Raw genomic sequence first — 72,089 nt, 5'->3', positions numbered from 1 at the left:
ATGTTTAAATTGAGAAATAAAATTAGATTATATTCAAATAATGTAGAACTTGAGACATAGTGTTGAAAACTATTCAAGTGTTTTCTTTTTTCTTGTTAGCTCAAGTAAAATATATTTTAAATGATACTAAAATATATATGATTATGCTAAATATTCTTTTCTTTTTTTTTTATAGAGGCATGTTTATTTTTTATATTTATTTATTTGTTTGTTTTGTTTATACATGCACTGGGTACAGTCAGAAGCGCGGGAGGGTGAGAGAATTCACCAGAGCCAGAGCAGGGAGCAGAGCAGGCAGAAGGACCGAAGTACACTGCTGAGGGGAGCAGCGGGCGGCAGGAGAGGTCTGCGCGCCATGTGGGTCCCTCCTCCGGTGGCAGGGGAGCAGCCGGGGGTCGAACCGGCGCCACAGAGGCCGCAGACAGCTTCGCAACCCAGCGCTCAACCGCTGCGCCACTGGGGAGGCCCTATGCTAAATATTCTTAAAGTAAAAGAAAAAATGATGTCTATAGGTAGAATGGCACCCTAGATTCATTAAACCCTTTTCTTGGTTTGTAATACTATTTTCAGATTAAAGGTTGGAAATATCAAGTGATAATTACATTGATAATTGATATCACATAATGAAAATGATACTTAACTCTGTGATCTTTTTCCAAAAACCCATATCTCTAATATTTATTATAATATTTATTTATTTATGCATACAAGAACTAGAGTATAGACCAGAGGTGTGGGAGGTGAGCAGATTCACCAGAGACAGAGTGGGGAGCAGAACAGGTGAACTGACTGAAATACACTGCTGAAGGTAGCAGCCAGTGAGACAGGAGAGGTCTGCTGCGCCATGTGGGTTATTTCTATCCCAGCCAGGGATAGAACTCCAGCTGCAGTGGCTCCTGATAGCTTCATAGTGCTGAGACTTAACCCCATGTGCTGCCAGGGAGGCCCCTACCTATTTATTTTTATTGTTTACTCTTATTGAAGTATCATTCCTTTACATCCCTGCTAGTGTTTTGACTCTATAGAATTCCATCCCCCACCCCCGACAGGTGTAGTCACTGTAGCCCATTCTCCACCAAAGCAACCATAGTTCTCCATAGTTCTCCACCAAAGCAACCATAGTTCAGAGTCCATTGTGTTCTCCCCACCTTCCCCCTCTTTCCATTCCTCTCCCTCCCCCTTTGAAAGACTAAGAGCAATGGTCAGTTTTCAAGGCTGGTTGGTTTTAAAGTTTGTCTTTTACCCTTTGTTTGGTTTTTCTATATTCCATGTATAAGTGACATCATTCCGTATTTATCTTTCTCCTCCTGACTTATTTCACTTAGTGTAATCCCTCCAGCTCCATCCATATTGCTTCGAATGGCTTGAGTTTATCTACTGTGATTGCTGAATAGTATTCCATTGTGTATATATACCACTTCTTCTTGACCCTCCCACGCTTTAGGGCATTTAGTTTGTTTCCATATTTTGGCTATTGTAAATAGCACAGCTTAAACATGGGAGTGAAAATTTCCTTTTGATTTAGTGTTTTTGTGATTTTTAGATAGACACCTAGGAGTGGGACTGCTGAGTCATATGGCAGATTCATTTTTAGTCTTTTGGAAACATCCACACTGCTTCCCACAGGGCTGTGTCAGTCCATGTTCCCAACAGCGTCAGAGTGATACTTTTTCTCCACACCCTCGCCATCCCTTATTGTCTCTGGTGTAGTTTTCTCACCTCTAATATTTAAAAATAAATCATCAGGATTGTTTCAAGTTAGGAAATATCTCCAAAATACCTCAAAACTTTCAGGGTCATCAAAAATAAGGAAAATTTGAGAAGTTAAGTCACACCACAGAGGATTAAAGGAACATGACAACAAATTGTAATGTATTGTCCTAAATAGTGTCATGGAACAGAAAAGGGACATTAGGTAAATACTTAGGAAATCTCAGTCTTGAGTTTATTTAACGAAATATTGGTATTTGTTCATTAATTATAATCTACCATATCCATGTAAAATTTTAATTATAGGAGAAACAATGTTATGGTATATGAGAACTTTACCATTTTCATAATTATTTTGTAAATTTAAGCCTTTATAAAAAATAAAGCTTACTTTAAAAAATAGCAGTAACTTTCAATGACTTATTTCATATGGTATTATTTAGAATTGAGTTTGTATTTTCCCATTAGAAAATTTCATTGAATATTATTTGTAAAAGAAGAATTATTCTTATGTTGGTGATATAGTGTGGATGGATGAAAAAAGAAGTTAGTGATGCATGACTATAGCTTATTTCATGCAATGCAGGTAGAATTGCAGACTTGCGGATTCATCAGGCTAGAAAAATAGATGTGATAGAGAACAAAATAATTTTGATATACTATAAAAATTACTTGATTCATTGTCTATGGGTAAAGAGTCTAGCCCTCCTTAAAAAAATAGAACCTAGTTGTATTTGGCAATTCCTGTACCCTCTTTGCAGATGGAGTTGTTCATAAATAAATGGTGGGACTAGGATTAATTTAAGTGCAAAAGCTTGTTCCTGCTAAAATCCTGTTGTTTTTCTGTTTTAGTCAGTGAAGTTAAAGTTAGTTCTGCTACTAATAATGTTATTTTATTCACTCTTTATATCACACTTTGATAACTAGGGTAAATTAAGTCCTGACTTGAATAGTGGTCCTCCTTTAATTCTGTTGATTAAGATTAAACATTGATAGTGCCCGTTTTAATTTGCCGAAGTGTCTAATTTTGGTAAACTAAACAGCTAACCAGTTGAATTGATAAAGAGATATTCTGTAAAATATACATTCTTTCAGAATGCTATAGTCAAATCATAATTTACACCTTGCCCTTGACTTTACCTCAGATGGATAAAGACATTGAATATATAAATAGCTTTTCTGCAGTTTTGAAGAAAAAGGTACTGTATTTTACAACCTATTTGAATGTTCTTTTTATTTCTGCAGAGTGTTTCAGTATATTCTTACTGAATTCAGAGATAAGCAAAAAAAAAAATGAGGTCTCTTTTTGTAAATTAGAATGTTATCTTTGATTTATAATTGAGTTTCTGTAATTCATTCTGTTTTTATTTTAGCCTTACTTCTGGGAAACACTGAACTAAGTTTTGCTCTCAAATGTAAGACCTTCTTCAACCTATGTTTTCTAGTTTAATTATTTGCTTTGTAATATATGTTGCCTGTGATTGTTTATATTTGCTTAAATATAAAAACTTGCTTATTTGGCTTTCAAGAGGTACTGATCTCATCTCCATCTTTCTTGTTTTTTTTTTTAAAGCTTTATTTAAAAATACAAGAGCTGGGGTACAGGCCAGAGGTGTGTTGGGTGAGAGGATTCACCAGAGACAGAGCAGAGAACAGAACAGGCAGACTGACTGAAATACACTGCTGAGGAAAACAGCGGGCAAGACAGGAGAGGTCTGCTTCGCCATCTGGGTTGCTCCCTGGCTGGGGATCGAACTTGTGCTGCAGAGGCTATGTACAGCTTCATAGGTTGTATCTTAACCCTTATGCCACCAGGTAGGCCCTGTTTTTTGTTTTTGTTTTTTTTGTTGTTGTTTTTAATTATTACCAATTTGAGAAAAGGACAAGAGATTCAGATGAGATATAATACATTCTCTCAGTTATATTACTTTACTTATCTGTGTGCTAATTTAATCATTGGGAAAACAAAAAGATCAGCAATGTCATATAATATAAAAGTTCTGAGCTTATCCTATTAAAGTTGTAATAGATATTTACCAGAGAGAGAATTCCTTAGTAGTCAAGCATCTGGATTTTCTAACCAAATGAACTGGATTTAAATCAGGCTTCATCACTTTCTAACCTTGATAGTGGAAAATAAAATTTCTTCATTAGTCAATTTCCTCATAAATAAAATATTGTTATTAATATTTAAATATTAACAAATATTGTTAATTGTAAATATTGTTATTAATCATTTCCTGAGATTGCACTGAGAATTAAATGAATTAATTCATATATATTAGATAACTAAGATAAAGTGGTGGGGACCCATGTTCTCTACTCTGTTTAGTAATATAGCAGAATTGATATTTTTTAAAGATTTGTTTATTTATACATATAAGAACCGGGGTATAGACCAGAGTTGGGGTGTGTGTGAGAGGATTCACCAGAGATAGAGTGGGGAGCAGAACAGGAAGATCTACTGAAATACTGAGGGGAGCAGCAGGGGAGACAGGAGAGGTCTGCTGGGCCATATGGGTTGCTTCCTGGCTGGCTGGGGAGCAAACTTGTGCTGTAGTAGCTGGCAATAGCTTGACAGGTCTGTGTCTTTAACCCCTGCGCCACTGGGGAGGCCCTAAGAATAATTTTTTTAGAGGATTTAGGATGGTCATTAAAGTTTGCCTAAATACAGCAGTCATACTACAGAGGCAGGTATTAATTTTGTGTAAGTTTCTCTGAGACCAAGAAAACTATTTCATCATATTCACATATAGCAAAACTGAAAACTACTTCCTTTGAAATTTAAGATAGATAATTTTGGACAAAAAATATATATTATTTATATATTTGGGTAATGTGTTTCTCAAAGAAATTACCTACTTATGTGATACTTTGACTATATTGCTATATCAACAAATATTGAAATAGAGAACTGTTGTACCTTGATAGAGTAATTTGCATACATAAGTTTTCTTAGGATCTTGGATTAAACATTAAGAATAACACTCTTCCCTATGATTATACCTGCACACATGCCTGGGTCTCTGTGCTGTGATGTGTTGGTGGGAGGCATTCTCCCTCTTCTAACTCCCACTTTAAGTAAACCATTTATTTTTAATTTCTCTCCCATGTGCTTGCTTTTGAGTCCTGTGCTGTGAGGTCATCCTGTTCCCCTGGGGTTGCCATGTAACACAAGGAGTGTCTTGGAAAACACTTGTACACTTTGGATTGCTTGCTATTGTGTGTCAACCATTGTCATGAAAAGATAGATCCCCAGTTGATCCAGGACACACAAATTATTCATGTCTTCTGACAGGCCAGGTGAACTTGATCTGATAAGCTAGCAACTACTAACTACACTGACTCATGAGCAATGAAAAATCACTGTTTTAAGCCACTCACTTTTGGGGTGATTTTTAAAATAATAACAATTAACTAATACCATCCTCCACAGCTCATCATTAGCAAAAGTAACCAAAATTCTCTGCCAAGCTCTGAAACAATCCCTACAGATTTAGAAACTCTTCGAAGAATAGGCATGGTCCAGTGAGAATTTTAACTCACCCATGATAGGCAGAAATGAAATTAAGAAACAAACATTTCTGAAAGGTTATTGATCTGGTACAGTGAAATTCAATCAATACTGGAAGTTTATAGCTTTTTTATTTTGACCCATATCACAAGGAGGAGAACATTTCTAATTAGAGAACTAAGAAAGAAATTATATAAGCTTGATTTCTTCAGAGAGATAAGAGTGTCATTTTGAGCATCCCTAAGTTTTCTTCTCTACACATCTTCAATTGCTTTATACTCAGCCTTATGTGTATAAACCTTATATGTATTGCATGACAAAATATATGTGCTCTTGTTTCCATCCCTGTTTCTCTTTTTTTTTTTTTAAATCTATTTCTCTTCTCTCTCTTTTTCATTTCTCCAGTCTGATTGTGAAAACATTTAACTATATCTTATCAAATTGACTCTCTTAGACAAAGTGTGATAAGCCATAAAAATTGTAGGCAAGGTCTAGCTATCATCCATTATATAAATTTACAAAAATGACACCATTGTTAGACTAATCGAGACAAAAATCTGGGTCCGTGACTCCAACTGCTCAGAGAGACTAAATAAGTAAAATCATGAATGAATCACAAATTCTCAATCACTGAAAGGTAGAGAATACCAAGAAATATTCTGGGTTCCTTCTCCTTGAATATTTCTGTCAAGCCAATGTTTTGTAATCTTTAATCTCTAAGGTATTATGAACTGTGGTAGCCTTTAGTGCTATTCTATAAGCATTTCTGGATTTCTTTTACACTAACTCACTTTCCTGCACCATTCTGTTCGGGTAGGGCTATGTGATGAGTTTTGGCAAATGGATTGTGAATGAAAATGCCACACGAGATGTTTAACCAGAGCATTTAGATGTTGGTGTGAGACTCTCCTGAGGTGTCTTTTCCTCTGCCAATTTGGTGGTGGCTAGTTTATTATTCTGGATCCAGAAGTGAAGTCAAATTATTGTAAAGCATCTAGAATCACTGTGACAAATACTTTGTCCAAGTGAATACATTAAATATAAATTAAACTATATATAAAAGACTCTGGAAGAAAATTTACCAAGTGGCATTTTCAGTAATTGTGTTGGGAAATTATAAAATTTCCCCCTTGTTTATACTGTTATTAATTTTCCAAATTTCATTTAATAATTATAAATCTTTTTATCAGAATAGAGTGTATTTTAAATATGTGTTCCTTAAATAATAATTATGCAGAAACCCTCTATTACATACTTTGTGCTCTTTCCAAATTCTTTTAGAATTTGTCTATTATTTACTTTAAATACATTTGTAGAACCTTCAAGCAGCCTCTTTTTCTGTCACCATAGGTAGTTTATCAGTCATATTTCTCCAGAGAAACAGAACCAGTAAGATATATGGGTAGATATCTGAATCTGTCTGTCTGTCTGTCTACCTGCCTGCCTACCTACGTATTTACCTGCCTATATAGAGAGATTTTAAGGAATTGACCCACATACTTATGAAGGCAGGCAAATCCAAAATCTACAGGGTAGGCCAGCAAATTGGAAACCAAAGAAGAGCCAAGGTTGGAGTTCAAATCTGACAGCTGTCTACTGGCAGAATTCCTTCATGCACACGGGAGGTTAGTGTATGTTCATTCTTTTGAGACCTTCAGTTTATCTATGTTCCACCCACATTACAGAGGGCAATCTGCTTAATCAGCGTCCACTGAGTAAATTTTAATCCCATCCAAAAACAACCTTTCTGAAATAGTCAAAAGAATGATCAAATATCTGGATATTGCGGTCCAGTAAATTGACATACAAAATTAACATTTGCAGGGATAGGGACAGGATGGCCCTGGGCAGGTTTCTATGATCCACGCAGGCCAGGTAAAGGAGGAGTCCTGGAGCCCTAGGTGGCTTTCTCAGGCTTTTATTGAGCTGTTACATATAGAGCAGAAACAAGGTACACAGCGGGCAGGGGTGCCGGGGTGGGGGGGTATGGTGGGAGATGAGGGGGTGGCCGGAGGCCAGCAGGCCTCCAAGCCCCTGGAAAGTCTTCACTCTGGGCTTCTCTGGCTTCTTTCTCCCCTTCTCTCTTCTGCCTCTCTCCTGCTTCTCTTCTCTTGGTGACTATCTCAATACTCCTCCCATGGCCCCCGCAGAAGTAAACATAACAATGTAATAACTGCAGATGCCCCATCAGGCAGGACAATTCTAATGGTGGGAGAGCAGAAAAGTCTGAAAACTATTTACCCTACAGCAGGTAAGTATTACCGTTCACTAACAAATCACAATTCCTTTATTCCTTGGTAATTGAAACAGTAGTACATATGATTGACATGGTGCCTAGGAAAATGTTTTTCAGGAATATATGTGGATACTCAAATCATCTTAAAAACTCTCCTTTTGGGCTTGTAAGATGTGAAACAGCTTGTAAAATTTAAGTTTCATCTTTCTCACCCTACTCAGAATGTAATCAGTCAGCATGGTCTATAGACACAAAAAAGAGATTCCAGACAATATTATTTAAGCAGATAGAGCCAGTGTAACTGAAGCCACTGAAATATTAAGCTGCTTAAGACTGTAGCATAACCAGGTCATTTTGATTAATATTTTATTAACTAGTGCACCTTTTGTTGCATATACTTGCTAGAGTTGTGTTTCTCTTATTGAGCACTAAAGAAAACTAAATATTACACTGATTTATACTAGCTATTTCTGCCTTAATACAGAGTTATATATCCAAACTGGAGGTAATATTCAATATTGTAGTATAAAAGTCTCAGACACTGTTGGGCCTCCCTGATGGTGCAAAGGTTTAAGATGCAACCTATGAACCTATCCATAGCTACTGCAGCACCAGTTTGATCCTCGGCCAGAGAGCAAACCATGGCACAGCCAAGCTCTCTTGACTCGCCCGCTGCTCCCCTCTGCAGAGTATTTCAGTCAGTTCCTGTTTTGTTCCCCACTCTGTCTCTGGATCCTCTCACCCCCCACACCTCTGTCCTGTACCCCAGTTCTTGTCTGCATAAATAAATAAATCTAAAAAAAAAAATGTCAGACACTGTCGACAGTGCCTGTTCCATATGTACATCCATAAGATATTGTCAATAAATCTGTACTATTTTTGATATTTACATCATGGATTCTGCATTTAAATCTGTTTGCATATGGAAATACTAGAGAACCTAGTCACTTGAAAAGCCATAGTTTTTTTTTTTTAAAGATTTATTTATTTATGCATACAAGAGCTGGGGTACAGGCCAGAGGTGTGGGGAATGAGAGACAGAGTGGGGAACAGAACAGGCACAATGACCAAAGTACACTGCTGAGAGGAGCAGCACGCGAGCCATGAGAGGTCTGCTGTGCAATGTGGGTAGCTCCCTGACTGGCCAGGGATCGAATTCGTGCTGCAGAGGCTGTGGATTACTTCATAGTGCAGTGCTTAATCCCTTGAGCCACCAGGGAAGCCCCTTAGTTTATTAACTATATAAGGTAGTGGTCTTTCTATCAAAGAATGACATAAAATTAGTTTCAATTACTTATATTTAAAACATTTGCTTAGTATTCCTAGGCAGTGTTTACACATTCTGTGTCCTCTTAAAATAAGTAGCATTGAGGAAACAATTGATTATGTTATGACTGGTCTACAGATACTCAAGTGTAACAGAACAGCACCATTGCTACCTGCAGAGTTTGTGAATTAAAACCTAATGTACTGGCTGTGTCTGATGATTTAAAAAACAATAGGTCAGCATTTGCAAGTCATTAAGAAATGAGACTTGTAAAGCACAGCATCACACTAGAAGCACCATGTAAAGTATTATTATATGCACATTGAGAAATGCAAGTTATAGGCTATTGATAACTTTAGTAACAGCAGAGGCCTTTTGATCACTTGTTCCAACATGTATTATCAAGTTTGACTCTCACAATAACTGTATTTCAGAGGAAAAATAAATTTATTTCCTTTAAGCCTCCTTTCTCTACCTTTACCCTGGAAGCAATTCTGTCCTTAGCTAGAAATTTTGGTGTAAGGAATTCTAGTTCTACCTGCAACCTCAGGTCAAACCAGTGGCTGCTCCTGCACATCTCTAGCTCCATAATTTTTTTGTGTTAACAGTTTTAGTTCAACCAGTTCCATTTTCTACTCCTTTCATGCCTAAGAATGTAATGTGGAAGACTGCTTAATACCATACTATAGCTTTTTACTTATATTCATTCTTTTTTTTTGTAACAATTATATATATCATTGCTTTTATTTTTTTTAATCTTTTACATTATTTATTTATTTATTTATTTTTAATAATAAATTTTATTTTTATATTCCCCCATACAATTGCAAACGCCCCATTCTGACCCCAATCCTTCCCCTCCCGCCCCCCACCCCCCAAAAAGTGTCTCTGGTTCATAGTTTTCTGTTGATTTTGATTTTCACTTTCTTATATTCATTTTCCTGGTCCCTTATTTAAGTTCTCTAGACTCCTGCTATGAGTGAGACCATCTGGTATTTTTCTTTTTCTTTTTGGCTTATTTCGCTGAGCATGATCCCTTCCAGCGCCATCCATGTTGCTGCAAATTGCATGTGTTTATCTTTTTTGAATGCTGAGTAATATTCCATGGTATATATGTACCACATCTTCTTGATCCAGTCATCTATTTTTGGGCATTTGGGTTGTTTCCAAAGCTTAGCTATTGTAAACAGTGCTGCTATAAACATAGGGGTGCAGGTGCTCTTTGGAATTGATGTTTGCACATCAAAGACATCTTTACAGACACATCACCCAAAGCAGTGATAGTGAAGACTTATATTCATTCTTAAGGGACTGAACTCCAGCCCTCCATGCAGAGTTCTAATGCCTGTAGCCAAATCTTTTTGATGTTCATGTGGAATTTGAAATTAGAATGAAATAGATTTATTATTAGATATGTCAATAGTTTGTGCACTAAGTTTCTAATTTATAAAATGTGAGTAACAACTTTGGTCTCACAATATTGAAATGGAGATACTTTTTTAAATAAATCTTTATGTTTTATATTTTTTTAAGATTTATTTTTATTTATACAAGAGCTGAGGTACAGGCCAGAGGTGCAGAAGGGTGAGAGACTTCACCAGAGACAGAGTGGGGAGCAGAACAGGCAGACGGACCGAAAACACAGCTGAGGGGAAAGTGGGTGAGACAGGAGAGGTTTGCCCCGCCATGTGGGTATCTCTCTTGCCAGCCGGGAATCGAACCTGTACTGCAGAGGCTGCGGACAGCTTCACAGCATTACTCAACCCGCTGTGCCACCAGGGAGGACCTGAAAAGGAGATACTTTTACTGTGCTTAATATAATACCAAATAACTAATAAAACTCAAGAAAGAGTGGCATTTTTTCATTTACATCCTTTATTTATGTACTGACACTATAGTTTACTGTTTCACATTTCTTATGCCAACCATTACTTTGATCTTCTATCTTTAATCTATCACCATATTTACTGGAATATATATTTTTTTCATTTTTTGATGAATTGTCCTTAATTAGTATCATCTAGGCCTACATTAACCCAAGTCAGTCTTTGTATTCAATATTTTAAACTCTAACTGCTTAGGACTATCCCATTATTATAAATAAGAACTTCAAAAATATTTGATATATGTATATACACACACAATCATACATATAGGTATATTGTGTATTAACTCATGTAATACTTAAACTGAATGTAAATGGGTCCTAACATTATTAGAACCTTGTAGGCAGTATTGTAGTGTAAGCAAATGAGATAAAATGCACTACTTATTAAATAAAAGTTCTTAGAAATAATAGTCTCTAAAAATCAATAAATCATTGTTACATTTTCATATATAACCGTCAAATTCAAAGTACTGATTAACTTAATTCATTTGCATAGAATACTTAATTGAATGAACAATGTATAAGTAGATCCTGAATTTTGTAGACATTTCCTGTGTTCAATTAAAATGAGTTCAATAAATATCCTTAAACTAGATATATAGTGGGGCCTCCCTGGTGGCACAGGGGTTTAAGCATTATCACTATGAAGCTATCTGCAGCCATTGCAACAAGAGTTCGATCCACAGCCAGAGAGATGACCCCCTGGCACAGCAGACCTCTCCCGTCTCACTCACTGCTCCCCTCAGCGCTGTATTTCAGTCAATCTGCCTGTCCTATTCTCCATGCTGTTGCTGGTAAGTCCTCTCACTCCCCGCACCTCTGGCCTGCACCCCAGCTCTTATATGCATAAATAAATCTTAAAAAAATAGACTATATTCATAGTGAACTTTCAAAAATACTTTAAAAAAAGCTTTCCTATAATATCCTGGGGTTCATTCCACAGGATTCTCTTATAATTCCACATTTATTAAGTATCTACATGGAATAAATTGAAGCTAATAGATAACTTGTTAAAAACTGTACTTGCAAGTAATTAAGCCAATAATTCTAAAAGTTATTTTTGTATTTTGTCAATTATTATGGAAGTCTTTCTAATATATACTAAAGTTCCTGCTCTCAAAAATAATATATAACAAAGTTATCATAACCTTTCATATACTTCCCTAGTGCTGTTTACCTTAAAGTGGAAAGAAGACTAATCGGTTTTGATGTGATTTATTTTGTAGGAAGTGCATTTAATACATGCTATTCTTCCTGAAATAAACTCAATAATGATTGTGCTTTTATTCTAGCTTTCTTCTTGCCACATAACTGGTTTCAGAGTCACATGTACTGCACAAATGTATATGGAAAATTGTGCTTGAATAACTCAGTGTTGAAGGACCCCAGTTATTAGAGAATCTTTAATTTCTGAAATAGGCAAGACAATATAATTCTACTTTCTTCATCTTTTCACCTCGTATATTTCTTGTATTAGTCCAGTCGTCCAGAATATACTATGATTTTCTGTCAGGAGGTTTACAGCTCTACCATTTAGCATCCCATATCTGCATGTGGTGGTAAGTACAGGAGCATGTTGAAATGACACAGTAGTGGGAGTGCAATATTTATTAATAATGATAAGGACTTCTGTCATGCTTTATTAGTTTGGCTAGTAGTGTTGCCAATTTTATTTAAAATAGACATTTTCTTTCTTTTTTAAAAAAAATATTTATTTTTATTTATTTATGCATATAAGAACTGGGGTATAGGCCAGAGGTCTGAGGGGTGAGAAGACAGAGTGAGGAGTAGAACAGGCAGATCTACTGAAATACATTGCTAGGGAAGCAGTGGGCGAAACAGGCGAAGTCTGCTACACCATATGTGGGCTAGCTCCCTGGCCAGGGATTGAACTCATGCCACAGTGGTTGGAGAAAGATTGAAAGCTCTGAGACTTTAACCCCTGCACCACCAGGGAGGCCCCACAATAGACATTTTTGTCAAGTGTTTGGTTTGATATCTGCCATTTATCCAATGTTAAGGAAGAGAATGTAGTTGTATAATTGGGAATTCTAAGATAACACTTCAAAATGTGAATAACAACCAAAGAAAATGACTAGCAAATCAGGTAATTTGAAAAGGCAATACATCATACCTACACTGTGGATAGCGGTACATCATCTGTTTAATTAGCTCTAAAAATATGGTAGATATTTGTAAGGGTATAATCATCACTAAAATAATTATGTGTGTTCCTCTTTAACATATATCTTTAGAGACGAGATAGAGGTTGATGCAGTCCTAGATATGTTCAAGTAAGAAAAGTGTAATTGTCCTAAGTTTTGTCAGCCTACCATCAATTTTGACACAAGAATTTTCTTTGAACTTTTTTTTTAAAGATTTATTTATGCATACAAGAACTGGAGTATAGGCCAGAGGTGTAGGGGGTGAGAGGATTCACCAGAGACAGAGTGGGGAACAGAACAGGAGACTGATTGAAAAATATACTGCTGAAGGGAGCAGTGGGCAAGTCAGGAGAGGTCTGCTGTACCATGTGGGCAGCTCCCTGGCTAGGGATCAAACTCCTGCTGCAGTGGCTGAGGATAGCCTCATAGGTTGCTTCTCAACCCCTTGAGCTGCCAGGGAGGCCCTTCTTTGAAGTTTTGACTTACATTGTTCACTGATATTGTGGTGGAATGAAATTATTTGGTTTACAAGTAAAATGTTTTTTCATTACATACTACAATGCTTTCTATAAGGTTCCTATAATTTTGTTTTCAGGTTACTATGAGAAAAGAGAAATAGGAGAATTGTGCAGTCCTGAGTAGCCATTACACCACTGTGATCAAGTACAATAATAAACTTTATTTCATTCTGAATTTAAGTTAATGGCATCTGAAATTTCTCACTTAACCAGTTATTCCATAACATATATTTATTTACTACTTAACTTTATGAGCACTTGACACTACCTGATTGCATCTCTTAATGAGAGTGTTTCAATAATTAAAGACTGGGTTGCAACTAATGTACTGAAATTTTCTGCCTGGTTTATATTCCAGAAATCCACATATTATTATAGATAAGACCATTACATAAAATATCTCTATATAAATATTAAATATTATCAATAAATTAATTCAGTTTTCCAATTGACTTTGATATATACTACAATATTATACACCACATATATTTCTTCATTCTTTTTGTTATCTTTTTCATGCTGTATATGACTGATCTGAAAATTGATTTGTGACAATTGGAAATAATAAAGTGGCATATTTTTCCATAGATATTCTGCCAGATTTTCACAAAAGTATCTAATTCTCTTTAAGGATGTATGACAATATTCATGCCAATAAAGTGACACTGCAAGTTGGAATTCCAGCAACCTGAGGGGGGGAAATGATTTGGGGGTAAAGCAAAGAAATTTTAATCCCAAACAACCAGATTGTCAAACATTACACAGATAATTTAAGTCAAGATTGGCAGTCCATCTCCTTATTATGTGCATTTTGCAAGATAAAAAATGTGGATAATATTAATAATTCTTAGTCTCAGTTTAAATTATTATTACTATTATTATTAGGCATGAGAAAGAAGGAATGGTGGATTATTTTTCTTTCATCTCATTTTCTGCCTCTGAGTTATTTGAGCAAGGAGAAAAAATAAGCTCTGTATTTTAGTTGTCAAGGTAATTGCTCAAATATAATTTTGTGGTTGGGTAACTTAATAGTGGATTAGTTACAAAACTTCTGATTTTTGGCATTCGCTGCTCAAAGTTCTGAATAGAAAGGAAAGATGCCTTGTTTCACAATGTGCATTTGAAAAACAATGTGGGAATAACAGCAATCTGCATCTCATCATTTTATTAGGATTCTAAGCAATTTTGCAGTCTTCCTCTGTTTAAAGCTGCACAGACTACAGGGCTCCAGATGTTTGCAGGGAAGGGTATTTGCTTTCACCAACATTTTTCTGACCACAGGGGATTCCCAGTTGGCTCTGGACAAAAGCAACAGAGGCTTTGTGTCATTCCAGGTGTCATGCAGTTAACCTCTAGAGATACTGGGCTTTTTATGTAGTCTGCCTATTGCTTAACTCCCTTTCCCATGAGCAGATTTCTTTAGTGCTCTCAGACAGTTTGCAGAGCATGGCAATAAAATGCTTAAGTTAACATTATTAAGAAAATGTAAACACTATTTTGATAGATGTCGTGAGTCTGCTCAAAGTACAGAATCAGTTGCAATGAAACAGCTGGCTACTAACTGATTTAAAAGGAGCAAAGAGGCTGAATGCACTGTCTTTTATCTACTTCTTTCTCCAATAGATTCTGGAGATGTCCCTAGAGTATTGGTGCAGACACTTGCTGGGATAAAAGGAACAATCTATTATGTGATAAATAGACATTTAGAATTCAAGCACAAGTTATGCATCAATAAAGTTTGTATTTTTTTTCAGCTGACTTTGATCCTTAGTCTTTTATCCAGTTCTTGATGAAACTAATTATTTACACATACAATCATTTTTCATGTGATGTTTCACCATAATGTTAATCTCTAACTACACACTAGGCTTGTGAAGGTTTTTAAATTTTATCTATTCTCAGAAGACTGCTTTCATTTATTAGACATTTTTATTTTCATTCTTGCAGTTGAATTGGTCTATTCTTTCTGAGAATCTATTTCTAGTCATTTATAAATTCCCCCTTGGGAAGTCTTATCCTAGATGATATTTGGGGACTTTTTTTTTTGAAAAATACTTTAATTTTTGAAAGCCAGATGCTGAAATCAGTGATGGGTAAATGGGATGCTTAATTTCCTGAATAGCAGGCACACTGGCCTGTACTGTTCCTGATTAGACCTGACTCTGAAAGGGCCAATATTCGTGATAGCAGATATTTAGCTTTCCTTCATTGTCCAAACACCTAACAGAAGGTAGAAAAAGCCCTCAGTATTCTTTAATGTTTTCTGAAACTCAAACAATAAGCAGTCTATAAGCTTCACCTGAATGTAAGTTCTTCTTTTCATCAGTGAGAAACAGACAAAAAGAAGCAATCCAGGACCCCATCAGATCCTGATTAAAAGGTTACTACTCTCCACTGGACTTTTTCTAAATCTTTATTCTTATCCTTTGTTGGTTATCTACCATAATCTTCAGTGCTCTCTTTATGGGTAATTTTATTGGCTACTCCTATGAATCCTACTGTGCCCTGTGAGAATCAGATGCTGCCCAGTCAATGAACTATATTATAGGTCAGGATCTATTGTATTTTTCTTTGAGGAACTATGATCATCAGAAAATAGAAGAAACCATCTTGACAGCCTCTCACTGATATACCTCTTAGAAAATTAGGAAGTCTGAAGACTGAGTGCTGATTCTGAAACCACACCTTATTCCTGACCAAATACTGCTTGATGACCCTGAAGAAGCTAAAACCACATAAAACATTCTCCCAAACATAAAGCATACTTTGCCCATGGCCAGCCTCTATTCATCCCAGGTAAGTAAATGAACCCATGACTGTTGTGATTTATAGTGATCAAGAGTCTGTGACCTTGGCCAGATGTTGTTACTTGTCTAGGTATTACTTGTCTAGGTATCTCTTGATAAGCCAAATTAACTAGTCATTGCTTGGTAGGTGACATAGATATTTCTTATTTGTCTGTATAAAAATGTTAATAGATATCAATAGGTATGTTCAGAAGAGCTGGCATTATATTAGTTTATAAATATGTAATGATGTAGAATTGGACATAATCAAATGCCATTTGGTATATGTTATATATTTTATGAGCATAATAAATGTATTCATATATTTATATGAATTCAAATTATAGGACATTCGTGTTCAAGGGAAGGGGAAAGTTATAAACTTTGTGCAATGCCATAGTTTGGTAAAAGGGAGGTCTCTGAAGTTTCAAGTATTTGCCTCGTCACATAAGGTTTAGTGGCAAAGTTATTATTTCAATCTGAAACTTGATATTTTAACCTCAGTTTCTACTCAAACATCCAGAGTTAATGAAATGTCTGCATGCCCAGAATAAATAATGACTATCATAATAATAACAGAAACATCATAGCCAACAACAATTCTAATAATTGCATGCTTGTGTAAAAGTAGTTCCGTGTGTGCATTTATCAGTCTAATTAATAACTGCAAGAGGCTATTTTCATTTTAACAGCAATATTATAATGGCATGGTGCATGGTGTGAACAAGACTAAATTGTGAGATTTGGGGCAAGTCACGTCTCCTCTGTGTATAGCCAATCTTCTTTAGAAGTAGGAAGTTTGTTCAGAGATTTAGTGATATTTCATTCTTGTTTTGAACTTCTGTGATTGTGACTGAAGATAATTATTGAGAGTGATCTTTGAAATGTTTATAGCTTTTATTTAAGGAGTTTTTTATCTTCAAAAGCTATATTCATTCTTTATCTTCTACAGATACATTTCAGTTAAATAGCAAATCTATAAAGGAAATAAAAACTTGAGAAGCAAGTCATACTACATTGGCACATAATGTTCAGAGATATAGAATCTTTATAGGCATACTAGTAAATAGCTTGGTAAATAACTTAAGTAAGTTTACAGAGGGTTGCAGGCTATAATCATAATTGTACATGTAAGTTTAAGATAAATTGCTTCATTCAGAAAATTCTATCATAGTGACATAAGTAATATTTCTGGCAGATCAACACCATAAACACCAAAAAGACTGCAAATATTGACTTGAGCTTTTTATTGAAGGCATTATATTTCAGTCTTAAAACACATAGCTGATGAACATCTACCCAAAAATCCAATATTTCCATAGTGAATAAATTTTGTCCATTAATTTTTGTTACCTTGTTATCTCATTGGGATGAACCAAAGGACGTTTCTGCTATTCTTAGCACTTTCACTTTTAGTGAAAATAGTATTAAAAATAAAAAGCAAAAAGTTTTATTCCCTCCCTTCATAAATATAAACACTATATGTATAAATATATATATTTCTCTTTTTTTTCCTTTTTTAAAGATTTATTTATTTATATAAGCACTGGGAACAGTCAGAAGCATAGGAGGGTGAGGGAATTCACCAGAGCCAGAGTGGGGAGCAGAACAGGCAGACTGATGAAGTACACTGCTGATAGGAGCAGTGGGCGAGGCAGGAGAGGTCTGTGCACCATGTGGGACCCTCGCTGGCAGCCGGGGATCGAATCGGCACTGCAGAGGCTGCAGGCAGCTTCACAGCCCAGTGCTCAAACGCTGCGCCACTGGGGAGGCCCATGTATATTTCTTATATATATTTCTAATTAAGGCTAATGAGATACACAGAGATGGATAGGAGAAAATTTTTTATTTTTATTTTTTTTGTGTTTCATTTTTTCTATATATAGAGAGAGATTGTGTATAATTTTATGTATATATAACTATACATATAGCATGATATAGCTATGTTAACTTCATTCTCACTCTCAAGAATGATAATAGAGTAGATAGATAGATAGATAGATAGATAGATAGAATGATAGATGATTAATAGTCTACAGAGACCACTTAGAAACAATATTCAGAATGTAGAAACTATTATGTCTTAAACCCTTGGCTAATTACTTTCAGGATACTTAATCATCCCTCACAAATTCAGGTATGGCTTTAAAACTGTTAAGATTAATGTATATGCTGTTCCATGCGTGGATTCTCTATTGTAGCAGTGTATTATAAAAATCTGTGCAATGGAAAACAATCGGAATGGATATGTTTGTGTTAACCCTGGAGAAACAGTCGTTGCCCTTATTTCAAAGCAGTAATAGATTGCACAGATATCACAGTACTATCATGTTTCAAAAATTCAGTATAAAAAAATCAGATCTTTTGAACCTTATTATACAACTATGAAATAGGTGATAAACTCAAAATAGCAGGTTTGAAAAATAAATTACAGATTAAATGGATAAACAAACAGTCACCCTGATCCTATTGCAGGCCTGATTGGATCTTTTAGAGATGTCTATTGCTTCTGACCTTGTTGACGACCTTGTGAAACTGTCTCCTCCAGAGGAAGGTGACAATGCTGTTGGTGATAGACACAAACAGACCAAGTGGTAAAAGATTGGTTAAAAAAATTCATTGGAGATGCTCAGTAGTGCTCTAAAACACCTGATAGAAATAAAACTTCTATCAAATAAATAAACATAGAGGAGTCCTCAATAAAAAAGCTGGATTCAGAGTTATGAATCTCCAAAACATCCACCTGTCATCTTATTCTCTTTGAATTTGTATTTGTCTGCCTACAAGAAAATGCTTCCATTCTTTCAGATTACTTCTAATTTATATCCATAGAAGCTGATTGTTAAAGAATTTTGTAAAAGCTGCCAGTATAACTTAAAGGTGTGGTCTATAAAAGCAACAACTTCCACAAATTTATACAATGCAGTTTTTCAGTTTCTTGTACTCTACACTCACTTTCTATCATATAAAAGATAGGAAAACTCTGAAACTTTTAGACACTCCTTTCACGTCACAAAGCTGGTAAAATTTGAGACTGCAAACTTCATCTTCTCTCTACCATTTTGGACTTGTTTTATCCGACCTTAAAAAAAATTATAGTTTTAAGGCCAACTTGAAAAATTGGATAAAAGTTAAATTCCCTTTAGAGGAGGAACAGATCAGAGAATTTGTTCCTGCCCATTTGCTGTGGTGAGGTAGTGATAATGAGTAACACCCAGATATTCTTTTTTAAAAGTGGGAGAATCCCTCACTTTATCCCTTGTGTTCCAAATGCTCTAATGTATACTTAGAACTGTGGAAGTCAGCAGTCAAATGTGAGATCACCAGATGTTCCCACAGAAAGTGGTTGCTATAGGCATAGCAATTAAGCCTGGAGTTTGAATTTGTCAATTTGTGAAATATGTGTGGTATTATGAGGGAGGATCACCTTGATCACATTCTTTTCATTGCTCCAAAGAGACTATTAATGTCTGTCGAGATATAATCAGGACTTATGACTTCGCTTAAAACGTGTCCTAGTCAGATCAGACTGCTACAGCACAATACTAAACACTGGGAGGCTTGAACACTTGAACAACAAATATTTATTTCTCCCAATTCTGGAGACTGGGAGTCCATGATCAGGCTGTCAACACAATCAATTCTTATGAACACCCTCTTTTTGACTTACAGATAACCATGTTGCTGTAACCTCATAGGAGAGAGAGAACGAGAGAGAGAGAGAGAGAGAACTTGTTTCATCTCTTCTAATATTCAAAGGAAAGCACTAAGACCACCATTGGGCCTCTTCCCTTATGATCTAATACCTCTCAAAGGTCCCACTCATAGCCTATTGGTGTAGAGATTCAGCATAGAAATTGGAGGGGAACAGCACAGCAAGGCAGTCATTAACAAAATGCTTTGATCAAAAACTTTTAAAAATGGTCGAGTCCCATAACATAATAGAAAAATCATGTTCTTATTTTAGAGCAAACAGTATCTGAGGTCTAAACTCGGAAGTATCTGAGAATAATCACCCTTTTTTTTTATATTTATTTACTTATTTATACAAGTCCTGGGTACAGTCAGAAGTGTGGGAGGGTGAGAGAATTCACCAGAGCTAGAGTGGGGAGCAGAGCAGGCAGAAGGACCGAAGGACACTGCTGAGGGGAGCAGCAGGCGGCAGGAGAGGTCTGCATGCCATGTGGGGCCATCACTGGTGGCCTGGGATCGAACTGGCACTGCAGAGGCTGCAGGCAGCTTCGCAGCCCAGAGCTCAACCGCTGCACCACCAGGGGAGGCCCGAGAGTAATCATCCTTTATGGATGAAGTGCATCTTGCCTTCTGGGTCCAGAGTTTTTAGGAAATTGAAGGGCAAAAATCAGTTGTTAATTTGATAAATATCCCTTTAACTTCAATAATGTATAATTTATCTATTAAGGTGAGATCTTATATGTGATTTGAGTTTTAGAATGTATAGTATGTAAAATAATAAGCATATAAAAATAGGTGAATTAATGTTCATTGAGTCCCTTCTATATATTAGGTAATCAGGGTTTTAAATATATTAATCATGGCATCATATCGTATAATGATATCTTAGGTGACTTTGATATCTTAGGATATCTTAGGTGGCATTCAACTAAGATGAAATAAGAAAGGAAGTAGAATGATATGAAACAGTGCAGATAACCACATCCTGTGAATTTTCTATGTGATAATGAAGATTCAGAGTGTGAGACCGATGTGCTGGAATTTTCAGAGTAGAGAACCAAAGAGAGGGAGCAACACAGAGAGAGCTTTGGTATTTAAGAGTGTATCCCTGAGGTTTCCATTAAGTACTGATTTCTCTACATGTTTGTTGAAGCTTTCAAGATCAGGCAAGCACCATCAGAAATAAAGAGGAAGAAAAAGATCAGAGCTCAAGCAAGGCCATTAAGGTAAATCATGTCCATAACTATCAAAAGATTCAATATTGTTATCACTTCTCCCCAAAATGTATTTTAGGTTCAAAATAGTTCTAACCAAATTCCAGCACATTTTATTTTATTATTGAAAATGTCAGGTTGATTTTGTGTGTCAAGTTTATGTGGACATGCTACTATGAAAAACTGCCATTTTTTTTTTCAAAATGTCAAGGTAAAACCATATACTCTACCTAACTCCAAGAATTACTAAAAAGCTAAACTAATGAAGAAAGTAGAACATTGGCATAAATACAGATATACAAATAAAAGAAACTAAAGTAAACTATGTCGGCATGGATGAGGAGAAAGAGGAAACCTTATGCATTGTAAATGTAAATTGGTGCAGACATTTTGGAATGTTGTATGGATATTCCCCAAAAAACGAAAACTAAAAATAGAATTAACATTTGTTCCAGTAACCCCACATCGGGCATCAATGTGAAGAACATGAAATCATCAATTTGAAGAATATATAAACCATAATGCTTATTTCAGTTTTACGTACAATAGCTAAGATATGGAAACAATCTAAGCACCCACTAGTAGATGACTGAAGTAGAGATTTTATATTTATTCATTTATAATATATATTTATATATTATATATAAATATGGATATGTATATGAAAACTGCTATATACATGTATACATTTATAAATGTATACATGTATACATTAATATAAACATGTACACAATAACCATGAGGAAAAATAAAATTTGGCATTTGCGGCAAAACAGAAAGAACTCTTAAGGGGATAATGTGAAGCCAAATTTGTGAAAAAGATAATGGCAAATGTTAAAAGATTTCACCTATTTGAGGAACATAAGGAAACAAAGTATATGAATAGACAAAACATAATAAAAATAAACTAGTAGACATTAATAATTGAACTGTGGTTATAAGAAGCAAAGAGGGTGGGGGTGACAGCACGGGTGGAAGGGGTAAAATTGATGGTGGGGGTTATTTTGTTTTGTTTTCATTGTTTGTTTGTTTGTTTTCTTTTTTGTTGTCTTTTAAGAATGAATAGTAGAAATGGACAGTTATGGAAAATTAACTTGACCTAAGGTATATGTAAAGGGTGTTCAGTAGAGAAGTGATGATCTTTTCAACATTTGGTACTGGTACAAATAGATTTTTATATGCAATTAAATGAATCTCAGTACTCCCTGCATCTTGTACATAACAACAAATGAAATACACAGTAGTCTAAAATATAAGCTAAAAATATAAAATCTTTAGAAGCAAATATTAATAACACAAGAAAATCTTTATGATCTTAGGTAAAGGATTTATTTAGTGCAACATTTAATAATAAAACATATGCATTATAAAATAACATTTTATAAATTGACCTTCAAATTAAATACATTTTCTCTTAAGATAATATTAAGATAAAAAGATAGATTACAAAATGAAAGACATTTGTCAAACATATATCCACCAAATACTTAGAATACATAAAGAACCATTTCAATGAAGGCAAGCAACATAATGCTAAATTACCAAATAATCTGAATAGACATTTCATCAAAAAAAGATAAATAGATGCTAAATAATGATAGTTGAGATCATTGATCTAAGGATAATGCAAATTATGGCCATAATGTGACACCTTTAAATAATCACAGTAATGCCTAAAATTGAATCCTGGCACTTGGAGGACACATTGATAACATATATATATACACACAAATAATATTAGGCAAATATTCTAAGAAAATTTATTCATAATAGCTCAAACTAAAGATAATCCAATTTTCCATCAACTGATAAACATACAAGCAAATTGTGGTATAACCATACAATAGAAACTGTATGCATGGATAACTGATTTCATTTGCAGAGCATTAAGAAAAAAATGCAAGCCTTTTGTTATAGACAGTACATCAGGATTTATCAGAGACCTGAGAGCGAGCATGGAATTGACTGCAAAGTTCCACAAGGAAAGTATTTGGCATGATAAAAAAACTCCATAACATTATTGGGAGTGGTTTTAGCTGTATATATTTGTCAAAACTCATCAAATAACACAATTAAAATTAATTTTGTATCTAAACTGTCTTCATCAAAGCTCACAAAAATTGCTTTTTTTATACCCCAAATCCAATTGTTTGTAGTTATGACATTCTCATAGGAATGCTACTGATAAATGAATTAACTAGGAAATGTCTTCTCTTACAATGTTATTCATTATCTTACTCAAGATGGTCCAGACTTTGTTTTGTTGTTATTGCCATTATATCCTGGCAAGGATCAGCAAGCATTTTCGTAAATGGACAGATGGTAAATATTTTGGGCTGTGTTTCATATGATCCTTGTAACAACTACTTTACTCTTGTGGCACAAAGCAGCCCTAGACAATACATAAACAAGTGGGTGTGGCAGTGTTCCAATTAAACTTTACAACAACAGGGGTGGTGTGAACTCTCAGCTATACTAGCCCCTGGCTAGTCTCTCAGTAATGAGGTTGACCTCAGTTAAGCATTATTATGATTAAAACAATTTACAATTTGGCAATGCTCTATTTATTTTTGCTCATATCAGTTTTTCTAAATAGATATACAGTACCAGAAACTTTTCATATCTGTGCAATTTATGGTTCAATTTTGCTGTATCAGTTTTATGAAGAAATTGCTTAGGAAGTTCTGTTTTAGTAGTGTACAACTTCTGACTTCACAAAATTCTTTGCTCCCACAGAGATTACATTAAAAAGGCATCATTATTGATATTGTTTTCACCGAATATTATCAAATATTTATTTGTTCTATTCTGCCTAATATATGAACTAGGTTTTTTATCTGTTATTTATTCTTTGTAATTGCCCTAGTTCTATTTTAAAAATGGCTTCAAAGATGTCAACTTTTCACACATGTGAATACACTGAGCTACATATTCACAAATCAGAACCAGTGGTTGAGGATTAGAGGGTAGTTTGGAGTTGTTGTGAATTTTTCATCATTATTTTAATCAGAGATTTGGGGAAATCTTCATTTTTGCCTTTGGATAACTTTTCCTTAGTCACAGTAGTTCTTTTTTTTTTTTCTTCCAGTAATATTTTGAGAAATTATAAAAAGCCTGCCACCTAGAAAACTTTTACATACAATGGAAGTCTTATTCATTTATTGGTTGGTCAGATATATATATATATATATATATATATATATATATATCCACTAAATACTTAGAATACATAAAGAACCATTTCAATAAAGGCAAGCAACATAATTCTAAATTACAATAATGCTAAATTATTATATATATATATAAAAACTATCTACCATGTTCCAGATACTTTTATACAGACAATGGAGATATTTAAAGTGTCCAAAATACACAGATTCTTTCTTTTTTTTTTTTTTAAAGATTTATTTATTTTATACAAGAACCAGGATACAGGTCAGAAGCGTGGGAGGGTGAGAGAATTCACCAGAGCCAGAGCAGAAAGCAGAACAGGCAGACGGACCGAAGACACTGCTGAGGGGAGCAGCAAGCGAGGCAGGAGAGGTCTGCCGCACCATGCACCATGTGGGGTTCTCCCTGGCTGGCGGGGAATTGAACCGGAGCTGCAGAGGCTACAGACAGCTGCGCTGCGTGGCGCTCAACCACTGTGCCACCAGGGAGGCCCAGCTACTTTATTTTATGGAACATTTATTTTAGAAAGGAGACAGAGAAGGAATACATTGATAAGCATTTAGTATAAACAATTCCCACACATTTTCAGGGTTTTTCATGATAACTACTCAAGTTAGAACACTCCTGGTCAGTCTCTTTAAAATATCATTCTACTGTTTTACATTCTACCTCCTTGAATTATTTCCTTGTCTTTAATTGTCACTATCTAATATTACTCAGAATTTGAGGGATTTGGGACTGATAAAATATTATATGCACACAGTCATGAGAATGACCACACATGAACTTTATTTGGGTAACTTTTTTTTTTAAGGTTTATTTATTTATTTATCTATTTATTTATTATTTTATTTATACAAGCACTGGGTACAGTCAGAAGTGCAGGAGGGTGAGAGAATTCACCAGAGCCAGAGCGGGGAGCAGAACAGGCAGAAGGACCGAAGCACACTGCTGAGGGGAGCAGTGGGCGGCAGGAGAGATCTGCACACTATGTGGGACCCTCCTCCGGTGCCCGGGGAGCAGCCGGGGATCGAACCAGCGCTGCAGAGGCTGCGGGCAGCTTCACAACCCAGCACTCAACCGCTGGGCCACCGGGGAGGCCCAACTTTTTTTTTTTTTTTTAAGATTTATTTATTTATTTATATAAGCCCTGGGTACAGTCAGAAGCACGGGAGGGTGAGAGAATTGACCAGAGCCAGAGCGGGGAGCAGAACAGACAGACTGATGAAGTACACTGCTGATAGGAGCAGTGGGCGAGGCAAGGAGAGGTCTGTGCACCATGTGGGACCCTTGCCGGTGGCCAGGGATCGAACCGGCACTGCAGAGGCTGCTGGCAGCTTCGCAAGCCAGCAATCAACTGCTGTGCCACTGGGGAGGCCCTATTTGGGTAACTTTTAAAGAAGTTTACATGATAGGGGGTAACTGTTACCAGACTTACCTATTGTGGGGCGATATAACCAGGGTATTGGCCAGAGGCATGGTGGCGAAAAAATTCACCGGATATAGAGAGGAGAACAGAAGAGGCAGATTTATTGAAATACAATGCTAAGAGAAGCAGTGGGCTGGACAGGAGAGATCTGCACATGAAGGAGGACGTAGGGTCTCTTTTGTACTCTGTTTTCTCAGACTTTCTAACACGGGGTGCCAGTTTGCACCAGTTATCTGCTGGGATATCTGCTCTCCTGTACTGGCCTTTGACACAGAAACATGTTCTGGCTTTTGCTTCTGCATCTCTGGAGAGGTCCTGGTTTTTATGGTCTTGGTCGTCTGGTTTTATGGCCTTGTCCCCATGGCAGCCTTATCCATTCCCTTTTCTATTCAAGCCTTCCAAATTTGCCTGCTGGGCCAGGAGTAGAGTCTTAGTTTTTAAACTTACTAAATTGTGTCCTTGACATTGTTCTGTTGCTAAAACAAATAGAAAACTGAAAACTATGTAATACAACTGTTTCATATATTGGACAATAGGTAGTGCAGAACTCTGATCCTCAGACTAAGAAAACAAGAGAGGGAGCTATATAACCTTTCTGGCTTTGTGTCTGCTGTCAGGAGTAAAACACAGAAAGGGCATGTCTGTGCAGTGTGTTAAGGAGACAGGCAGAGTTTGGAGAAGCTGATGGGGCTGAAATTTTTGGAACACAGTGTAAGAAGAGAAAAAAAAAAAAAAACGGAGTAATAAGAGCTCCATAGATTGGCATATGAATGTACTTGCACATTTGGCCCAATATTAAGCTGCACATTTGTAGAAAAGCATCAAAGGATGTCAAAGAAGAGCTACAAAGAAAAGAAAAACTACAGGAGAGCCAAGGAGTAAAAAAAATTGAGAGTTCATGCATTTCAGTTCTGACATTCAGAGTAGAGTTCTCACTGAAACCCTGGGGGTTTTGTAGAGCCTGAGAAGACAGTTTTTCAACCGGGAGAAATACTGCTCTTTTTTGGGCTACCTAGAAATGATTTTGATTGTTAGTTTCAAGGGGAACAGTTGGTATCTAGTAGATAGAGTACAGAGATGCTGGATACTATTCTACAATGCACAGAACAACCTCCTACTACAAAGACAAGATTACTAGAGAGGTAAAATATACAATAACAAAAACAACTTAAAAAAAAACAACTTTTTTCTTTTAAAGATTTATTTATTTATGCATACAAGAACTGGGGTATAGACTAGAGGTGTAGGGGGTGAGAGGATTCACCAGAGACAGAGTGGGAAGTAGCAGGTAAGCCAGGAGAGGGCTGCTGCACCATGTAGGTCACCTCTCTGGCCGGGGATCGAACTCATTGCTGCAGTGGCTGCAGACAGCTTCGTAGGTTGCATCTTAACCACTTGTGCCACCAGGGAGACCCACTACACAACTTTTAAGATGATCATTTTTAAAAAATAACTGAAACTGTCCTGAATACTGCATTTTTATACTAGTAATAATTATATCTCAGTGAAAAAATGTTTAGTATCTTGGGAAATGTGTTTTTGGTGTATGTGTGTATGTGTGAGAGAGTCATGATAGCACAGCTTTAAATTTTCCATGGTTTAATTTTATCATCAATAATATAACATTATCAGCACTCGTTTCATGTGCTTCAAACTTATCGGTGATAGTGCTGTGTTTAAAGCAAAGGATGTTTGTCAGGGATAGATAGTATGGGAGACCAATGTATCACTGTCAATTACACTGAATGTCTACACAAACCACAAAATTAAATACCTTGGAATAACATTACAAAGTGCTATGTTTGCATAGGCATCAATTGAACTTGGAAAGAGGTGTCCCTGAGGGGCTTCATTTGCATAGCATTTACATTGCCACTCTTATCAATTAGCTCAAACACAGGCCAACTCAGTAGATGCATATGAGGAGAATCTAAAGGAAAATATGACAGTTCATTTTAACTTCCTTAGTTGGAGACACATACAGTATGGGGGAGAAGGGAAAGTGGCAAGGTCAAAGATAAGCTTAATATTTTGATTATCTTAAATATTTCAAAACACACACATGTGTGTATATATAGTATGTGTGTATATATATATAATATGTATGTATATATAAATACAGATATAAAATATAGATGTGTTTTTTTTTTCCAAACCTAAACCATACTTGTTTTTCGTTATATAATTTTGATTATAAAGGTGCTTATGCAGGTCAGAAAATATTTTCTAAGAATATATCTATGCTTATCAAAATCCGTTTCAAACTTTGAAAATGGATCACTAAAATCTGTTTCCAAAAATTGGTATGTACATTTTCAAATGTCTAGTGACACCCACACCTATTTGTTTTTCAATTAGATCTATCTTTATAGTCTAATAGAGCAATTTTCTTTACATAGTATGCCACAAATGTGTAAAATGTGTAAAATTACATAAATGTGTAAAATTTGAGAGCTCAGTTTTAGAAACCTGGTATTTTAAATACTTTGAATATGAAAGTGAGATTTATCATTTCAGAATGAATTCCAAAGTTCTTAAAACACCTAAAGCCGTTGCCTTCCTAATACAAACTATAGAGTGTCCAGATGCAGCATGAATATAGGGCATGTGTTTTGTTTCCCTAGAAAATCTTAAACTACCAGCTCAACTTTGGCATTAACATTTTGTACATTCTTGATGTACTTGTTTTTCCTATTAAGAAAGCGTTTGAAATGTGTGTGTATGTGTCTTCCTGTTGTTACCCAAGGTTAGAAAACAATATTATATTCCACACACATGATTATTGTCTCATTTTATGTCAATAGCTTCAAACCAGAAATTTTTCTCCTTCTCACTCTCTCTTCTTATATGTCATCTCCTTCTATTATCCACCCTAACTTTCAGCGGATGTCTGCAGGGCCTAAGGACCAACTTTCCCTTTCCTGCCAAATTCTTCCCTTTGTCTTGACTAGGAAAATAAATTGAACTGTTATCTCAAAATAAAATTAGAACTGGGAGACATCATCAACTCCTGTGCTATAGAATGTCAGCTGTTCAAAGGCAAAGGCTATAACTTATCTTTGTATGACTATTTGGTAGGATATTGATTGGAACATAGGGAAAATGCTTAATACTTGTAACAATAATTAGTAAAATAATAAATGAATGAATGAATGAATAAGCCTAGTGCACTCCATTTATTCTGTAAATACAAGAAGTATTTACAAGAAATATTTCCCAAATTGTAGCTTTTTTTCTAAAGATTTTATTTATTTATTTTTGTGTAGAAGAGCTTGGGTGTTGGCCAGAGGTGAGTGGGAGAGGGTAAGTGGATTCCGCAGAGACAGAGTTGGGAGCAGAACAGTCAGATCTACTGAAATGTACTGCTGAGGGGACTAGTGTGCACAACAGGAGAGGAGAGGTCTGCTGCACCATGTGGGTTAGTTCCCTGGCCGGCCACTAGACTTGTAGCTTTTTATTGATAAGCGATTCATTATAAAAGCCAGATTATTTAATATTCCTTTTCTTCCCTATATAATTTACTTTTTAAAATGTTGGATATAATAGATAAACCAATGGATGCATTCAGTATTTCACAAAATAGAATATTTTAATCTTATGGCATGTCTGAGCTTGTGAAATGCAAAAAAATAAATATTTTAAATCTTTTTTTGTTGACTTCCCTAACTTTATTCTCCTTCTTCTCCCAAAAGGTAGGTTTTCTCTTAAATTTCTGTTCATCATTTTCTTGCTTTCCCCAATATTCTCATAAAATACACATATTTCTAAATAATACTTTATATTTCATCTGATTTTGAAATATATACAACTGTAATGATATTTAATATTACATCTTGAGTTGTATTCATATTGACTTATGAAGTTCATTTATTTTCTTGCTCTTTACTATTATATGCATTACTTGAATATATCCCGTTTCATTTATTTATTTCATAGATAGGTACTTTTACATGTATATGTTTCACAAGTAAGTAATTTGGCCCATTTCAGTTTTTAACTATTATAAACAATAATGTCACAAGCATATCTATAAAGATTTCAGGGCACACAGTAGCATCCCAACCAAGATTTATGGTTAGAAATGAAATTGCTAGGTCATATATAGTACTCACATATTTAATAGATAATGTAAAACATTTTCCTTAATAAATTTGTAAATTTAGATATTGCTTAGTAGTATATGAGAGTCCTCACTGCTCTATATCCTTACAAACATTTATTGTATGATTTTTATTTCTTAGATAGGGTGTTATAGTCTGTTATCTCACATTTTACTTTGTATTTCTCTGATACTATTGAGATTATACATTATTCCCCTTACATATTGGAAATTAATATTTTCTTCTCTGTGAATGGATATTAGGTATTTTGTCAGGGTTTCTAGAGATAAATGAAGTAACTGTAAACTTTGGATTCTGAAACTAACCTACTATGTATAAATGTTTTTTATTTGTGGGTTACTACCTATGGGAATGAGGCATATTTAAAAAATTTCCTTGACTAATGGGTCAGTTCTGAAATAAGGATAGCAACAGTGCCTACTACAATCACTGTTGTGATGATTAAATAATTTATATAATTGTCTTAGAAAAGTATTTGTACATACTTTTAGTCTGTAAATGTTAAGTATTATTATTTCATCAAATGATGCCATGTTTTTGTTTATATACTAGAAATGATGTTATTTGGAGCATACAGAATGCAGACATTTTTTTCCTTTTTTTTTAAAAGATTTATTTATGCATACAAGAGCTGGGGTACAGGCTAGAGATGCAGAGGGATGAGAGGATTCACCAGAGACTGAGCGGGGAGTAGAACAGGCAGACCAACTGAAATACACTGCTGAGGGGAGCAGCGGGCAAGACAGCAACACCATTTGGGTTGCTCCCTGGCCAGATGGGGATTGAACTTGTGCTGCAGAGGCTGTGGATTTCTTCATAGTGCGGTGCTTAACCCCCTGTGCCACCAGGGAGGCTCTCCGGGTTTGTTTGTTGTTTTTATTTCAAATCTGGATAGTCAGATTTGATAGTCTTTATCATTTATTCTTTATTTTCATATCTTTAGATCTTTAACTCTAAATTTTGAGTCTTCGAATTTTGATACCTGAATTTGTTTTGGGCCTAATTATGCATTTTCAAAAGTTTTACCTGATTTTCCCCCCATGATGATTAAGTTTTTATTTTAGTGATTTTCAGTGGTGAGCCACTTCTTTCTCACTTTGTAGAAAATCTTTAAGACCTGATTTTGAAATTATTTCTTTTAGAGATAATTTGCTGAACATCTCTAAGTACTTAAGCTGTAGTCTGGTTTGATAATTTTACTGCATATTTTTTAAGTTTGAAGTTGGGGGATTTTGAGGAGGGAGTGTACAAAGCTAGGATGTTTCCTGATTTGTGTTTGTAGTTTAGAGACAACAATAAGACTGACATGAATCCCCAAATTCTACTCTGCTAGGAGTTTTATTTTTTCGTATCCTGAGATTTTCCCTTTGATCAAATCAGATGTGAGCATGAGAATTATAAAGTTGTGGGAGATGTTGGTAACCAAACATTTACTTTGTCCTCTTTCCAGCTTCTAGATTAAGAATTATTGGTTCCAGTTTCTTAATTTCTTCTTATTATGAATTTTACTTTCTTGTTTTGTGTGATTTTAAAAGTTATCTAAATTTCCAACTAAGTCAGAAATATCTTAAACATGTATCTTTATGTTTTTTGCTAACACCATTAAGTATATTGTATCTGTAGTGGTTTTCTGAATATTCAACCCTCTGTACAAGAATATTCTTTTTTTCTCTCACTAGGTGAATTACATTGCTAAAATTATGTAGCTGGTGATACCTGTTTAGTAAGGTTTTTCTAAATAGCTTTATTAGACCTGTTTAAGCACATGATTCTCATCTGAAATGAATATAAGAAAATAGACACCCCCCCATGAAGAGATTTTGAGTTCTCTAATACATCAGGAAGTAAAGAAGTAAGGAAGATAGAAAATAGAAACTACATTGAGGAAATAATGGCACATATATACAAATATTTTTCACATATTATAGAGAACAAGATTTTGGTGTTTGTTGAGCATGGTTGACTGAAAAGCAGTTATAGTGAACCTTACCATGCAAAAAAGATCCTACATAAACTTATTTCTCCTAAGAAATAATATTTAAATATTAAGACAACAAAGATATAAACAGTAAGGTTGGTATATCTGATTTTTCTGAAATTGCAAGTAGATAACCTTCAATGCACTAAACAAAATATCAAAATGTAATATACACCATTGTGGACATTTTAGCCACATAAATGATATATGGAGATTTAATAACTATGTTTTACACAAAAATAATGTAAGTATAAATATTTCTGATGTTCAATTTTTCCTTTATATGTCCAATTAACCTTTATTTACTGAGAAACCATGGCATTCTAATTTGATTGACAGCACCAGAGCTGGCACCAGTAAGGGGAGTTCAGAAACTCTGTTGGAACATCATGGTTTATTAATACATCATTAAGCACTTTAAATGGATTCCAATGGTGTATGTCTAAGGAAGGAAATAATTCAGCATTTGTTAGCTACTGACAGAGTACAGAATTAAAATTTACATTATAAACCTTACGTTTAAAATTCTAATGTGCCAGCAATTGAATTACACATCACAAAATGATAGTGTATGTCATCTGCCTTTTTACCAGTGAGAACTATAAATGTTAATGATTATATACTTTTATCCAGACAAAAGCTTATTATCATACAGTAATATGATATAGAAAACTATGAGTGCAAATAAAATAAAAACTAGATTTATTTGCAACATGCTCGTGATGGAGATTTAGTCCATTTATGATTTAAAGCTAAGTGATATGTTCAGTTACAGTAGGCAATCTATTTTGCTTTTATCAGTAAGATGTCTCTGATTTTAAAGACCATTATATTTTTCTTTGTGTTAACATTCTGAATATACTCTAGGAAAAACAGTAATTCTTGAATTTAGAAATCATTCACATCTTTAATTTCTATTATCAACATAACCCATGGCTACATTTGTTAACTTCTTGCTTATGTATATGCTTGAACCTGTGGATACTCTAGGAAAAAATTCTTGTGTCTATTTAACTCATGATTACAGGTAAAACTAAAATGTTTCCTGGGAAATATTTGCCATTCTCAAATCTTATAGACTATTACAATATTGTTTACCAAATTTGGGTACTTGAATATGAATGCATGTATTTTTCATAGAAAATTGTTAAAATATGAGAGATCCATAAATATTGAAATCTGCACAACACTGCTCCAAATCTTCTTCCTTTTGGTGTAAACTGGACTGTCAACTTTTGGGATATGGATATGAAAATATTTAACTGATGTCCCTGAAAGAGAAATCACAGTAATTAGGTAATTTGATTGATGTGACTAAGCCACTTGGTTGGTTGAAATCAACATTTCTCAAGTCTTATACCTTGGTATTTGCAGAAAATTATCTTTTAGAAATTGCAAGAAATAAATTCAGAAATTAGGGACTAGATATGTGGAATAGTGCAGATTTTTCCCCAAGCTCCTATCAACATATTCCCTTCTTTTTCTCTAGCTACAGCGTTAACATTTATACACACTGACACGGGACACACTGTCACTTTCATGGCCTTGACCTTTTCTCTCTAACTCAAGTGAGAACCTGATAACTAAGGAGACAACCATTTTGGAGGGAAATTTCAATATCTCACTGTACAATATGTCTGTGGAGTGAGGTGGCTAGAGATGGGAGGCATGGAAGACAACCTGCTTTTTTGTAGGAAAAGATAATGATGTGGTACCTTAGCAACTGACACAGATGAGGGTAGAGGCTCAGAGCATATTTTGACATCTTTTGCAGTGCTTCAAGAGAAAGTTCCTAGTGGAGACATAGCATGAAAAGCTTTGTTCAAAAGTAGAATTTCCTGTCTCTTCTTTTTGTTTCATTTTTATATAATGAGACTCTGGCTTCAAGTGACCAAATTCATCAATTTTGTAAAATTTGAAAATGCTACACTATACCCAAAGTCACATTTCTGGGCATAAGTTGGAGGATATTTGGACTTATTGTTATGTTTTAGCTTGTAGCTTCTTTAAAAAAAAAAATAGATCATTTAATTTTTTCTTTCCTGTGAAAATAAAAAGCAAACTCATGGTTATATAGCATAATTACTGTATTGATAAAAACAAAGTTTCTTTATGTCTTTATAACACAAGAATTATGTGCAAATTATGCTGATTTCTACATTAAGATTAACCTAATTGCTGCCAAAGGAACACGCAAGTATATTCACTGGAAAATCTATATTTGTTTCATTTACATTGCACAACCCAGCTCTGAAGCATTTTTATGCTGAAAATGAGTAGTTATATGTACCAAATCTCTTACTATTGAGTATATTTAAAGTGCATATTTAAACAATTTGTGTGAATCATTGTAAAAGATTCAGCAAATAAAAGCATCGGAAACAATAAAAGAATTCAGAAATATTGATATTTAGATGTCTTCAGAACTATGTTGCCTATACATAAGAGTGTATAATTTTCCTTCTGTATAACATATGTATATTATTAAGAATCAATAACTAGATTTTAGTGGACTCTTGTGATATATAAGGAAAAATAATAACAAAAGCTATTTTTGCAACTGTGGAGAGTGATGTATCCATGTAAACTTTTGCCACAGCTGTAGTTTATGAAATATATACACACATATACACACACACACATTGCTAGGTGATAATACATAGAAGAAAAATGACTATTGTTGAATTCATAGTTTAGATAGGAGTAAGATAGGAAGTCAGAAAGAAAAATGATCAAACAGAAGACAGCCAAGAGCAAGAAATAAGCTGTGTTTTTTAAAATGAAAGTAAGGGAAAGTGAAACCAAAGGTAGATAGAGATGATACTGAAAATTGAGTGTGATAAGGAAAACTAGAATCATAAACTCAGTCAATTTTACACACTGCACTTTTGTTAAAAGTTGTAGGCAAGAGATCAGAAAACCAAAATAAAGCCTGATGGAAATAGAAATAACTGAGATGATATTCTTTAATTTTATATGAACACTAGTAACTGAAGGTCTATTTACAATATTCTTTTTTGAAAAATTTTGTTGACGCCAATAATCAACAATAAATCCAAACACCATCTTCCTCCACTTCTTTCAATTTGAAATGGTACTTTTTTTTTTCTTTTTTTTCTTTTTTTTAGTTGACAGGAGGCAGAATTGAGCCTGATATCTTGTATAGTTTTAATCTCAAAATATTAATTTATCATCCTGGCAATTCCTTTTGTTTAGTCTCTTCGTATTTGGAAAAGTATTAAGAACACAAAATAGAAACATCTGTGTGGTGGAAAGAGAAGGAAAATTTTAAATGAAACTTGTTTAGAGAGACAGTGGGGCAACACACAGGAGGGAGGAACAGCTTCTACCAGAGCCCCCTACAACTGTTGACTCTGCAGACACCAGTACTGGGGCACTTAAGACCTAGCATTGCATAGGGTAGGGAGTACATGAGCAGACTCCAAGGACAGAGAGTGCATTGCAGGAAAGCCTCATAAGTGGGGCACAGAGAAAAGACAACTGGATTGAGTCTCAGCTCATAACTCAGAATAGCTATCTTCTGAATTGGGTGAGATCACCTGAACTTCCTTATAGAAGAAGTGACTTCTCAAACCCCAGGCTGAGATATGTAGAACACCTGCCACCCCCTGCAAAGAAATCCTTCAACAAACTGTGGCTAGAATATATACCAATAGTGGAAGAGGACACCCCAGAATATGACTTCTGCTGGAGATGAAAAGAGAACTCCTGCCTGTAGACACAAGGGCCAAGATGCTGGCCTGGAGAAGCTCACTGTGGATCCCCACCACACAATTCTGGCACCCAAAACTTCATAGAAAGTTCAAATCTCTGAGTCTACTGGAGGTGATGTTTTGGTGCCCACTGGTCTTTGTACCTATTACCCTGCATCGATACCAGTCTACTGATTACTCCAGCAGGTGCAAAGACAACAGTTAAAATCCCATCCCTCTTCAAACCCATAAAAAATTGAAAATGAAGAGCAGGAGAACATCACAAATGCCAATGCAAAATAGCCCCAACTCAGCAGATTTGCAGAGCATGACAGAAAAGGAGGTCAGGCCAATAGTTATGACAATGTTGATGAAATTACAAAACAACAGAGGTTATAAAATGACAACAGAATAAACATAAAGAAAATATCACTCATCTATAATTAGAAATAAAAGAGCTAAGAAACGCTATAGCTGATTACAAAACACAATTGTGGGCTTCAATAGTAGACAAACAAAAGAGATGGAGAGAACCAATGACTTTACAAATACAAAGCTAGAGAGCACAAGAATAGAACAATATAGAGAAAAAAATAATTAAAAAAATTAAATCTATGTAAAAGTCTTCTGAGATAACCTAAAGAGAAATAATATCTGTATTATAGAGAAAGAGAAGAGAAAGAGAAATAAAAGAGAAGAAAAATAAAAAGGCATTGGAAACTTATTTAAAGAAATTAAAAAAAATCTAGAAAATGAAATAGATATTGTGATCCAAGAGGCCCAAAGACTTCCAAAATATACTTCCAAACAGACACACACCAAGACACATATTAATAAAGCTGTCTAGAAACAACAAGGACAGAATCTTAAAAATATCAAGAGAAGAAAGAGAAACCTATAAGGGAGCACCAATCATATTGTCAGTAGATTTTCAGCAGAAGCATAACAAGCATGAACAGAACAGAAGGAGATATTTAAAGTAATTAAAGAAAGAGACTTCCAGACCAGAATCTTTTACCCAGCAAGATTAACAATCAAAACAGAGGGAAGAGTAAGAAACTTCATTGAAAAGCAAAAAACTGAAAGAATTTATCAGCACCAAGCTGTACATGAAATAAATCCTGAAGGGCTTATTATAAAGCAACAGAACAAAGAATATCAGGGCAACAGATTGCTAAATCATGTAGCAAGAAGGAGGAAGAGGAAAATAATGTGGTCAATCAGAACCAGCCTGAGACCAGACAGCCCATAGATCACACAACTATCTCATCAGATAGCAACCTCAGCAGAACCCTCCAAAAAATAAAAAAAAAATAATAGAAGTAATGCATAAGACAACAGAAATGGAATTTTAAAAAGCATAATAGAAAGCCCTCAAAAATAAAAGACAAGACAAACTAAAATAAAAACATAATAAAATGGCCTTGAACACTTATATCTCAATAATCATCTTACATTTAAATGGCAGGAAATCACAAGTTAAATATTGTGGAATGGCAGAATGGATTTGAAAACAAAATCCAATCTTCTGCTGTTTCCTAGAAACTCACCTTACCAGCTTAGAGTTATGCAGATACGAAAAGCTTGTAAAAGAGCTAGTGCATTAATCATGGAAAACTGTAATTATACCAATGTAAACAACGCTGACAATAGGTGGATGCTGATAATAGGTGGATGCCCATAGAAGGTGGTGCTCTTAGAGAAAATGGAATGTATAATTTATAGATAATATTTATAAAGAAAACATATCAGTAAATACACTGGAGTTGAATTTTGGGAAAAGCTGGGTGGAAACGATAAATGTGGTAAGTATAAATAGAATCAATAAGGGGTGGGGTTGGGGAGAGATGGTAATGCACAGTGATTAAATACCAGGACAGTTTTATGTAGTTAAGTATAAGAGATTTCACCATTCCATAGATTTAGTGAGCACCTACTGTGGCTAACACATAGAATTTTAGAGGCTAATAAAAAGGTGGTTAATACATAGTCCCCAACCTCAAAAAATACAGTTTGAGTTTATGATATATTTACTGGATGTTTCAGGGAGTTGTCAGTCTTTAATTTATAGTAGTTTATAGTGAGCTTGGTTGAAAATAGAACTTGCTTTTTTAGTTGGATCTTCTGATTCCAGTAACAGAACTCCAAAAGCTTAGCTATATTAAAAAATAAATTGTATCTGTTTGATGTGGGAACACAGAGGTAAAAAAGCATCAAGGGCACAAGAGAAACTAAATCCTTCATCTGAAATGCCAAAACGAAACACAACAGATGAACGAAGAAGCCAGGCAGATCCTCTCTTGGCTTGACTCTTTCTAAGTATATAGTTTCTTAGCTCAGTTATTTTCCATATAATTATAAAAAAAAGGAAAAAAATAAAGCATACTTTAACATTGCCTGTGGTTTCTGGCCTTTAGTTAGCTAGGTAAGACTTCTTGATTTACACTTCCTGTGTCTTGCGGTACAACAATTATGTTAGGCCACAAAGGAAATTCTCTCTCCATTGTCATATGTATTTGCGCTGTAGGATCCCTACTGATCAAGATATTATATGTATTAACATTGTAATGAACCCAAGTGTTTGAGAGGTGGGGGCAATTGAGACAGAGTGACTTATGCTCAAACATTTGTTAATGAAGACTGATCAACAGGCATGTATAAGGCAAGTACACACAAAAACTTGACAGTGCAGAGAGGTTTTTGCCTAAATAAAAGATGATAGTTCTGATGATATATCTCTGAAAAGTGGAATCAATATAGGTGCTGAATTAGGTCAACTCGAGCTTAATTCATGGAACATGTCCATGGACCTAAAGCTTTCTCCTGGTTTTGATGGAAGCCACCAAATAGCTTCACCAGGGACTTTCCCTCTAAGAAGCTGCCCTCCCCTACCTGCCAGAAACTCTCTGGATCCTAGTCACTGCCTGTAACTGTGGACAGTTTTCTGAGTGGATTCCTCCCCAATAAGTTCATATTGTGATTATATGCATTTGCTTGAGTCATAAGTGAAAGTTCTCCACCTCATTGAAGTTAGCACTTTTGATATCCAAACCTCACATAACATCCACAATTACTGAGTCTTAGGACAAGTTATTTGTCCTTTATGTGTCTCAGGAACTTCAAGTATAAACAGGGACTAATAATGCTTGTCTTACAGATTCTCTTTACCATAGAAGTGAAAAAAAAAATGTATGTAAATAGTTTACAATAATATCTGGCACATAGGGTCTGAATAACTGTTTACTTTCTATCTCTACTCCAAAGGTGACTGCCTTTTAGCGCTAGCATTTTTATTTAATATAGCCTTCAATTGTAGCAATAAGCCAAGACTATACTGCAGTCTTCAAATCTCAAGACTGAATTTCCAGAAGGAATCGATCAATAATCATAAAATAATTAAGTGTGGTTGTTCAAGATATATTAGTGAATATAGTTACAATTTCAGATGGTTTTATAGCTGAATTCAATCTATCCTTTACATAAGAAACCAGTTTTATACCTTATTGCAAATAGTCAAGATCCCAGTTCACTTTATAAACTTAGCACAATTTTAATAACAAAGCATGAAAAAGTCACCTTGTGTACATACATGTGCATGCACACAGAAACACATTCTCACATAAAGTGTTAAAATCAATTTGACATCAAGATATTTATAAGATTTTGGGAAAAAGTATTGATAAGATTAATATTTTTTTTAAAAGCCTAATGTATTGTGATATAGGCCTTTTTTTCTTAAATGTCTCAACATCACTAAATTAAACTATAGCTCCCAGATTTTCCTTTTTAAAAGTATATTTGTGATTAGCATGAGCCACAAGGGAGATTCTTTCAAGATTTGTAAGGTGGAAAAGGAAGCAGTAGCTACTGCTTGGTGTATGCATATCACAGATTAGTTGGCAGCAGCTGGGTATATAACATGTATGGGTTCCAACCTGATTCTGATCTTTTCTTCCTGACTGGCTTCCCTACAAACTTCAACCTCCAGCAACAGGGGCAGAGAAAAAAACCTTATAAAATACCCTTATAGGTTCTTAAATCAGCTTCCATGATTGTGTAAATCAATTACCTGATAAAAATCCACAGACCACATAATATCATATCTTTATCTTCTATCAATGTCATACATTATGTACATATATTTTGGGGGATTCTGTGACTGGTTCTCTAATTTAATTGGATTTAAAAATACTAATGATTTTTCAGAGGTAAAGAGGACACTTGTAAACTGTAGTATATGACAAAAGAGTTATTCAAATTATCAATTATCAGGTAATATTAACCAAGTACCTATAAAAGGCAGGTTTCTGAGTGACCAGTTATTTACTACCTAAGACCATTTAAGTAAAAATGAATATATAATGAAATTGTTTGGATGTTTCTAACTCTGTTGAAGAATTTGAAAGAAATTGATGAGCCTAGGACTTAAAATCCCAGCTCAAGGTCTGCATGAAGGACCTGAAAACTCTATGACTGCTCTGAAAGAAATCTCTGTCTCCTGTAGCTACAAGGTCAAGATTTATATACACCAAACCAAGGCCAAGTTTTTATAAGTAACTTAATTACAATGCAAATTAAATTTCCAACCTTGCAGGGTCACTTTGTGAAAATTAGGACATTGAATGGACAGGAATGGGATCTTGAAAATTGAAATGGAGACACATGGGAAGAATCCAATGAACTTGGTTACTTTAGCTAACTCTAAAGTTGGAAAGTTTTAGACATCAGAATTCTGCTGTGTCTCTTCTTCCATAGAAGTAGTTCTTCCACCCTCATGTGAAAATGTTAGTGCCCTTGGCCAAGAGAATCTGTAACGACCTTCCTGATATGTAACTCACTTACCTTTACCATTTGATTTTGCTTCTAGATCAATAACTATACTCAAGTCTCAACAGACAATAGATACTACATAATTTCTTTCTAGATTATGTAGGAGAAAAAACTTTCTAGACTATCTATCTAGCAGCTACCTAACCTCTTATTGATTCTATTCCTTTGAAGATTGCTGGATCATTGGCTAAATACAAATTTTGGCACTAATAGTGATTTTAGAGAAACAATAATAAGGATGAATTTTTGTGGACTTCTAGTGAGTCCAAACCTGGGACACGATGGGGAGGGAAATTAGACATGGGGGACTGTCATGTCCAGCATGCAGTAAATCTTTATTGTCTTAGTGCTCATTATATACTATTTTAATTGCAGCAGGTGTAACATCAAAGCATACCATATAATGATAACAGGTATGAATGATTAGTCTATTTTCTTACTATTATCTATTTACTTCAGACAGTAGGGTACCAGGTTGTTAGTTCTCACAAACATAATCGTATCGCCCCCTAGCCAGAGCCTGGGAATTTCGCTCATTATTTTTGTTATTCTCAAACTGTGGAGATGTACACAGGTCACTTCCAGGCTCTCAACATCAAGTCTTGTCACCCAGAGGTTTTCCTCCGAGATGCATGTGTTTTCACATGCCTTAAAGACTTGGGTCAAGGCCCTTCTGCTCACTATGAGGGGTGGCCGCCTCCAGCAAATTTTTATAATTGATTCTGGAATTTCTGGAATTGGGTCTCTAATTTGATTAGATTTAAATGCAGTACACTATTTCTAGTAGTAAAGAGAACACTGAAAGTTCAAAGTGTGATATGGCAACAGAGCTCCAAAAATATCATGATTAAACATTCCTAATCTAATACTTTTTAGATATAATATTCTGGGTGATCATTATTTGATACCTTAGAATATTCCTATTATGGTAGATCTAGTGGACACAGATAAGGATGAACTCAGTGATCAAATCCCAGATGAAGCACCATATAAATGACCTAGAATTTTCAGTATCTTCCCCAAAATAAATCTTTATCTCCAAGAGACACAGAGTTAAGTTTGCTAAATACCACACCCAGAGTCTCATCTTGCCAGAGACTGCATTGTAACACAAATTGAATTCTCAGCCTTGCAGGATGTTTATTGCTAAAGTAATGAGGAAATGGATTTCTGAAAGACAATGAGCATATATGGAAAAATCCTGAAGAAACTAGGGTTATTGAAAACTTAAATTCTGCTGAATATTCTTTGCTCTTTCACATATCTAATATTAACACAGATTTTCCTGAAGAAAACTGTAATGACCTCCCTCAGGCATTTTTCTTGCACAACACTGCTAATTCACTTCAAGACCTATCTCAACAGTCTTCTTTGTTTCTAGACTTATAACTAGACTCAATTGCAGCAGGTTTCAAAAGAAAAGGTACAAAGTGTAACCTATGATGATTTGAGCTACATTCCAATATAACTACATGATTTTCTAAGTTAAACATATAAATTCAGGAAAAAGGTGCAGAGATGAATACTGAGGATATGGGATAATGGTAGAAGGAACATAATGTTGGATAAGTCTAAATTTTTTGGTATGGGTCCACTAAGCATAGATTCCAGATTAAAAGTTGTTGCCAGAAGGAGTGGAGAGTTTATAAAGGGCTCTAAAACTTTTTGGTTGACTGCATGAAAAAATGGATCCAAAATTGTCCTACAATAAATGTAATTGAAAAATACCAGAACTGTCTCAGTGTAGGTAAAGAGTGGTATTGAAAGAAGTCATTCAATTAGAAGTCTTTCAATTAGAATGGATACATCAGTTTAGACTAACATATGTACCTGTGGACAGTTCAGAAAATGCTTTTACCATGACTATGAGAAGTAAATTTGGGAGGGGAGTCCCAACATACTTGAAAAACTCTGTTTCACTCTTCTCTGTAGTTTAAACATTACAGTGGGAATTTCTGCCACTGCATCAAGAAAGCTTAATGAAATGGAGATGACTGGGGAGTGGCAGGCACTGAGTGGTGGCAATTAAATGCCAATGATAAGGTGGGTATAGTTGTCATTTAATGAACAGAAGAGTTGAACTCTCAGAGACTTGTGAGTTTGGTTAATTGATTATAATGTCCTTAGATGTGAAAGGGATAAGTAATCTACCAAATTATGACTTAACTGTATAAACAGAAATGTTTTCAGTCAAATAAACAGAATTCCAACTCAAATCTTAAAAACATAGTCATCTCTCCTCAATTATTGGCATTTTCCAGACTTGAGACTGTTGAAAGGCCCAGACCACTTGAATGAAAAAGATGCCAATTTTTCTTGAGGAAGGACTGTACTATACTGCCAAAAATTTTTACATATATACTGTAAATCTTTCTCTCAGACACCAAGGAGACCTATAATTTTTTACAAAAATGACTATGCATTGAGGAAAGGAAAATATATTTTCTAGAGATTATTAGACAATGACTCTGAATTAATGCTAATTGCAGGAATGTACCACCAATCTAAGTAAGAACTTATTGAGGTCAGAGGATCAATGGAATTTTAACTCTGTTCCTTCTCATAGTGGGTCCACTGAGTCCTGAACTCATCCTGTTGTTTATATCCCCCATTTTAGAATGCATAATTAGAGCAGGCACACTCAGCAATTGGCAGAATCCCCATGTTGGTTACTAGACATATGGTAGAAAAGGCCAAGTGAAAACCACTAGACTAGGAAAATAGTAAATAAAATTAAACAGTAAACCTAAACCTATATTTCAAAATCCTTCATTCCTAGAAGGATTGCAGAGGTAGTGCTACCTTAGAGACTACAAGGATATATGAATAGTGATTCCCTTCACATCCCATTCAACTTACCTTTTTGGTCTGTGCAGAAAACAGATCTTGGAGAATGATAGTGGATTATCGTAAGCTAATTAGGTAATGATTTTAATCACATGTGTCATACCAGATGTGTCATTGCTTGAGCAAATTAGTTCAATCTCTGATACCTGTCATGAAGCTGTTGATCTTGCCAAATGCTTTTTCCTTCATACTTTTTATTAAAGACCACAAGAAACAGTGGTAAATGATGCATGGGTCCAGTGCCTTCAGTTAGTAAGGCCAAGAATACACCTTCACTCTCCTACCTCAGCAATAGGACAACTCTCCACCCCATCAATTTTCCAGTCCTAAGTCATAATTTAATTTCCATGGATTTTAATCATGTTTCCCTTCTGCAAGTCATCACACAGGTTCATTATGTTGATAACGTTATGCTGAATAAAAAGTAGCAACTACTCTAAACCTGTTGATATGAGCATATATATGTCAGAGAATGGGAAATAAATCTGATAAAAATTCAGGAGCCTTTCACCTCAATGCAATTGATTTCTCAGGTGCATTGGCAGAGAGCATGTTAAGCTCTCTTCCAAGTTGAGGGTAAGTTGCTCTATCTAGCCCCTCCTTCAGCCAAATGAGAGACAAAATGCCTAGTGAAACTTTTTTGGATTTTGGAGGCACTATATTTCTCATTTGAGTGTGATACTCTGGTCCATTTACCAAGTGTGCTAAAAATTTATTTGTTTTGAGTGGATCTCAGAACAAAAAAAGGCCCTGTAACATATCCAGGATGCTGTGCAAGCTGCTCTACCACTTAAAGCATATGATCCAGTAGAACAAATGGTGCTTAAAGTACCAAGGCAGATAGAGATTCTGTTCAGAGCCTTTGGCAGGCTCTTCTAATTTAATGACCCTTACAAATTTGCACTTTCAGACCCACAGTGCAGATAGACCTTTAAAATTTTGGAGCAAAGTTCTGCTATCCTCTGCACATAACTACTCTTCTTTTGAATAACAGCTTTTGGCTAAATATTAAGACTTAATAGACTGAATGTTTAACTGTGGTCACTAAGTTACTGTGCAACTTGAGCTGGATCAATGCATCATTTATTGGGTGTTGTCTGATTCATATGGCCATAATGTAAATGTGCATAGCAGTATTCCATCATCAAAGTATATAGGTGATTGGGTCTCAGCAGGTCCTCATTCCATAAGTATGTTACATGGAAAAGTGACCCACATGTAAGATCCCAGTCCTTACTCTTATAATGTTGCCTTCTTCCTCCCACATTCACCTATATTTCTTTCCCATTTTGATTATATTGCCTATAAAATAAAGACTATTGGATGATTGTGGCACTAGCAAACATCTTTCTCTTTTTTAATTTTTATTTATTTTTTTAAACAATATCTGTTCCCCCACCCCCTCAGGTTGAGTCCCCACAGAATTTCCTTCCCCAAGGCACCTGTGCACAATTACCACAGTCCACTGTGCTCCTCCCTCCCTCCCTTTGTTCCCTCCCCCTCCTCCTCCCCTGCAGTATGTCTCTGATTTGTAATTGTCTGTTTTTGCTTTGTTGTGTTTTGAACTGTTATTATTATTTTTTTTTACATTGATGTCTTACCTGGTTCCCCTATATTCCTGCTATAAGTGAAACCATCCAATTTTTTTCTTCTCCCTTCTGGCTTATTTCACTGAGCATAATTCCTTCTAGAGACATCTCTTTCTTATTCAATACTTTTATAGAAAGTTTTTGATATTACCATTTATTATGATATTTTATTTTTGTTGTGTGGGAGCATTATTCAGCAATGACCTCATACAAGATAAGGTGCTATTTTACCCCAGAAATTAAGGTCTAAAATTAGAGTGAAACTATTCATTATTAACCCTTTGTGATCCATTAGCAAAATCTTTCTACCTTGTCCCTGTAATGCTATTGTCTGCTTGTTTACTTCCACAAGTAAACACCACTCCATTGATCTGTTTGTTAAGACAAGTTACCAGTTACTTTGAGCAGTCCATGCCTCTGAATCAATAAGCAAAATAGAGAACTACTATACTGGCTGGGCAATGTACCTCCTAACTACCAAGGTAAACTAAGCTGCCTTTCATAATAGATTTAAATAAGTATAAGTCTGAATACAGGAGATCCTTAGGACATGTCTTAATACTAGCATGCTGTTATTAACATCAATGAAAAAATTTAACAACCCTACAGGCAGGTACACTAGTGATTGAAACCTTAAGCTATGAGGGTTTGAGTTACTCCACCAGATAAAGAACCATGATCATCTGAGATGATTGCTGATGGAAAAGAGAATACAGAGTATGTAGTGGAAAAAAGTTATAAATACTAACTACAATGACATGGTCAGTTCCAAAAATGAGGGCTGTGATTGTAATGAGTATTTCTTCCTTATTTAATTATACATACACTTACACATATAAATAGAGAAATAGAGCAAATATCTTAATTTTTTCCTCTTATCCCTTTATCATATAACATATGGCATAGCAACTTCACGTCATAATACTTAATTATCAACTTCACATCATGATTTTTAAGTTAAAGTTTATTAAGAAGAATAAACAAATCTTCGGAGGGGGGGAGTTAGTGTGTTTTGGTCATATTCAGAATAGTTTTATCATGCTAGGCAGACCTTGTATTTGTCTTCATTTAGAGATTTTATATGGTTAAAGTAGAGGTGTATGGTTCTCAATTTGACAAGGCTTGAGCTGTGGATGTATGATATCCATTTGTTTGGTCAAACACCAGTGTAGATGTTGCTTCGAAGGGATTTACTTTAGGTTAGTGATTTAAATGATTAAGCATTTCCATCAGTAAACTTTGACTAAAACGAATTACCCTCCATAATGCAAATGACCTCATCCAATCAGCTGAATTTCCCAAAGATGAAATTTGACCTAGAGATTTCAACATAAAACCCTGCATGAGATCCAGCCTGCTGGACTGGACTGCCCTGCAGAATTTGGGCTTAAGACTCAACATCATCTCTTATCTGAATCTCCATCCTGTTGAATTACCTGCAGATTTCAAGCACAAGGCTGCACACAACATGAACTCTTCACTGAATCTCCAGGCTGCTGATTTTTCCTATGAATTTCACAAATTCAACATTTTAGTGGTTTAAACAAGAATCAGCTCACCAAGGGAGATCAGGTGAGTAGTTTATACTGCATAATGTCAGTTGGGCTACCATTCAGATGATCTGAGCCTGCCACATCATGACCTGTAACTTTAACAAGGTAGAGGAAGCTAACTATTGCCATAACGCCTGGGTTCAGAAATCCCAGGATGTCATATCTGTCACAATCTATTAGGTAAGAAGGCACAGGTTAAGGCGAGATTCAAGGGGGCCTCACTGTTGGCTTAGGGGTTAAATCCCAACACTATCACCACTACGGCCTGAGTTTGATCCCTGACTGGTGCAGCTGACCTCTCCTGTCTCGCCTGCTGCTACTCTTAGCAGATTATTTCAGTAGATCCACTTATTCTGCTCCCTACTTTCTCCGGTGAATCCTCTCTCCCTGCTCTGCCCCCCAACAATCTCTGGCCTAAACCCCAGTTCTCCGATGCCCCCCCCCAAAAAAAAAAACAAGATTCAAGGAGAGAATCCACCATTTTATATGCTGAGATGTAGAAAAGGAATTAATGGTGGCCAGGATATAAGAGAGGAATTAATAATGTCATTGCTGAATGCTATCCACTGCATGAGAATACACATCAGAATAAAAGGTGAAATATTAAACCTACTCTATAACTCTATACATGTGCTATATAAGAAAGATGCCTGCTATATTTACTATTATCCAACAATGTGTAGATAAGAGAAACTAATCAAAATGGGAAACAATATAAATGTGGCAGGTTTTATTTTCCAAAGATGGGTGCAGCAATATATAAAGTAACCTTATACTGTTCTTATAAAGTAACCTGATACTGTTCCTATTGAATGATAGGGATTATCTTCTCTGCCCTTGAATCTGGCCAGGCTTTTATGCCCACCTCAACAGCTAATAGAAACTATGTACTTTCAAGGTAAGATTTAAAAGTAATACTGTTCATTTCTGCTTTGTATTCTTGCAGCTCTCATCCTTGTAAGTCAGCCTCATGCTGTGAGGACATCCAAGCAGTCACATGTAAAATTTGTGGTTGACAGTCACAGCTGACATTGCAGTCAACAGCCAGCATTGGCTACCAGACATGTGAGTGAGTACTCAGATGAGCCCAATGCTCAGTTACTGAGCCATCCCCCAACTCTTATAATGATCTCAGCTGAGTCTCTAGATAAGTTTTCAGTTGGTACATATTATCATGCAGCAAAAGGTAACTGAAATACCAATCCTTGAAGAAAATGTGTTTGTGATGGAATTGTCTTAAAAATAGGCAGCTTTTATTGCAATGCTATAAACATTATATGCTTATATCATTTATTTATTTTACAGCAACTATATTAGTAGGTGCTATCATGATGCTCATTTAACAAAGGAGGTAACAGAAACATGATGGTTAAGCCGTTCTTCTAGATCATACAGCTATGAATTGACAGGGCTGGAATTTGAACGCAGGTGTTTCACTCAAGAACAGGAGTTTTTTCTGTTCCATTTCCCTTCACCAGAAAACCTAAAAGGAAGGGAATGGGAAGTTCCAATGTGAGGGATGAGAAAGAGCAGGAATGAACTAGAAATAAACAGAATTCAGCAGAGTAGGTTTTAAAAAGGAGGAATATGGCTAGTGATTTTTTTTTTTTCCTACAAGAATTGAGTTGTAGGCCAGAGGTGTGTGTGTGGGTTGGGTAAGAGGATTCACCGGAGACAGAGTGGGGAGCAGAACAGGCAGATCGACTGAAATACACTGCTGAGGGGAGCTGCAGGCGAGACAGGAGAGGTCTACTGCACCATGTGGGTTAGCTCCCTGGCTTGGATCGAACTCTGGCCATAGTGCTGAGACTTAACCCCTAGGCCACCAGGAAGGCTCCAGAGAAGCCATTGAATTTCATTAGGGATTAGAAACTATATCAAGTATTTATGAGGTTATGTTCTGATTAAGAGTCCTTTTCTCCCTATAAATCCATGTCATTGCAAGAAAATCATGGGACTTAAGTTTTCTCCCTCATAAGGAACTAGAAAAGAAAGGAAAGGCTGGCCAATTATCTTATTCTTCTTGGTATGTATTGTATTAAATTCCTATGCATGATGGATACACAATAGCAATTACTGTCTATTTCAGAATGATTTTTAGAGGGAAAGTCTCCATTAAATATGTAATTGTACACACTCTTGGTGGGAATGTGAAACTGGTACACACATTATGGAAGAAAATCTATATTTAACTTTAAACGTCCATCAGTGTGCAACTGGATCAAAAAGATATGGTATATGTACATACCAGAGACTATTATATGCCCATAAGAAAGGATAAAATTCAGCCATCTTCATTTTTAACAAAATGGAGAGAATTTGAAAGAATTATGTGCAGCAAAGTAGGTCAGAACAATGAGCACTTTATATACCAGACAATTCGAAAATCTGAAACTCTTACAAAAACTAATGAATATCAACAAACATTCTCTCTGAGTTTAAGGGCAGGGACTGGTAAAGAAAAGGACAGGATGATATGAGGACATGGTGGTGGGGGAATAAATAAATTGTAATTGTGTGTATGTGTTCCTGTGTGTGTGTGTGTGTGCGCGTGCACGCCTATAATCCTAAACAGACATCTGAAGTCTAAATGATTGGTTCTCATTGATGACAAAGGCTCAAGCTAGATGTATGACTTAGACAAGTAGTTACATGTCTGCCAATTTTTGTACTGATTTTAGCCATGAGTTTGAGGTACTTTTATGATGTCAAGATGAGGTTACCTGAAAGTAATTTATAAATGTAGATCTATAACTGTGATGATGATTGGGTCAAAATTCAAATGATATTTTAACTCACAAATATAATCAATATTCTTCTGTTTATCAATGAACCCAAATGTAAGTGAATATTCATACATAATGTAGTCAACAAATCTGCAGAAGTTGCTTTAATAAAACCTAACTGCATTATTTCTTTTTTTTATTAAAGTGGATATGTATATTGTAACTGAAATCAAGAGAAGTTGTTTTTACATGAATATTATAATCATATACTCAGAGTTCAGTGAATAAAATATAATCCCTACTAAATACATCAAATAGAATATCTGATCAGGAAAATAAGTGCTTGTGAAATAAAGTGGAGGAATGAGTCAAGGCAAGGTGCTGCAAGCTGTCAGTTTTGCCACACACCACTAGCTTCAGGATATTAGCAAGTAACTTTGCCATTTATCTACTATAAAGGTCCACATCAGGAACTACAGGAAATCCCACCTATGCAGTTGTCTGCAGCACCAAGACAAATAATTTGTAAAGGATCTTCTAGTGGTTAAAAAATATCTATCGAAGCCCATGTGACTGCTTGTCACTGCTAGAGGAAGATTGATGGTTTCTGTTTCCTTTTGCCTTACAAATCTTGTGTAAAGAACTCTCATTGAAAAAATGGCAAAACATCCTGATACCTGGAGATGAAACATTCTGCAAAATACTTTAGAACTTAGAATAATGGAGAGAAAATGTGAGGAAGTAGTGATGCTTGCTATTTTGAGCTCAGATAACTCTTTGCCTTCTTTAGAAATATGTGTTCCCACAAGGTTTTATTTTGTATAAGGGCATGAGCAAATGTCTGTATATGTTTCCTAAATGATTACTCTCTCTTTATATGTAATTAAAAAGAAAAGAGGTTACACATAAAATGAGATTGATATCAATGATAATGGGAACAATCTTGACATGAGGTTGGTTCTGTAACAAAATGTACTACAGAGAACAATGGTTGAGAAATGATTTTGAAAGTATAATCTATGAAGACTGACTCCATAAAATTCAGTCACTATAAGGTGGCTATGGAGCAGAACACAGTTTAGTAAAATTTTGTGAATAAACTGTGGTCAGTACCCAATGTATTCCAATCTACTTGTCAGTATGTAGAATAATGATGGAGGACAAGTGACTGTTTCTGCATACCTGTTTGACATCCATCTGAATGTCATCTCCCGGGTCTCCCTGTTGGTGCAAGGGGTTAATCACAGCACTGTGAAGCTATCCGCAGCCTCTGCAACACGAGAGTGCGATCCCCAGCCAGCCAGGGAGCAGCCCACATGGCGCAGCAGACCTCTCCAGTCTCCCCGCTGCTCCCCTCAGCAGTGTATTTTCAGTCTGCCTGTTCTGTTCCCCATTCTGTCTCTGGTGAATCTTCTCACCCCCCTCACCTCTGGCCTGTACCCCAGTTCTTGTAGGCACAAATAAATAAATCTTTAAAAATAAATGAATAAATGTCATCTTCCTAAGATCTACAGACTTCACAGGGCTACTCAATCTATCCTTTATACAACACAGTATACTCTATATACATTTCTGAAATAGCACTTTCCATGTTTTTTTTTTTTTTTACTGTATTTGCCATTACATATGTTTGTATTTGCTGTTTAGACAAGATCTATTGGAGGGTAGAAACTATGTATTTTTAACTCTTAGATGGGTTCTCTTTAGAATAGCAAGAACTAGATTGTGGAATAGTGAAGAGGACAGAAAGTATTGTAAAGAACTGAACCAACCATTTAGGGGATGAGAAGAGAAAAAGAAACAGAAAATGGAAAGAATTCAGGTTGTGTGTCATTAAAAACAAAATTCATCTGATTAACTGTGGAAATCAAATTTGTTTTATTAAATGATTCATGAATCTAGCAGTAGCCTATCCAGTAAGTATAATGACATTACAAGGAATTGTACAAAATGAAGGCTTTTATAATCAGAAGGAGGAAAACACAAGATTCTAAGTAGAAGAATAAAGAAACAGTATTTCAGACAAAGCAACTTCACCTGGGGGAAGGAAGACCTTTCTCATGAAAATTACCTGCTAGTCCTGACCAGGAAAACATAGATTGTTTAAAATTTCCACTTTTGGTAGAGGCTGGAACTGCAGTTATGTTAGATATTAAGTCTTAGTAGGACATGGCATGAATGTCTCCATTTTGTGCCCGTTGTTTCTCTTTTTAACTGTGTATGTGTCTGCGTGTATGTTTGGAAGAGGGAAGTTATAGTTTCAAGATCACATAAACTACCAGTCTTTACTGTTGAAAGAGTGTGGTATATTATAAGGCATGAGACTGAATTCAAGATTAAATGGCATCTTTCCTAACTTAAGAAATGAGTAGTACTTTTTCTGTGGGATAAAAATGAGCAAGCCTTCCTCCATGCTGTTTCATAGCATCTGATACGTGCCCTTTTTTTTCTTATTCTTCCTATGCTTTAAACTCCATGTTTTTATGGGTCACTTGAATGGACTTTTATTCATTGTGTCCTCAATACATTGCCTACAATGTACTAGGTATCCCCATAACTGTCCATACTGAGCTTTAGAAAAAAAAAAAATGAGTGATTTTGGCATAACTTTTTAAAAAAAGTATTTATTTATTTATTTATTTTTTATTTTTGTGTAGAAGAGCTATGGTACAGGCCAGAGGTGCAGGGGGTGAGAGGATTCGCCTGAAACAGATTTGGGAGCAGAGCAGTCAGATCTACTGAAATACACTGCTAAGGGGAGCAGCAGGTGAGACAAGAGAGATCTGCTGCTTATATGTGGATTAGCTACCTGGCAAGGAATTGAATTCAGGCCACAGTGGTGATAGCACTGACTTAACTCATAGGCCACCAGTGAGGCCCCTTAAATTATTATTTTCTTTCATGCTAAACCCAAAGCCCAATTGTTTGCATTTGTGACTGTTGGTGGCCACACCATAACTGGTAAGAGAGGTGTTTGTTTTTTTTTTTTTTTAAAGATTTATTTACTTATTTATACAAGCATTGGGTATAGTCAGAAGCGCGGGAGGGTGAGAGAATTCACCAGAGCCAGAGCAGGGAGCAGAGCAGGCAGAAGGACCGAAGCACACTGCTGAGGGGAGCAGCGGGCGGCAGGAGAGGTCTGCGCGCCATGTGGGACCCTTCTCCAGTGGCCGGGGAGCAGCCAGGGATAGAACCGGTGCTGCAGAGGCTGCGGGCAGCTTCACAACCCAGTGCTCAACTACTGCGCCACCGGGGAGGTCCTGGTAAAAGAGGTTTTGACCCAGTAAGGCTTTTGGACCCTTCACCCCATAACGATAATGATTGTTTAAATTGATTAATAAAAGAACACTTCTAGAAGATAAAGGAGGTTGCAACTAAAGGAGGACAAAATTTACCATACCAACAAAATATGCCTCTTTGGCATAAAGATTATTTTAGATGGATGATTTTGAAGAAATGAGCAAAGGAAAAGCTGTGAAAACTGAGAATTACTCATTTTGAAGAGACATTATATTGGTAAGGAATGCTCCATGAACCTGTTCCTGGAGGAGGGGGGTGGTCAATTCCTTGTCTCTTATATAGGGAAGAGAGAATTTAAATCTGCATAGTAATCAGACCATTGTTTACAGTACCTTTTTTTTTTTAGTTGTGCTACATCTATTTTTGTCTCAGGACCTGATATCAACATAATTTCTGATTTTATTTACAGTACCATTTTTGCTATCCAGTTTTTCTTCATCTTCATTAATTTGTGAGGTGATTTTGTTCTTCAAAAATTCATTTGTCCTTGTCAAATAATCAAAGCTGTGATGTGAACTCTACCTCTAAATAGAAAATGAAACTATGAAGATTGGAATCATGGATTAATTTGTATACATTAATTACATTAACACATAATACATAAATTAATCCTAATTACATATACTTTATAATATTTCAATTCATTTCACATTCAAACATTACATAAAATGTGGACAAAGTACATTGGTATATGAGTTTCTAAGAAAAAGACAACTAAGTGTGTATTCTTTAAGATAAGCTACTGCTGACCTTTTAATAGCTGCAGTATTCTATTGCTATTTGGTCCCAGGGTAAGATTTTAAGCCTCCCCATTAAAATATTGATTTATGTATTTAAGCTAAGATCATTAAATTTTGTTTTGTTCTGACATTTTAGGGGAGGAAAAATAATTTTTCCCTCTATCCTTCTAGGCTCTTGACAGAGAAAACTCCTGTAATATAAGACAGATTAGCCATAGAAAAGCTAAAGTTTTAGTAACATATATAACTCCTGCATACATGGGGAAAACCCAGGGAAACTGATTACCTCCTCGAAATGACCTGAGTCATCACTTTATTATTTTTATTTTTTAGATTTATTTATTTATGTATACAAGAACTAGGGTACAGGCCAGAGGTATGGGGGTGGGGGGTGAGAGGATTTAGCAGAGACAGAGTGGGGAACAGAACAGGCAGATTGACTGAAATACATTGCTGAGGGAGCAGCAGTGAGACAGGAGAGGTCTGCTGCACTATGTGGGTAGCTCCCTAGCCAGGGATGGATCTGGTGCTGCAGTAGCTGCAGATAGCTTCATAGTGCTGAGACTTAACCCCTTGCACCAGGGAGGCCTCCAAGTGAGTCATCACTTTAAATATTTTGATCTAAAGAACAAACATGCTGGGGAGATAGGGAAGGCTAAGCAACAGTGGAGTAAACAAGAACATGGTTGTTATGCAGAGTTAAGTTTATGTTGCTACCTTCTCAATTGGGTAGAATTCCTATGGAGTTGGTCATCAGAGGGGAACACCTTTGAAAGTAGAGATTTTGTTGTAGAGCAACCCTGATACAAGATACAAAACAGGGTGCCTGACTGTGGGTCCTCACCCACGTGCTTAAAAGGACTTATCAATGCTCTACTGCAGGCACACATGAAAGGTTAATAAAAAAGGGTTTATTTACAAGAGAAGGGGAAATGAGGAAATGTACAGCTCTGGGAGAAAAGTGGGAGACAAAGTTTTAAATGAGTCCTACCCAATCCGCCGATCAGGAATCCCAAAATGGCGCTCTCAGAGTTCGCCGCCAGCCAGGAGCAGTGAAGCCAGGAGGCGAGCGATCGCGAGCCAGAGAGGGAGCAAGGCCCACGTGTTTGGTTTTTATATCCAACCTGGCTGCCCAACTCCACTCTCAGGTCCCAGCCACCCTCCCTTGGTGGTGATGGGATTTGTCTTTCCCAATGTCTTGATGGCTTTAGTCTGGAGTGGGGGTGGAGTCCACAAAGCCTGTATGGGATTAACTCAGGACATCATTTCCCCCTAACAATTTGTCTTATAAATGTGAATATGTCTTACAAGTGTAGTTTCTATTCAGTTTTTAGAACCTTTTCCTGTACCTGTGGTTTCTTAAAAATAAGCAACCTAAAAGAAATATTATGTCATAAGAGGCATTTCGGGGGGTGGTAAATTTTACTTCTCTTCAATGTTTCAACATATTCATTCCTATAAAAAATCTTCAATTTTTATAAAAATAATATGTTGCTGTATATTCTCTAAGAAATAGAGAATCATAGAGGTTAAAAGAAATGCCATGGGGCTACAGCCATTTTTGGATAACCAGACTCCAGCCTCAGTTTTGTTACCCCAGTCACCAGTAGTTCTGTCATAATGTGGGGTTCAGATGATTGGGTTCAGTGTGTGGAGTTCTTGGGCCCTCCGAGAAAGAATTCAGCAGACATTCCCATTCATCAGCACAGGGCACGTTTATTAAGGAAATTAGCAAGGAAAGAGAGACACAGGTGGGCAATCTTTTTTTTTTTTTCTTAAAGATTTGTTTATTTATGCATACAAGAGCTGAGGTACAGGCCAGAGATACTGGGAGTAAGAGGATACACCAGCGACAGAGTGGGGAACAGAACAGGCAGATTGACTGAAATACACTGCTGAGGAGAGTAGAAGGTGAGTCAGGAGAGATATGCCATGCCATGTAGCTCCCTGGCCGGCCAGGGATCAAACTTGTGCTGCAGAGGCTGCAAATTGCTTCACAGTGCTGTGCTTAACACCTTGTGCCACCATGGAGGCCCAGGCGGGCAATCTTAAAAGGCAAGTACTACATTTTGCCAGAGCAGGGGGCATTCTTTAATAGTGTTCTTGGGTAGAATTGTTATGGAAATTATCAACTTGGGGTAAAGTTGGGTTGGTCTTCTAAAATCACTAATCCTCTCTGCCCCCATCTCTAACAATCTTTTCTGACCCCACCTTAGATCCCTGGAAACTTCCATTGTTGGTTTAGTTAAGATTTATTAATCATCCCTACCCTCAATTCTGCAATTTGTCCTTGTGAGACCTTCAATCCTAATTTTTTCTTTTCTTTTTTAAAGATTTATTTATGCATTCATACAAGAACTGTAGTACAGGCCAGATGTGCAGGAGGGTGAGAGGATTCACCAGAGACAGAGCGGGGAACAGAACAGGCAGACTGACCAAAATACACTGCTGAGGGGAGCACCGGGCGAGACAGGAGAGGTCTGCCATGCCATGTGGGTAGCTCCCTGGATGGAACCAGCACCGCAGAGGCTGCAGACAGCTTCACAGTGCTGCGCTCTACCTCCTCTGATACCAGGGAGGTCCCCTAAATTTTGCTACTCTGTTTCCATCAATTACATCAGTGTTTCCTCCTTGAATTACTATCATCAAGAGTTCCTGCCCTGTCTGCTTAAGGTAGACATGAGGTCAAGAAACCAGAATATTGCTTCCCCTCTGTGTCCAGTATCAGAAGTCTTCTAAGTAGGTTTTATAGGTTTAGGTATTTTAAAATAATACCTAAATTTCTTTTGTCTGATAGCTTATGTGGAAACATCGTTTTGGTTTGTTTTGTTTTTAGGTGTTTAAAATTAACATTATGTAGTTATAATCACTCATAATTGGGACTTATAAAAGGTAGTAAATTATAAACACATACATTTAGATTGACTTAAAACCATCAATTTTTCCTTAAGAAAGCTATTTTATTTACGATGGCTATAACGTCTTGCTTCTGCAATCTTGACATGTTACATTTCCTTTTTGTTATTCTCTGGGATCCTCATATGTTTATGTGAGAGATTTTATTTATTCTGTCTTTCTCTATGCTATTTCCTTCATGCCAGGATTATTAGACTTCCAATAAAAGTAATTATTACTTTCTGCTCTTTCTTTTTGCCTTTTATTTCTTATTCTTTTAGTCTTCTTTGGTAATTTTCTTTCATTTGCTCATTCTGTAACCTATACTACATTGGCTATGACATTGTGACTTATAAGAAATATATATTTGGGGCCTCCCTGGTGGTACAGGCAATTGAGCGCAGCGCTGTGAAGCTGTCCACAGCATTTGCAGTGCTGGTTCTGTCTCTGCTGGCCTCAGAGCAACCCACATGGCGCAGCAGACCTCTCCTGTCTCTCCCACTGCTCCCCTCAGCAGTGTATTTCAGTCAGTCTGCCTGTTCTGTTCCCCACTCTGTCTCTGGTGAATCCTCTCACCTTCACATGCATCTGGCCTGTACCCCAGCTCTAGTATAAATAAAAAAAATAAATAAATCTTTAAATAAAAAAAGAAATATATATTTAGTCTTCATACATGATTTCTGACTCACAGCTGCCAAAACCCCTGGAATTTCCTGAGTGACCAAAAAAAAAAAAAAAAAAAAGAGGTTATCTTTTGTTATTGCAACAAAAAAATTCTGTAGGCCATTCAAAACACAAAATGTTTATTTGTGATTCAGGGAACATAGTTTGAGTTAGAAAGTCTAATTGTGCTCCCGTTGGGGAAAAAACGAAGGATTTAATAAGAGGAAAAGAGGAAGATGAAGTAAGTCATTAAAGAAAAGAGTTGATTAGTGTCAATAAGCTGAAAGTATTCTTGGATAAACAGGATGCCTTGCAGATTCTTTAGAAAAAATGAAAGGGGAACTGCCTGATTCTCTCATTTTACTAAACGTCCTAAGCATCAGTTCTCAAACAATTGCTGTTGGTTTCTTAAACAATTATATTTGACCCAGTCCAAAGGTCTATGACCAATTAAAAGACCTTTCGTTCAATTCAAAGGAGACAGATAGTGAAATTTCTCTGTGTTGGTTCATCAGATCCATTTTTAAATGGCTTCACAGATGTCAACTTTGGTTAAAATATTTTGTCTCCTGTCTTCAGTTACTGAAATCCCTTCAGACTCATAAAGTTGAAATTTATAGCTTGTTATTTATAACAAGCATTTCAACTGCAACTGAGCTCATGTTAATGAGGTGTCTTTGGGAAATCCCCCTAAAGATAGGAAGGGGACTGGTTGCCAGGGGAACCTACCATGGCATAGAGGTTTGGAAATTTTAAATCCTACTCCCTAATTTCCAGGGAGGGGTAAGAGAGGGCAATAGGTTAAATCAATTACCAATGGCCAATAATTTTAGGAACCATGCCTACGAATGCTCCGTAGTTTAGTGGTGAGTGGCCCAGCCTGTCCATCTTGCCTATGTAATGAAAACATCATAAAGAGAACTTCCAGGATAGTGAAATAGAAATTTGCCAGGTCCCAAACTCAGATGAACAGATGTCCTTTTGTAGGAGTCCTCACCATATATATCTCTTCATCTCACTATTGAGTCATACAATCTAATAAATTTGTAATAAACTGGTAATCTACTTGGTAAATTGATTCCCTGAGTATTACGATCTTTGGCAAGTGAATATAACCTAAGGAAAAGGTAAGGGGAATCTCTGACTTACAGACAGTGGGGGTCAGAGACACGATCACACTTAGACTTGTGATTGGCATTTAAAGTGGAAAGAAGTCTTGTGAGACTGAGTCCTAAATCTGTGTGATCTGATGTTATCTCAAGTTGGATATTGTCAGAATTGTGTTGAATTGTGGGACACCCAACTATTGTCTAAGAATTGCTTGGTGGTGTTGGGGAAAATGCACACACTTTAAACTAGTGTCAGAATTGTAACTGCTATGTGTATTTTGTTGTTGTAACTTTTCTTCTAAATCTGATGCATGGGGCTCAATCTCTAAGGTTCTGCTTTGACTATCCTTTCTTTATTTTTGCCTTTTACATATTCCTTTACACGCCAATTTTCTCTCCTTGACTGCATATTTGAGTGACCTTGCAAATTATTTTCATACTCCTCTCTAATCTTCTGTATCCTCAGATGTTGCTTTCAAACTCATTTTTTATATTTTCATTCTGACTCTGCACTGAAAGGGATCATTTAGCTTCCTGAGCAAATCTTGTAGCTCCGAAATAACAGAACATTGGTAGGAAGATCATTCACAATTGTCCTGGTCTTTTACAGCATGAAACCTGACCCTGACATGCTCTCTTGATTGCTTCCTCCAGGACATGATACTGTCAATGACTTTCAGGTTAAATAACCTGGGATCACAGGAGCAATAAAGTAGATCATTTAGGTACTTGGACAAGCTTAAGTTTTATCATGATTTATTAAAAATTAAAAATAAAGAAGTGAGGAATACAAACAGTTCCCACAAAATATAATTTCTTCAGAAAACTTTGGCATTTGAAAATTACCTTTAAACTATTTTAACTTTATTCCTGCTATGAGTGAGACCATTCGGTATTTTTCTTTTTTTTTCTGGCTTATTTCACTGAGCATGATCCCTTCCAGCTCCATCTATGTCACTCATAGCAGGAATTTAGAAAACCTAAATAAGGGGCCAGGAAAAAGACTAATTATAATAACATAAAAATCAAAATCATCAAGCAACTATAAACCAAAGACACACTAAAGTGGGGGTATAGGAGAGGAGGGATTAGGGTTAAAATAATGGGGATGGGAATTGTATGGGGAATGTAACTAAGATGAACATGCATACATTGTGCAAAAATGAAAAACGATGTAAAAATATATAAAATAAAATACAAATAAATAAAATACTATTTTAACTTTAGGTATAATAGTGACAAAATAATTATCAAATTATTATTCAATTTACACTGTTTTCTTTTCAAGTGAAAGAAATGTGCCTGCTATCTTGAGATTCAGGGTGTTCTATGCATTACTGAATCACATGTATTAGTTATTTTCAAGTTGTATACCAAAAACGTTAGTTTTAAGCTCAAGACAGAATGAAAGTCAAGTGTAAGAAGCTAAACAATGATATCGTGCCAAATAGTACACAGAAACTTCTATTAAACATCTTAGTCTCTTCTGCTACCTCCTAGTTGAATGCATCTGTTGTTCGTCCTGAAATGATAGAAGAGATGTCTTTTACATGAGGACCACAAAGCGATACCTTAAGCAGTCATTGGCTCTTAAATTTTATTCCTCATGGAATTCCAGGATTTACCTTGGGGTAGTTTTTTTAAAAATCCATGTTATTTGTCAAAAATCTGAAGGCCAGACCCTTTCTACTATTTATAATATGTGTCATCGTGAGAAAGTAAAATATCTCATATCTAACAACAGTTTCTTGCAGGGGAGAAAAAATTTTCCACCCCCAAATATGTCTTTTTGGCAAAAGAGTGATTTCATAGAAGGTATTCTGAACACTCCATGGAGTTTGCTTTTGAAAAAGATATTTACATGTAAGCTTAAGTAAGGGTGTGCAGGGAAGGCTTAATATCCTTATCTCTTTTCAATGGAGAAGACAGAACTTCATCTGCATACTTTTGTCTGCTGGGCCCTCCCTGGGAACCTCCCCATGAGACCTTCCCTCTGTCATCCCTGAAGTCCTCTGTCTTAGTTAAGCTATTTAAGATGGTATCTGAGGCCACATAGCAAGTTAATCAGTCATGTTAGTCTCTCTTATACTCATTGTTCTCCTTGTCTTCTTTTCTCACTGTTCTTCATTTTTTTCTTTCAGTTTTTTTTTTACGAGTAAGTAGATTACTTAGCTAAACAGTGTATTCTTAGTAACAAAGGTCACTAAATCCTATGCCAAAAGGGATGGTTATAACAGCATCCTAAATGTTGTGTCTGAGTTTTTCAATCCTTCAAGGAGAGAAACCAGGGTTTATATCAAATAACTTTTCATTTGCCTTCGTACTTCTTATGATATGTGTAAATGTCCTTCTTGGAATAATACTGTATTCCTATATCTTTAACATTTCACATACCCTGTGGTACAATTATGGAATGTAACTGGCCCTGGAACATTTATGATAAACACTGCAGACAGTAGGAGACACCTTGAATAAAAACAAACATAATGTCCCTTACAAGAAAGCCCTCAGATTAACCTTGTTATGGTCAGAGATGCCTACCTTAGGGCTTGCCATGACAGTACATTACAAATCAAAAAAAAAAAAAAAAAAAGTATGTTCCAGGGCCTCCTTGGTACCTAGGGGTTAAGTCTCAGTGCTTCTGTAACAGGGAGGTCCCCAGGAAAGGGGGAGGTTCCCTGCCCCACCCAAGGGAGGGTGGAGCTGAGCAGGAAGAGGAGAAGCTCCAGAAGAGACTGAGGAAGGAAGCAGGATGGAGCCAGGAGACCTGGAGGAGGCGCATGGAGCCTAGAGACACGTGAAGAAACTGCGCTTGTCTTTTGGTCATGGACTGGGTGACACAGATGTGGGTGAGACCCATGGGGAGGTGACAATGGAAGCTTTTATCTTGATGTTGATTTTGCTCTTTTCCTTCCGGGCTTGTCTGGTTGTTTCTGACCCTTTTCTGTGGGTCCCCACTGGAAGATGCTTTAGACTTGTGGCAGGCTTTGGGGCCTTGTTCTGGGCCATTCCCATATGGATGGAGTTTTACCCATGAGGGGATGGGTAACTTTGGGTGCTTCATTTAGAAACTAGACTCTTTGCCTTACCTGTTTTGTTTCCTAGTTGTATAAAAGTTCCTTCCCATTAAAAAGTCTCATGTTTTGTGTTGATGTGGTGGATGGCAGAACCCATTTAGAATAGGCAGGTTTGCGGGGTTTGGGCTGCCCCTCTCCCTTTCCTATAACACTTCCACTATGAAGGCCTGAGTTTGATTCCTGGCCAGGAAGCTAACCTACATAAGGCGCAGCAGAGCTCTCCTGTCTCGCCCACTGCTCACCTCAGCAGTGTATTTCAGTCTGCCTGTTCTGTTCCTCACTCTGTCTCTGGGGAATCCTCTAACCCTCTTGCACCTTAGTTCTTCTGAACACACACACACACACACACAATTTAAAAAAAAATTAAAAAGTGAGTTCCATACGTGTGTATTTGTAGAAATCATGAGCAATCTTCATTTTTGAATGGAAAGTGAGAAAATGTTTTTAAATTTATGGTGTACCCTTTATTTCATCTTCTATATATGAAAACAAAGGGGAGACTCTGAGAACAAAAGGAAACTATGTGACATTATAGATTGTCAGAAATAACTGTATTCTCTGAGCTACCGAATCCCATTAATTGGTTTTAAGTATGAATGCTGAGAGCACATTATGAGTTTTGAGGCTCTTCTAAAATATCTGAGAAACCAGTCTGGAGAGACACTAGAGTGGAAAATGTGTAGTTTAACAATTTGAATACATAAAAATTCCCTGAGATCCAGACTCAGAAAATTCCTTCTTTGCAATTTTGTAGCTGTTGATACTTACACCTCCAATATTTCTCATGTATAGGAAATATATTAATTAAAAAAAAACCTACTAGGAACACGTAGGCACAGATCTTTCTTACTGTTTTTACATCATTCCTTTATCTGACTGACCAATTTCCCTTCTTGAATAATGAATAAAAGTATAAAAGTACTTTAATCATCATAAAATGACCAGGAATGTTCTTTCAAACTTACAAATATATTTTAATTACCCTAATTTCCTGTGTAATATGAAATACAATTACTTCACAAAATCAGATATTGTCAATTCAGTAAAATTTGTCCTCTATGCCCCTATTTCTCATTTCTCATTTTTTTAATGATTTATTTATTTATGCATACAAGAACTTGGGTGTAGGCCAGAAGTGCGTGGGTCAGAGGATTCACCAGAGACAGAGTGGGGAACAGAACAGATAGATCTACTGAAATACACTGGTGAGGGGAGCAGTGGGAGAGACAGGAGAGATCTGCTGTGCCATGTGGGTTGTTCCCTGGCCTGCCAGGGATGAAACTGGTGCTGCAGTGGCTGGTAAGAGCTTGATAGCACTGTCTTTAACCCCAGCACCATCTTTAACTCTTGTGCCCCCAAGGAGGCCCCCATTTATTATTCTTAATATACTAAAAAATTTAATATACTACAAGTTCTCTTCAGAATCTGCGCTCATCTCTTATTGTTCATATTTAATGATACACAAAAAATATGCAATAAAAACTCATTGAAGTCTTAATTTATCTATACCCAACTCTAATTTTCATTAAAAATACATGTTTTAAGTCTCTCCATATCTGTATAAATTTCCCCTCATTATTTAGTATTGTTTTGCAGTCTTGTGTTTTTTGGGGGTTGGGGCAGAAGTTAGCATGTCTTGGTCATTGCTTAATTTAGCAGAGTCTGGAAAGTCATAGATAAAGAATACACTGGATAAACCAGGTTCCAGAGGAAATTTGCTGAGGGTGACACGGCCATGAAGCAGGGGGTTGGCACTCAGATCCAGGTTTCTCTGACTTCTAAGTTAGCAACTTTTGTTCCACACTGTTTTTTGTTTGTTTTTTGTTTTTTTTTTTCCTGATAATTTAGGCTCCTAGTCTACCCTTCCTTTGTCACTGTATCATAGAAGTCCTTCACTTTGAGGCACTCACAAGTGGTCCCTCAGGCTTTAGAGGCTAGTTCCCACGTTCTCAAGTAGTGGGTATCAAAGGACAGACACTAGCTCTTTCGAGCCTCAGTTTTCTGTAAAAGAATTAGGCAATGCCTACTCAGGGTTTTTCTGGGATAAAAGATGACGGATGCAGAGACCCCCTCTCTGCAACGGACGTCCTGTTGACCTGGGCCTAGACTTTCCAGCTCTCGAGGTCTATCCTTGGAATTGAGATGGGGAAATACAAATACCCATATTTCTCACTTAGCCCTTTCCTGGACTGAGATCATCTACCTTTTTTTTAAAGATCTCCAGTTGGAGCTATTTCCTCATGCTGTCTTTATTTTACTGATTGATATATCTGTTTGTTTGTTTGTCAAGTGATCCTTTATTGAAACATTTTCCTCTGCAATTCTTACCTGGCTGGGTATTCTACCGCTTCACTGTTGATGTTATCTATGATATTACAAGAGTGATGGCCACATCTGTTGGGGGCTATGTTGGCAAACTCAACTTTTTTTTTTTTTTAACATTTATTTATTTATGCATACAAGAACTAGGGTACAGGCCAGAAGTGTTGGGGGTGAGAGGATTCACCAAAGACAGAGTGTGGAACAGAACAGGCGAATCAAATGAAATACACTGCTGAGGGGAGCAGCAGGAAAGACAGGAGAGATTTGATGTGCCATGTGGGTCACCTGCCTAGTGATCAAACTCGTGCTGCAGTGACTGCGGATTGCTTCATAGTGCTGCGACCAAACCCCTAGTGCCACCAGGGAGGACCCAATCTCATCACTGTAATATTTCCATTGAGCTTAATGTTTTTCTGCTTTGTCTCTTGGCCAATCCATGAGGGTTTTGATGAAGAGGGCAGAGGCTGAAGGTAACACCTCAATTTGTGTCCTTCTGTTCTGAATGGTCAGTTGCCCTGTAATCTTCAGATCCTGCCAGTCACCAGTTGCCTTGACAATGTTATCACCAGCTTTTTCTGGTGAGACATGGATGAGGACAATATTGCAGGCTAGTGGAGGCAAGGCGTTGAACTCCCCATCTGTGCACCTCATGTATATAACTTTGATCTCATTATGGTTGAACTTAGGTAGCATGTTGGAGGTGGCCAATTTGGGATGAACCTGGATTTGGGTGAGGAAAGTTTAATCACTGACGTTCATTTACCAAAAGCTGGAACTTTGTCACAGTAGACAGTTCCCTGGTACTATTCACAATACATTCTTTTACATTAATCCTAAGCATAGTCTTTTGAAAAGATGAGTAGTTTCATACTGACAAATTTTGCTTTAAGGAGGTTATGTGGGCTGCTGCAAAATAAAACACTGAATACCAAGATAGATTTTTACCAGTGTCTATCTCAGTTCTATAAGACTGCAAACAAGGAAAAATTGGGCACCCAAAAAGCAGTCTCAGAGAAGACAAGGAAAATTCTATGCTAATTCCAAGAAAACTTTTAAGCAGTATTACTTATAAAGAAAAAAAAATCTATGGAAAAATGAGGCTGTATATAATATCTTTACATGTAAAGTGACTTAGAGAATTGAGACAATTGTCCAAATAGCTCAAGTCCAATAATTTTACTAGAAACTCGATAATGAAGCAAAATTATATGTGAATGTGTGTTCTTACACTTGCTTTTTTTATCTGAACAATTCTTTCAAATCCCTTTTTCTCATAATAGTAGGCAAAACCATAGCATGAAAGAGTTTTTTAAACACATTTTCATGTAAAGTGGGTAAGGTCTCATGCAGCTCAGACTTGGCTTGGGGATCATTCTTCTTGCCCTATAAAGGAAAGTTGTTTTGTAGCCTTTGATTTTCTGCCTTTTAAGCTAATATTTTGCTGCTCCAAGAAGAGAGAATTTTTTAACCACAAATAAGGGTCTTGAATTAATTTTGCACATTTCAAAGTGCTTACCACTTTTCCTGGATTTAATTATAATTATGTCAATTTGTTATATTTACTCTATAATTATAATAACTGCTCTGCATTTATTTTTAGTACAGTTCAGAGAAGAGTTGAACAGGTTGTATATACTGTATGTTAATGACACTTTAAGAGCACATAGAATCTCTGTATATTTGCTTGGTGGAATTACGTATTAAGAAAGCTTTCAGGTATGGAAACAAATGTAAGAAATGCATTCTTAAATTTGAAATATGGAATCAAATGAGTATTGCATAGCATGAGAGAAAATCTGATTTGCAATAGAGCTGCTGCTTGTCTTGTTTGAGCAATCCACATTTAAAAACTAGTAGTGTCTTGAAGAGGTATATCTTGAAAATTGATGTTTCTTGGAAACAGAGGTGTGTGCAAATGTCATCAGGTAATAGTCCTCAGCTTTATTAGTACGTTAGAGTGTGGCATTGAGAACTAAGCAAGGATACTGAATTCACTCTCCACTCTTTCTCTAAGGTGTAGGAGACATTCATAAACCTCAAATATTCTAAATCAAGAATAGAAAACTGGGCCTCTCTGGTGCATGAGGGGTTAAGCACAGCACTGTGAAGCTGTCCATAGCCTCTGCAGCATAAGTTCAATCCCCAGCCACAGAGATACCCACATGGTGTATTCAAGTATACCTGTTCTGTTCCCCACTCTGTCTCTGGTGAATCCTCTCAAAATCCACACCTCTGGCCTGTATCCCAGTTCTTGTATCCATAAATAAATAAATCTTAAAAAAAAAAAAGAAGAAAACCTGTGTCTTTAAATAGGAGGGTCATGTGCATAAGTGTGTGAGCAAATATCTGTATGACTTGGTAGTCAAATGCTTGTTTTACATCATGGTTGTTCTATTGACTTGTTTATGTGTGACTTGTTTATGTGGTATATGTCACTTCTCATTCCTGAACTTTGATTTTCTTAAGTGTAATGTGGTTGACATGGAATTATAATAATAATTAAGTAAATCATTGCATGTAAATGTAGTTTATATAGTGAATGCTGTATAGATTGCTGAAATATTCTATTCATAATCGATTTCAAAATGTCTGTAATGAGATAATTAAGCTATTTCTTTTAAAACTTTGAAACAGATTCAGCCTTGTTTAATTGTAATAAAGGTGAAGTCTCTTTTAACCACTAACAGCTTTCAATGTCCTCTTTTCTACTTTCCTTTTACTTTCCAACTTAACAAATTTATTAAAAAGCTGCATGTTTCCTCTGTAGGTGGGAAAGTCACCAAATCTATCACAATTTGCACAGGAAACCTTCACTCTGGCTCCCTCTCCTAACCACAAATAAAATCAAAGTCATTTTTCCCCCTTGATTTTTCTTGTTTCACTTCTGACCTAACTCAAGACCTTCTTTCTCCTTGGGAACACTCTAGATTTCACTGTGTGAATTATATATATATATATGGATATGAAACATATATATTTATATATATATTTATATATATATGAAACATAAATATATATATGTTTCATATCCATTGGTTTCTCTGAGTCATTTCTATTCTTTTTTTTTTTTAGATCCATTCATCTATGCATACAAGAGCTGGGGTACAGGCCAGCGATGCGGGAGGTGAGAGGATTCACCAGAGACAGAGTGGAGAACAGAACAGGCAGATTGACCAAAGTACACTGCTGAGGGGGGGCAGCGGGCGAGTCAGGAGAGGTCTGCTGCGCCATGTGGGTAGCTCCCTGGCCAGCCAGGGATTGAACTGGTGCTGTAGGGGCTGGGGATTGTTTCATAATGCGGTGCCTAACCCCTTGCGCCACCAGGGAGGCCGGTGAGTCATTTCATTAATCTCAGTATTCTTATAAATTTCTGATTAGGGATAGAGGAGTAGATTTTGGCAAAATGCAAAAGACCACTTAATGTATGGAGACACTCAGACTTCCAAATTTTTCCTGAAATGCAAATAATCTTGGTTTTCTCCTTTTTCTAAATGGACTATTTTCAGAGTGTTCAAGAGGGATAGAAATATCTTGTTATCCTTACTCCACAGGGAGGTGCTAGAAATGTTTCTAATTGAAAATTTCCCACTTAACAGGATTCCAGTAGTACCTATGTATTCATGGTTCAGAGATGGAAACTAGTTATGTTACAGCAGACTAAATATTATACTAGCCTAGATATTATGCTATACTATGGAGATAATAATGGTGAGCATTACTAAAAGCTCTGCACATTCATATCCCATTTAGTCTGGGAGAGTAGATAGAATAACAGATGATTAAAATAATGGATGATACATACTATAACAGAGTTATTATAGTGGGTAGTCTGGACGTGGCAGGTGGGTTTTATAGACTTTAAGTAGGTGACAAAATTAGAAGCAGTGGGATAAGCTATTCTGAAAGTGGGAATAGGGTTTTCAAACACCATGAGCGTATAAAGCACATAAACCAAGAAAATAAAAATGTTGTATGAATTAAAACTTAGACATGATTTCCTCTTCTAACCATACTATTTATTATTTTAATCTTAGAATAGAAGCCAATCAGAAAAATGGTCTAGTCAACTAAGAGCCAAAATTATAAATAAAACTCAGTGAAAGTTCATGCTTCTCTTAACTATCAGTAACTTTCTCTCTTTTCTTCAGGATATACAACTGATTTCTTTGGTATCTGGTGTTTTCCAGTTTTCCTTTATATCCGTAATTGAATAAGCTTCTTACCTGACATGATGCCTATAAATCTTATGAAAAATAATTTTGTTTTAATATTCTAATTTATTGCAAAAAAGAGAAGGAATTCAGGAAAAAAGGAAGGAAAAATGCTCCTAAAATATTTCACTGTATGTCTGGTCACTGAGGAGTTAATTCAAAAGTTTGTTTCTACATATCTAAGGAAGGCACAAAGGATCTCTAGAATCTAATTTATCACCCCTAATCTCTTAGCTTGTTCTGTTTTATTATGATCAAAGCTGAATGAAACTATTTCTTGTGAAAATCTTCAATATGGAATATATTCAAGAATGGGAAAAATGCTGTGTTTCCAGGTAATATATTAGTCATGTTCATATCTAAACTTTTGACCTAAATAAATTTTTAATCAGAGAGATGTCACATAAGGTTCATTTATTAACCTATCTAAGCTGTGTAATATATTTCTAAGTTACATAAGTGGACTTACAATACATATGGAGCAGCACTTAATGTTTGAGATTATATGCAGGCTATAGCCTGTAAAACTGGGTGAGAAAAATAGTGCTTATTAAATGAAACTATACACAATTTAAAATCCATTTATGAATCATTAGAAAATAAGGGGGAAATGAATAAGCAATGCTGTCAAAATGATATGGCATTAGCATCTACAGTAGTACTAGTAAGAAAAGAGGATTAGAAAGACATTGCAAAACTAACACACAAAGAAAATAATGAAATGAGTTCTATGAAAGGCTATTTTGAATATTAGCTACTTTTTCATGTTTCTGTTCCATAGATGAATATAAATATGATTGAATGTGATTGATGGGACTTTTGAGAAACTGTGGGGATTTTAAGGGCCAAATATTTGGATGGATGTATTTATAAACATGTGAAAAGGAACCCAGGTGGTCAGAAAATAGCATGATACGGATAGTAATTTATGAAGAAAAAAGAGAATAACATTCTTTTCATGCTTAGCAGCCTACTAAACATCGTTAGGGAAAAACATGCAGGAAATAAACTAAAATGGGTGGAATACATATTATATGCTATGTGTGCATTTTACATAAATCAATTCACTTTGTCCTCATAGCAATCTTAAGTGGAGTCAAATATCTTGATTTCTTCAATTCCTACATGTCTTACAGATGTGCTTTATCTGTCTGGAGGAATATTAAAAAAAAAAAATTGGAATTTAAGTTCCTCTGGGTGAGACATCCCTCACCAGTATCCTTCATTGTGATAGGTATTAGTATTTTGATGTGTAAGAAACAGGAAGCAAGGCTTAGAGAATTTAAGTAGCTTTTTGAAATTTAAACATCTGGAATCAGGCATGGAACGTATACAGGCAAAAAATTTAACGTCCCTTCTTGTTCACTTCCCCCCATATATTCCCATTTTCTCTCCTTTGGTAGGAAGCAAGTGGCTCTCCAGGGTAGTCTGTGCCCTAATCCCTAGAAACAGTGAACATCTTACTTTAAATGGCAAAATGGGATTCAGGTTGAGGTTGAAGTTAAGTTGCTAATTAACTCACCTTAAAATAGGGAGAATAGCCTGTGTTACCCAAGTGTTTTCTATTGAGTTACATGAAAACTTAAACATGGTGAAAGCTTCTTGCTGAATCAGAGAAAGGAGATGGAAGAAAAAGAAGAAATCTAGTTTGAAGGGAGCCAGACCTTCCCTTACTGGTGTTAGAAATGGAGGGAGAGACCATAAAATAAGGCATTTGAGTGGCCTCCAGAATTGGGGAGTAATTGACAACTGGAAGAAAAGCAAGGTTCTCAGTCCTACAACCTCAAACAACTGAATCCTGCCAACACCCAAATAAGCGAGACACTCCCAAAGGAACAGAGGTCGGCTGACACCTTGGCTTTAGTGGAGTGATACCTGTGTTGGACATCTTAACCTCCAAAACTGTAAGCTAATTATTTTTTGTTGAAAAACTGCTAAATATTTGATGATAGCAATACAACATGAATGTAATCACAAAGGAAAAAGTATTCAGTTGATTTCAGGGCACCAATTAGATCACAAGTGGTAGGGAGTGATATTGCTACATTAAAATCTTACAGTCTCTCTTGCTTTTTCTACTTGGACAGAGAGGGTATTGTTTTGTTTTTTGGAGGGAAGTACTCAGGAGGGGATTGCTCTTTTTTCTCAATTAGGTTTGAGAATACAGTAATTGTAACTGCAATCTGAGGTCAAATGAAACTGTGAGATGAAGTAAGCACTATTTTTTCTTTTTCATAATGGTGCGTGTGCACGTGTTTGTAAGACTTATACTTGGATACTTATACTTGGATACCACCACTAGTGGTGGGGTTACAAAATTAAGCTTCCTTGTTTTTGAGATCTAAAGTTCTTTATATTACATTCCATAATAGTGAGAAATAATATCATCCCTAACTACCAAAGTTCTCTGCTTTTGACTTAGTGGCCAAAGCCATAATTAATAATAAAAACAAAAACAACAATTTTTTTTTCAGTTAAAATTTGCATGTATATTCAACTTAACTATGGAGCCCTTTGGTTGCCTTATATGATGCAGATTTTGACTATTTCTGGGGTCTCTGATTTCTAATAGGCACTTATGTGTCTCTGCATGTTCCAGCCCATATTTATAACACAATATAAATACAATAATGCTTAGTCCACCAGCTGATCCCCTGCAAAATTGACAAGTGGGATAATTACCTTTCATGACTTAATGTAACTATTTCAGATATAGGTGAGCTTCCACAGAGTCACAGAAAAATATAGGGCATACAAGACTGTTTTATTTCTAGATTCTGCTGACATGGTAAGAACATTTGCTAGCATTTAACAAGAAAGCAACTAAATCACACTTCCTAACAATACATTTGTATTTACATTGTAGTGATAATCTCAAAGCAAGTGCCATTTTCTAAGAATAAAATTAACAATTTAACCTTAATATAATAATTTTATTCTAAGCAGTTTTATGACTAGTATAGGTTAAATTTCTGCAATAGTAAAATTGTAAAGAAAAAGGAAATTTGACAAGGGTATGGTACTATTTTTCCATTCCGTTTAGGAACTGATATTCTGCATTGGAAAGGAGAAGGCATTCCCTTTAGGTGAGCTATGCTTGCAGAAGATTCTTGAACTTCTTAACTAGAGGAAAAGATGGGATATCTAATCAGATTCTTGGGAAAAAGGTGATAGTATCTGTCTCCAAAGGAACTATTTTGTTTGAAGGTTCAATAAGCTCCCTATTGTATATCTAGTCTCCATTTAAAATTATACTAAAAGTTCAGTTGGTGAGACACAGTTACCCTTTCCAAAAGCCACTGAAGCCACAGATGAATTTAAGTATAGTGTTGAGGTCCTCCTTTTATTAAGGGGAAAATTCCAAAAGGATTCCTTCAAGTCCAGTGCCTTATAATGTCAATCAACACTGAGTTAGAGAACTGTAATTTTGAATTTACAGTCATCATCATCCTCATTTTTATTTTGTAATAAACCTACTGAGAAATACTTAAGTATACTGAATTCTCATTATGTGCCATGAAATAAAACTGCTTTTTTATATTTATTCCCATTATAATTATTTTTATCAACCAGTATTTTATATATTATGTGCAGTATTTAGGGAAAACAAATGTAGATATGGTGAGATTAAGGACAACCTTCAAGATCACCTTGATAATGACAGTCTGAATTTCAAACCTATGTGTCTATCACAAAATCCCTTTTTTTAGACTGTGTCCTACATAGTCCTAAATGCAAAATTTTAAGGGAAAAGGATATAATCATATCCTTTAGCAAGCAAATTAAATTATCCATATAATCTTTCTGTATACCTAATTTTTCCCCTTTAATTTCTGTTTATCTTCTAAGGATTAGGCTCCTTTATGTGGAATTGTTTTAAAATATGCAGAAATATAATTATCTTAGAGAACTTAAATTGGTAGTTAAAACTCCACCTTCATGGCTTTTAAGTTTGGGGGAATCTCTTTCTCCACTTAGATTAGTTGAGCTATACCTGTTTTACATTCTCCTATTCTGCAGTAGATTATGTGATTATTACCTACCCATCTGCTAGATCTTCTACATGAAGATGTATGATATTTAGGGATAGATGCTGTGTGTTTCTTAACATTGCAGGAAATGTTAAGTATTTAAAAATCTTTATTGGAAGATGAAATTAATTTCAGTGGTGCAAGACTTCTTCCAACATAAACTTGCCCTAAGTTGTTAGAGACCTAGATATTTCTCAGCAATAAAGGACCCAAAAGACTTATAAAACCTATGGAATAAAATGTATTCACTTAATTTTTTCTCTGTTTTCTAATGTCAAGGCAATGTCCTTTTTAATTGGCCTCTGCATTCCCAGGACATTCCTCTGTAAATGCATAGTATTCCATCTTTTAAAAGAAGGTGTTTTCAAGGGCTTATCAGTACAATAATGTGGTTTTCTGGTCCTCTTTCATGTTTTCATGATGCCTTCAACAATACCATGTCTATAAATATACTGTTATTTTTTTCACTTCTGTTTCTGTCCTTCTGCTAACCCAGCCCCTTATCCATACCAAAACACAAAATTCTGCCTCTCTCTCTCTTTCCTGCCTTCTTCCCTCCTTCCCTCCCAGTCTGACATATGCGCTCATACACAAAAACACACATACACACACACATACACACACAGATTTCCTAGTAGCCATGTCTGCAGTGACAAAATGTTGAATAAATGAACTTGAATTGGGTTTGAAATTGTTGATGAAAAAAGTTGGTGATGTATAGGTGAAAGAAAAAGAGGAAAGACACTTGAGAAGTAGGAGAAAGGGAGTGGTACAGAGGGAAATATCAAATCTA

This window comes from Talpa europaea (genome assembly GCF_964194135.1).
Source record: "Talpa europaea genome assembly, chromosome: 9".
Taxonomy (NCBI): domain Eukaryota; kingdom Metazoa; phylum Chordata; class Mammalia; order Eulipotyphla; family Talpidae; genus Talpa; species Talpa europaea.
The sequence above is the reverse complement of the archived record's forward strand: the minus strand, read 5'-3'. Positions refer to the sequence as shown.